The sequence below is a fragment of the Glycine soja genome, chromosome 18 (assembly GCF_004193775.1).
Source record: "Glycine soja cultivar W05 chromosome 18, ASM419377v2, whole genome shotgun sequence".
Taxonomy (NCBI): Eukaryota; Viridiplantae; Streptophyta; class Magnoliopsida; order Fabales; family Fabaceae; genus Glycine; species Glycine soja.
In genome coordinates this window covers 30,585,327-30,657,415 of record NC_041019.1, presented here as the reverse complement: position 1 = coordinate 30,657,415, position 72,089 = coordinate 30,585,327, and the positions used below count along the sequence as shown (strand labels likewise).

General features: G+C 37.8%; 2 protein-coding genes, 1 long non-coding RNA gene and 1 pseudogene across 3 annotated transcripts; 2 read left to right on the top strand and 2 right to left on the bottom strand.

Moving 5' to 3' along the window:
* Positions 1-36,809: 36,809 nt before the first annotated feature.
* Positions 36,810-37,679, bottom strand: LOC114397159. The gene has a single exon (XM_028359271.1). The coding sequence runs from the start codon at positions 37,677-37,679 to the stop codon at positions 36,810-36,812; it is 870 nt and encodes a 289-aa protein (XP_028215072.1).
* A 9,885-nt stretch (positions 37,680-47,564) lies between these two features.
* On the top strand, positions 47,565-48,913 carry LOC114395510. The gene is made up of 2 exons (XR_003663055.1): positions 47,565-47,784; positions 48,336-48,913. It is a non-coding gene; the product is annotated as an uncharacterized LOC114395510 (long non-coding RNA).
* Positions 48,914-51,196: 2,283 nt separating this feature from the next.
* Positions 51,197-52,076, top strand: LOC114397158. Its single transcript, XM_028359270.1, has 3 exons — positions 51,197-51,368; positions 51,463-51,713; positions 51,870-52,076. The coding sequence occupies exons 1-3, from the start codon at positions 51,197-51,199 to the stop codon at positions 52,074-52,076; spliced, it is 630 nt and encodes a 209-aa protein (XP_028215071.1).
* An 18,729-nt stretch (positions 52,077-70,805) lies between these two features.
* LOC114395327 overlaps positions 70,806-72,089 on the bottom strand; it is a 5,317-nt pseudogene continuing 4,033 nt past the window's right edge.

Here is a 72,089-nt window from a genome sequence, read left to right as displayed (position 1 = left end):
GACCAGGTTATCATCAATGAATTGTTGTAAGGTTATTTGCAACAGACCTACACCTAACCTCACCTAGATAGCATATTCCTCCTACTAGCTCCCATAAGTAAACCTCCAAAACCCTTTGCAACCAGTAAAAAGAGGAATGATGCCTTGGAGTAGCCTTGCCTTAACCCCCTTTTGTTCATTGAATTGTTGAGACAGACTTCCATTAACCAAAACCTAAAGAGAGTATGATTCTAGATAGCCTTTAACCCAATTCACCCATTTCCCACAAAGTCCATTTTATCCGTCATGTAGTACAAGAAATTCCACGTGATAACATCATATGTTTTTACAAAATTAGCTTTAAAAATCAAGGTTGGTCTCTTTGACAATAACAACATTGTCCAACATGTTTCTGCCACTAGTGAAGGTCAATTGTGTCTCTTCCACCACCTTGTGCATGACGCTTCTCTTTGATAAGATTTTGTATAGGAATCCAATCAATGAGATTGGCCTATAATTCCTTAGTTCCTTTGTAGAATCCTTTGGGATCAATGCTAGAAATGAAGTATTTGAACCCCTAGGCAGCCTCCCAAAAGAATGGAATTCATGCATGACTTGCAAAACGTCAGATTTCAAACATTCCCAAAAATGCTTAATAAATTTAAAAGTATACATGTCTGGTCTTAGGATTTTACTTCCATTACACTCCTAAGCAACTCTTCTAACCTGCTCTTCAAAAATTGATGCTGTAAGATTCACATTATCTTCAACATTTAACCGCCCTATTGATATCCAATCCAACCCTATTCTCATATGTTGGTTCAACCTAAACCTTTCCTAGAAGTAAAGCTTCATTACCTTCTTAACAACTGTTGGTTCTTCAGACCACACCCCGTCAAAGGAGAGGCCTTTGATACTATTGTACCTTCTATGTCAATTAACTGTAGTATGAAAAATCTGGTGTTGGAATTCATGCCTAGTAGACCACATCCTTAAATCACCCACAAAATACCCCTTTAATCTAACTTCCTCGTCCAAAAGGCCTTGCTACTTGGCCTTAATATCTATCTCAATAATTTTGTCCCACGAGTTGTTATGCCTAACCTCCAAGTTTTCATATTGAAGTTTACTCCACTGAATTCATCTCTGACTTTAGCCTCTTTTTTTTCTTTTTTCTTTTAAAAAAAATGCATCTCATCCTCTCATCTGGATGTTGCCATATCACTCTTTCATAAAATCATCGAACCCCTTCATCGATAACCAATCATTGATGAACTATAAGGGCTTAGGCCCCTAATCCACCAAATAATTTTTGAGGAAGATGGGATAGTGGTCAAACAAATCCTGTTTCAAGACATATTGAGCACTAGCTGGAGCTAAATTGAGTGAAGCAGGGGACAACAAAAACCTATCAAGCTTGTTGCAAGTTGTTCTCGTTGTTCCCCCACTTCTGAATCAACAAAAACCTATATGCCAACAATGGGCACCTCCAAAAGCAACATATTATCAATGAACAAATTAACCTTATCCATTTTTGAACAAGAATATGAAGATATACTATATTCCCTTCTTCGCTCCCCCTAGAGGAAACTATGCTAAAATCTCTAGTGATGCCAAAATCTCCATTTCTTCTCCAATGAACAAGGTGAATATACGTTAATAATCAACCTATGCCTCAACTCCCTATTCCATTTTCCTCTGAGCCCCAAAAACCATATCTAGTGAACATTTTTCATCCACCTCAAACTTACCTTTTTCCTAGATGCAAAGCAAACTCCCCGTCTGATGCAATCCTACCTCCCCAAGGGCATTTGATAGAAGACTCCAAGAAGATTAGGCCAGAGATGCAAGAGAAGGCCCTAGGATTCTCATGGGCCTTAGGGTAGATTTTGGGCCCATGGGCTCAGTATGAGCCCACTTATCTTTGTACATATTAAATTAAGGTTTCATTATTTTTGGGCCTTGTATTTAGAGCTCCATAATGTAGGTAGGGTACCCTAGAAATATAGGATTTTTCAGCCCTTGTATTTTAGGGCACTAAGACTAGTTTTGTATTAGGGGTAATTTTGTAATTTCATATGCATTAAGTGAATATTTGATGTGTGTGTTGGGAAATAAATTTAATTGAATTAGGAGAAGCCCAATCCAATTAAAATTTAGAGGGGGAGGTGAGCATTTGCTTGCTACACCTCATTGCCACATCATATAGTCACACTTTGTGCATGTCCTTCATGTTTTACATGCCTCATGACACCTAAGCACACTAAGCACACTTAGTGGAGAATCTTGGACTTGATCTTGGATTAGTGGGCTGAACCATAGCTGAAATTCACTAATCATAATTAGTGAAATTTTGGCTCCAAAATTTTGCTCCATAAATTCAATTTCAAATTCAAGTGAAATTTGAATAGAAATTCAAATTTCCGTCCAATTTTGTGTGACACTTAGGCTATAAATAAAGGCCATGTGTGTGCATTTTTTTTAACTTTGATCATTTTGAGAATTACACTTCAAAGTTCAGACCTCATTTGAGGCACAAAAAATTTGAATAGAAATTCAAATTTCCGTCCAATTTTGTGTGACACTTAGGCTAGAAATAAAGGCCATGTGTGTGCATTTTTTTTAACTTTGATCATTTTGAGAATTACACTTCAAAGTTCAGACCTCATTTGAGGCACAAAAAATTTGAATAGAAATTCAAATTTCCGTCCAATTTTGTGTGACACTTAGGCTAGAAATAAAGGCCATGCGTGTGTATTTTTTTTAACTTTGATCATTTTGAGAATTACACTTCAAAGTTAAAACCTCATTTGAGGCACAAAATTTCGTGCTCCTTCTCTCCCTCCACTCATTTTCTCCTTCCCCGAAGCTCTTATCCATGGCTTCTTATGGTGGTGAGCTTGTTCTTGACTTATCTTCTCCTTGAAGGGCGTCTCCAATCATCTTTCTTCCTTCTCCATTCCGTTTCCATTGATATTCAAGAAGCAAAGGACTCCATTGACGAAGAATATCCAAGGCCTACAAGCTCCACATGGAGCTACATCATGTGATATAAAGAGCATCTTCGTCTAGGTGATGTTCTTTTGCTTCCTCTATCTTTTTGTTCGGTCAATTCACTTTAATTCCTTGTTCTTCATCTTATTCTCCATGTATATCCTCCATTGTCTTATGGTTTGGTGCTTTTTAAAGTAGATTCAAAAAAATAAATCGATTAAATATTAGATCTACACTTATTCTTGCATTTCTATGTTTCAAATTTTATAGATCTACTCTTGAATCATGTTTTTGTGTTGATTTTAGGTTCTATCATTTTTCAGTCACAATCTTCTTGTGCTGAACCTTTAGATCTAAATTTTCTTCCAAAATATTGATTAGAAAAAAAACACAAAAATCTAAGTGTAAATCACTTAATCCATGTTGTCTTAGAGTCATGTTCAGTCATAATAATTGTCAAATTATGTTCTAAGTTTGTGTTGAATTTAGATTTTGTTGATTGAATTTTAGATACATTTGTTCATGTATTCTTATCATTCCTAGCCTATCTTTTTAATTTTGAGTCTAATTAATGCATGTCATTTAGTTCATAACATGTTCTAAATCAATTCCTAGAAGTAGTCTTGTTGTTGAACTTTGTTTTGTTTTCTAAGTTTCCTTATGATGCCTATGAAGAAATTGAGTTGTGGTGCTGAGTTGTGGCTGAATTTGTGAATCAAAATAAGTCTTAAGCTCTGTTGAATTGTGTTATTCAAGACATTTGAGCATAAGCAAGCACAAATTGTAATTATCCAAGCCTTAAGCAATATAAACACTACTCTTGATTTCTAGGTTGAAATCGTTGGTGCTTGTAGCTTGAACATATGAACTTGTAAAAATTACTGGGAATTGGTCACTACGAATTTTGAGCTGAAATTTTTACTGAAGTTTCTAGACTTCTGGACAAAAATTGTAAAAAGAGAACCAAGTTATTTGGATAAAATAAAAAAATACCAAAAATCACACAAGTTGGCAGGAAAATCAATGTCCAGGAAAAAAAGTGAAAGGGAAATGTGCTTGTTGTTTTGGCTCGAAATTTGTTCTATAATTGGTGCCTATTTTATACCAATATTAGTTCTGAAATTTCAATTGAAAATTAGTGTGAAAACAAGTTCCAAAACTAGAGGTTTCTTGAGTCTTGTTTTTTTAGTTTTTTTTACTCTATTCTAGAGCCATTCTAAGTTTCTCTTTGAGTCCTTGCTTGCTTTTGTGTGCTTTTTATTGCTTTAATTGTTGAATAATCCTTGAAAATTTGTATTTTTAAAACTCTATTGGTTTAGCTTTCATTTAATTTTTTGGTCTTTGGTTATTGCTTGTCTCTTTGTTTCGTTGTTTGTGAGTTGTCATATAGGGAATTGGAAAGGAGGATTGGTGCCATGCCTTGAATAATTTCAGTCAAGAAGCAAGGGGCCAAGCACCTTAAGAGCTATTGGACTAAGAAGCACTCCAAATTGAGTGAATTACCAAAGAGAGCACAACCACCAAAATTGAGGACTGTTTTGTAATTGGCAATTTACTTACCTTCATTGCTTTCAAATTTTGTAACAAAAAGGCTTTTCATTGGAAGTATGTTGGGAGCCTCCAATAGGTTACCAAACTTTCATTTGTGCGTAATAATTTTAGGCAATTTTCCCTTAGGATAATGATTGTTTTGTTTGGAACCTTAAATTTGGTCATCCAAACACTCTTAGGATCCGCCTAGTTTACATTTCTTGCACTTTAATTTCTTGCTTATTTTCATAGCTTATTTTTTTTTTGCTAGTCATGCCTAGTTAATCTTGTTATTACATAATACTTTCTTCTTGCTTATCACGCTTATCTTGAGTTCTTTTGAACCCTAGCTTTTACCTTTTGCAAACCCCCAACAAGAAAGAACCACAACTTAGGAACCGACAGGAGTCATAATTCATCTAGTGTTAATGGTGAGGGTACTAGTCATAAGGACCCTCTATCTAGAATCTTAGATGAGTTAAGTTCCCTCATGTTATGGAAAGAAAAACTAGAAAGAAAAGAAAAAGGGAAACAGAGGGTAGAAATAAATCAAGATGAGAGGGAACAAATGAGGGAAGAAGAAAGAAGGAAAATACTAAAAGAATTAAGAAAAGAAAAACATGCCTCCTATAGTAGTCATGACCCTTGCAAGAGCCTAAGTGAAGAACTTCATGACTATTATGAAGGAAGGCAAAGGTAACAACTTAGACCTCACTCCCATAGGAGAGAAAAGGAAAGAAAGCCTCAAGAGGCTAACATTAACCTCCCATACTTCCATGGAAAGGACAATGTAGAGGCTTACTTAGATTGGAAAATAAGGGTAGAGTAACAACTTAAAAGGAAGTCCACTTCAAAATCTTATTGCCCTCACTCTTATCCAAAGAAAGACCAAGGTCAAGGCGTCTTAGGGGCGGCACCTTCTAAGCCCAAAGATGATAAGGGGAAGACAATAGAAAACAACCCCCTAAGGCTAGTATGCAAGAGAAGACTAGCTCTATAAAGTGCTTTAAATGTCTTGGAAAAGGACACATTACTTCTTAATGCCCTACCAAGAAAACCATGATTATGAGGGGCCAAGACATTTATAGTAGCCATGATGAGGCTACTACTTCACCTACCTCTAGTGAAAGTGAAGAAGCAAAAGGGGAAGAATCTAGTGAAGAAATCTACCCCCAAGAAGAAGGACAACCTTTAATGGTTAAGGAGAAGTGTATGGAGATAAGTGTCTCCTCCAAGAGGTTAGCTAAGAAGGAAAGTCATTTTGCAATAATGACAAACATTAAAGAAATTTCCTCTCTTAGACAACCTCCATATCTTCTCCTTTGTAAAAAGACACTTGTTAGCTTTGCCACACCTCTTGGGCTTGAGATTATTCCTCAACTAAAGGAGTTATTGGATGAGGGTTTGGTTCGTAAGACCTTAAATCCTTGTGCTTTGTTGGTGCCCAAAATAGGTATTATGAGGCACCAAATCCCTATGATAGGTGGTATGATGAATGTGTTGAGTGGTGTAACCCTCTTTTGTAAAATCAGCCATGCATCCAACATCTTCATGATTCATATACATAGGGATTCATTAGGTAGGTTTGTTCTTATTTTTTGTTTCAATACAAACCTAGGTGCTCATATGGGACACCTTAGGTTTGCCATACTTTTTGGTAGGAGTAATCAATATGAAAATATAAAAAAAAAATGTATGTTTTATTGCATTACTTTCCTTAATTTTTTAAATGGTGATCAAGGGATTCCTATGAACCCTAAGAGAATAATGGTCATTCCTGAGTGGCCCACTCCACTAAGTATAAGGAAAATTTGGGGCTTTCATGACTTAACAAACTTTTACAAAAGGTTTGTCCCATATTTTTCTATACTTGTAGCACCACTCATTGAATTGGTGAGGAACCATGTTCCCTCATGGGAAGATGCCCAGGAAAGGGGTTTTCAGACCTTACCCTACTCCAACATGCCAAACACCACTAATATATATGTTATTAGTCTTTTTACAGGTGTTGAAGGAAGAAGCTCTGAGTTTCAAGAACCTTTGGATTTGAGATCAAATCCTTTTCAAGGGGGAGGGAATGATGCAATCCTACCTCCCAAGGGCATTGGATAGAAGACTCCAGGAATATTGGGCTAGAGATGCAAGAAAAGGCTCTAGGGTTCTCATGGGCCTTAGGATAGATTTTGGGTCCATGGGCTCAGTATTAGCCCACTTATCCTAGTACATATTAGATTAAGGTTTCATTATTTTTGGGCCTTGTATTTAGGGCTCCATAATGTAGGTAGGGTACCCTAATGTAGGATTTTTAATCCCTTGTATTTTAGGGCACCTAGACTAGTTTTTGTATTAGGGGTAGTTTTGTAATTTCATATGCATTAAGTGAATATTTGATGTGTGTGTTGGGAAATAAATTTAATTGAATTGGGAGACGCTCAATCCAATTAAATTTTATAGGGGGAGGTGAGCATTTGCTTGCTACACCCTATTGCCACATCATATAGTCATACTTTGTGCATGGCCTTCATGTTTTACATGCCTCATGACACCTAAGCACACTTAGTGGAGAATCTTGGACTTGATCTTGGATTAGTGGGCTGAACCATATCAGAAATTCACTAATCATAATTAGTGAAATTTTGGCTCCACAAATTCAATTTCAAATCCAAGTGAAATTTGAATAGAAATTCAAATTTCCCTCCAATTTTGTGTGACACTTAGGCTATAAATAGAGGCCATGTGTTTGCATTTTTTTAACTTTGATCATTTTGAGAATTACACTTCAAAGTTCAGACCTCATTTGAGGCATAAAATTTCGTGCTCCTTCTCTCCCTTTCCCTCCACTCATCTTCTCCTTCCTTCAAGCTCTTATCCATGGCTTCCTATGGTGGTGAGCTTGTTCTTGACTCATCTTCTCCTTGAAGTGGCGTCTCCAATCATCTTTCTTCCTTCTCCATTCTGTTGCTATTGATATTCAAGAAGCAAAGGACTCCATTGATGAAAAAGATCCAAGGCCTACAAGCTCCACATGGAGCTACGTCGCCATCAGATTTACGGATGGAACAAACCTCCAATCCAACATTGCATTACCCCATATCGCAACACATATGTGTGCTTCTATTACTTGAAACTTTATTTCCTACAAACATAGTAGGTCCACCCTTTTTCCTCAATTAGATTTTTCAGTGTCCTCTACTTACCCTTCCCACTCAATCCTTTAGAATTGTAGGATAGAATATTCATGGGTTAACCACTTTATTTCCTTATGAAGAAATGTCCTTTTCTTTTAAAGAGAACTCGAGATCTCGTTGCTCCATATCCACAAACCGCCTCACTACTTCATCATCAAACCCATCAAAGGATGACCTAATCACCTGTCGCAACCTACCCTTCAACGGGAGGGCGACGCGTGACTCGTGGGCGCGTCTTCCAAGAAAGGAATACGCGCAGAGTCGCCACCAACGTTTATTTGAGGAAAACGTCAGAAAAAACCGGAAAAGACGTAGTCTACGAATTCTAAGTGAAAGGTTCGAGAGTTGTATTTACGCACGGGGAAGGTATTGGCATCCCACACGTCCCTTGCTCCTACGTATTCATTAATTGCGATAAGGAAATCAGACCTACGTAGTTCTTTGAGAACAAAGTGTTTGGTTAAGTTATTTTTTATCCTTTTTTTGCAAGATATGTTTTTATTGAATGAAAGGTCATTTAAGGCGTTGGACCATTAAATAATCTTTCGATTCTTTTGAAAAGAGAGAAGACATTAAGGCATTGAACCATTAATGATCTCTTTATTTTTGAAAGAGGTAATAAAGCTACATGTTGATTTTAGGCTTTTTAGAAATCTACATTTACCCAATAAAAACGGAAAATACCATTTCAAGGCGTTGGACCTTAAAAATGGCTTTTTTAAGCGATGACAAAAGTTTGGTTTATGAATTGATTTTAGCCTTAGTTTCACTTTGGTTATTAGTCAATTTGATTAAGAAAGGAAAATCCCAAAGAAGAACGTCCAATTGATTTTTTTTTATTTATTTTACTAAAAGATATTTTTTATTATTATATTATTATTTTTCCTCTTTTTGGTTTTAAACGTGGTTACGACATGACCAAACGGTCGGAATTCATTTTAACAGAAATTAAAGGATGTTACAATACGAATGATTGGTGGAAATTTATTTTATTTTTTGATTATGTGAGAAAATGACTTAAATAAATGATTAAAGCACGTCAAAAAGGGGGTACGGAAAGTAAATGAAATGAAAATAAAAACATGCGAAACAAATGAGGACCACTAAGGGTACATAGAAAGAATTGAAAAGTTCGATTTCGGGAACTTACCGGTTGAAGACCGAAGAACGACGAAGAACGAACGATGAACGATGAAGAACAGTTGAAAATCTTCGCGAAATCACCCACGAAAACGTCACGGAAGCATTACGGAAGAGCCTCGGCTTGGATTTTCTTCACGGAAACAAATTTTATCACTAGTTTTAAGTGAATCTCATATACCAGGAGGGTTGAAAATTTTTGTTCTTCCCTCCTCCCCCTATTTATAGGAAAATGGGGGGAGATGCTTGTCACCCAGCTCGCCCAGGTGAGCTAGGTTGCTTCCTCCAGAAGCAACCACCTTCTGGAGGAACATCTTGGAAGGCCCAAGTGGGCCTGGTTGCTATTTGCACCCCCATTTTTACTAAATACACCCCTTGCCTTTTTTGCTGGTTCTTTTTCCGTAACGTTACGGAAACTTACGAATTACGTAACGATACTTGTTTTCCTTTCGTAACGTTGCAGAACCTTATGGATTACGTAATCATCCCTTTTTTGCCTTTCGGAATGTTACAGAACTTTACGGATTGTGCATTTACATTTCCTTTTGACTTCTGGCATGTCACGGAAATTCACGGGTTGTGCAACAATGCTTTCTTTTGACTTCCGACATGCCACGGAACTTCACGAATTGCCCAACGATGGGTGCCATGTACCTCAAAGTGGTCAAACAAGGGCCGCATCCCAACAATGGATGGTCTCCAGACGAAATTAGGGTATGACATCACCTTACCTATCTCACACAATTTGTCTGCCACCATAGAATCATCCTTCAGCCACAAAGCCTCCTTAGAAGTGGATGGACAATGCCCACCCCTAGAAGAAGATGTTGTGCATGTCTCATGATTACAAAGGTTGTGCTTATCATAATCGGTTGAGAGGTTACCGTCGCCTATTCTGGAAGTCCTTTGCATGCAAATAGCTCCTGACTCCGTTGTAGAGGAGTCCTTTACCCTACATTTGAGCTCCTTGAAATTCTCATCCCAATTTTCAATAGACAGAATTGGAACCTCCCTAAACCCATCCTCTGACAAGAAAAACCACAAAAACTACCTCCATTACATTGCTTTCCTTTTTCTGAATGCTTCCCAACAATGCCACATTTGGAGTTATTCCCTGGATCTGCCATTCTCCATCGTATGGATATTTGCATGCTCCTTTGATAGGGCGTCGTGCCCCTGATGATATCTTCTTCCCCACCTACCCCAATCTTAGATACTGCTTCCACTACCTCGACTAACACTAGGTTTGCATCATGTTGTCAACCATGTTATAAAAACGAAGAGAATCTGTACTCATAAAAACGAAGACCTCAAAAGAACATTGAAATATCTTTCTTTATGCAATGTTTTTGTCAAAAAATCAAGGATATTTATTTAAAAGAATAGTAATTTAAATATTTATTATTTAAATGAGTCTATTTATAAGAACTAAATTAAATGTTTTGCATTCTTATTATGAAGTTATTAAATTAAATAATTCCATGTGAATACTTTTTTTAAAATTGGACAACATATTCTCAATCAAGACTGTTTGATATATTAAAAAAAAGCTCATGTTATTATTTAACAAAAAAAATTATCAAAATAGATTAAAGTTTATCTTATTTATAATAAAATAAAACATAATTTCAACTCGTTAAAATTTTTAAAAATTGCAGACATCTTTTTATAGTAACATTTTTTTTAAAAATTGTGAAATTTCTTTTAAGAAAATACTTTTTAAGAAGTAAAAAACATATTTTTTAAGCATAAATATTTTAAATAAGTATACAAAAAAATCATAAAACTGCTTATTTTATTTAAAAAAAGACATTTTTTGTAACAAATAAATTTAAACAAACATACCCTTAATTATATTTAAAACAACTTCACTTTAAAAGCAGTTATTTCCTTTACCAAGAACAACATTTAAAACATAATGAAGTAATGTAGCCCCAATTGGGGTGGTTTCTCGTTTTTAGTTTTGAAATTTTTTAAAACCAAAACCAGTTTTAGTTTTGAGTTGAACTTTGGTTTGTTCTTTGTTTTTAATTTTTAAAAAGATGTTACAAATTGAAGATAAATAAAATCAGTCAATTGTCTTATCTTATCATGCTCCACCATGAAATAATGGTGGTGATGGAGGTAGCGGGGTAGGAGTGATAGTAGTGATGGTGGTCGCGATAGTAGAGGTGACAGCGACGACGGTAGTGAGGGTGGAATAGTGGTGACGACGGAGGTGGAGGTGGTGGTGGAATCGTGACAGTGACGGTAATAGTGGTGGAATAATGGTGGTAGGAATGAGTTTGGTGGGGTGAAACAGTGGCAGCAACATTGACAACAACAATGGGGGCGACGACAATGGTGGTGGTGGTTGTGCCAATGGTGGTGATGGTGGCGGTAACAATGTTGTTGTTGGTGACAATAGTTGTGATGGAATGATGGTGGTGGAGGTAGTGGCAGGGTGTGGTGGTGATAGCAGTGGTGTTGGTAGTGGTGGCGATGATAATAGTGGTGGAATGGTGGAAGTGGAGGCGGCAATGTCACAACTTACCCTTTGGCGGGAGGGCGACGCGGGACTCATGGATGCGTCTTCCAAGGGAAGAAAATACGCGGAGTCGCCACCAATGTTTATTTGAGGAAAACTTCGGAAAAAACGGAAAGGTGTGGTCTACAAACTTTACTCGTGAAAGGTTCGAGAGTTGTTTTTACGCACGGGAAAGGTATTAGCACCCCACGTGTCCATCACAAGGGATGACAACCTATAATCAAGTGTGCAAATATGACTTCAAGATGTTTTATTTTTCCTTTTTCATGTCTTTTTTTGTGTTTTTATGCTTTTTTATTTTGGTGTGGTCGACAAAGGTGTTTCCCTCACTCCTACGTATCCTCAATTGCGATGAGGAAATCAGACCTACGTAGTTCATTCGGAACTAAATGTTGGTTAAGTTGTTTTTATCTTGTTTTCCGCAAGATAGATTTTAATTGAACAAAGGTCATTTTAAGGTGTTTGGACCATTAAAACAATCTTTTGATTTTGAAAGGAGAGAAACGTTAAGGCGTTGGACCATTAAAGATTTCTTGAGGTGGTCGGCAAAAGCGGAAAAGTTACACATTGATTTTATGCTTTTAAACGGTCCATGTCATCCGATAAAAGTAAAGAGGACCATTTAAGGCGTTGGACCTTAAAACGGTTTTTAGTGATTTTTGCGGACAAAGCTGGATTTGTGAGTTGATTTTAGCTTTAGTTTCACTTTGGTTATTAGTCAATTCATTCGAGGAAATTTCCAAAGAAAAACGTACGATTGATTTTTGATTATTTTATTCAAAGATATTTTCATTATTTTATTATTATTTTATCCTTTTTTTTATTTAACTGAGGTTATGACATGAACGATCAGTTGGATTTTATTTTAACAGTGATTAAACAAGATTACAACACAAATGATCGGTTGAAATTCATTTTATCATTTATTAGGCGAGATAACGACTTAAATAAACAGTTAAAGCACTTTAAAATGGGGTATGGAAAATAAACAATATGAAAATAAAAGCACGCAAAACAAGTAGGGACAACTAAGGGTGCATAGAATGAATTGAAAGATTCGATTTCGGGAACTTACCGGTTGAAGACCGAAGAACGAACGAAGAACGATGAAGAATCTCCACAAAATCACTCACGAAAATGTCTTGGAAGCATTATGGAAGCACCTCGGCTAAGATTTTTTTCACGGAAACAATTTTTCTCACTAATTTTGAGAGAATTCTGAATACCAGAAAGGCTGAACCTTTTTTGCTCTGCCCTCTTTCCCCTATTTATAGGAGAAAAGAGGGAGGTGGTTGCCGCCTAGCCCGCCCAGGCGAGCAGGGTTGCTTCCACCAAAAGTCACCGCCTTCTATTGGAACCCTCAGGAAGGCCCAAGTGGGCTGGTTGCTATTTGCACCCTCCCTTTCACTAAATACACCCCCCTTTTATGTTTTTTTTTATTGATTTTCTTTCCAAAATGTTACAGAACTTTACGGATTATGTAAAGACACCCATTTTCTTTCCGAAATGTTGTGAAACCTTACGGATTATGCAACGATGCTTGTTTTCCTTCCGAAATGTTGTGAAACTTTACGGATTACGCAACGATGGTTGTTTTGAGGGTTCCGAAGGGAGCAAACAAAGTTCAAGGGCCGACCATTGTAGAAGCAAGCTTCATGATGATGAATCAAAATTGATTCAAGGAGTTTTGATGATAACAAAGATGATGACAAAAAGCCCAAGGGAATGAATTCAAGATTGAGTCAAGAACACTTCAAGAATCAAGAGAAATTTGATTTCAAGAATCAAGTTTCAAGATTCAAGTTTCAAGAATCAAGAATCAAGAACAATCAAGTTTAAGATTAAAGAATCAAGAAAAGACTCAATCAAGATAAGTACGAAAAAGTTTTTTCAAAACATTGAGTAGCACATGAATTTTTCACAAAACCTTTTACCAAAGAGTTTTTACTCTCTGATAATCGATTACCAGTTTATTGTAATCGATTACCAGTAGAAAAGATTGTTTTCAAAAAGTTTTCAACTGAATTTACAATGTTCCAATTGATTTGAAAATGGTGTAATCGATTACAATGATTTGGTAATCGATTACCAGTATGTTTCAACGTTGAAATTCAAATTCAATTGTGAAGAGTCACATCCTTTCACAAAAATGCTTTGTGTAATCGATTACAATGATTTGGTAATCGATTACCAGTGATGGGTTTTGAATAAAAATCAAAAGATGTAACTCTTCCAATGGTTTTCAAATTTTTCTAAAGGTTATAACTCTTCTAATGGTTTTCTTGACCAGACATGAAGAGTCTATAAAAGCAATACCTTGATTTGCATTTGAAGTGTACTTACAAGACTTACTTACAACCTTTACAAACAATCATTACAATCTTTTACAACCTTTGAATCTCTTTGAACATCTTCTTCTTCTTCTTCTTCTTCCTTTGTCAAAAGCTTTCAAAAGTTTTCTGGTTTTCCAAACCTTGAAAACAAAAGTGTGTTATTCATCTTTTTCATTCCCTTCTATAGAAGCAAAGCTTCATGATGAATCAAGAGTGATTCAAAGATGTTTTGATGATAACAAAGATGATAACAAAGGTGATGACAAAAAGCTCAAAGGTCAATCAAAGAATGAGTTCAAGATATTCAAGATAGAATCAAGAACACTTCAAGATTCAAGAGGAAAGTTGATTTCAAGAATCAAGAATCAAGATTCAAGAGATCAAGATTTCAAGAATCAAGATTCAAGAGATCAAGATTCAAGACTCAAGATTCAAGAATCAAGAGAAGGCTTAATCAAGATAAGTATGAAAAGGTTTTCTCAAAAATTGAGTAGCACATGGATTTTTCTCAAAACATGTTTACCAAAGAGTTTTTACTCTCTGGTAATCGATTACCAGATTGTTGTAATCGATTACCAGTAGCAAAATGTATTTGAAAAGGTTTTCAAATGAATTTACAATGTTCCAATTGATTTCAAAAAGCTGTAATCGATTACAATGTTTTGGTAATCGATTACCAGTGCCTTTGAACGTTGAAATTCAAATTCAAAAGTGAAGAGTCACATCCTTTCACATAAAAGCTTTGTGTAATCGATTACACTGATTTGGTAATCGATTACCAGTGATTGTTTCTGAATAAATCAAAAGATGTAACTCTTCAAATGGTTTTTTGACTTTTTCAAATTGGTTTTAAGTTTTTCTAAAAGTTATAACTCTTCTAAATGGTCCTCTTGGCCAGACATGAAGAGTCTATAAAAGCAAGGCTTTGATTTGCTTTTCAATACACTTTTCCAATCAATCTTATACAATCCTTTACAAGCCTTGAATCTCTTTGAACTTCTTCTTCTTCTTTGTGCCAAAAGCTTTCCAAAGTTTTCTGGTTTTCTAAACCTTGAAAACTTGTGCTATTCATTCTTTTCATCTCTTCTCCCTTTGCCAAAAAGAATTCGCCAAGGACTAACCGCCTGAATTCTTTTTGTGTCTCTCTTCTCCCTTTTCCAAAAGAATGAAGGACTAACCGCCTGAATTCTTTTGTGTCTCCCTTCTCCCTTGTCAAAGAATTCAAAACGACACAGTCTAAGAATTCTTTTGATTCTTCCCATTCCCTTATACAAAAGTGTTCAAAGGACTAACCGCTTGAGAATTCTTTTGTATCCTCATTCACAAAGTATCAAAGGTTTAACCGCCTGAGATCTTTGTCTTAACACATTGGAGGGTACATCCTTTGTGGTACAAGTAGAGGGTACATCTACTTGGGTTTGACTGAGAACAAGAGAGGGTACATCTCTTGTGGATCAGTTCTAATGGAGGGTACATCCACTAGGTTCAAATAGAACAAGGGAGGGTACATCCCTTGTGGATCTTTGCTTGTAAAATGATTTTTACAAGGTTGAAAGAAATCTCAAGAACCGCAGGTCACTTGGGGACTGGATGTAGGCACGGGTTGTTGCCGAACCAGTATAAAAACTCTTGTGTGTTTGTCTCCTTCTTCCCTACTCTTTTACTTTCCACTGTGCATTTTAATTTCCGCTTTTACTTTTGGTTAAGTTTATCTTCTAATCCTTATTCTCTTAAAAACATAAGTAAAAGCCTTATAAGAGTAAATTTTTAATTAGTAAAGGTTTAGGAATAATTAATTCAACCCCCCTTCTTAATTATTCTGAGGCCACTCGATCCAACACCTTCTCCCTTTGCCAAAAAGAATTCGCCAAGGACTAACTGCCTGAATTCTTTTTGTGTTTCTCTTCTCCCTTTTCCAAAAGAACAAAGGACTAACCACCTGAATTCTTTTGTGTCTCCCTTCTCCCTTGTCATAGAATTCAAAACGACACAGTCTGAGAATTCTTTTGATTCTTCCCTTTCCCATAAACAAAAGATTTCAAAGGACTAACCGTCTAAGAATTCTTTTGTTTCCCCATTCACAAAGTTTCAAAGGACTAACCGCCTGAGAACTTTGTCTTAACACATTAGAGGGTACATCCTTTGTGGTACAAGTAGAGGGTACATCTACTTGGTTGTTGTGACTGAGAACAAGAAAGGGTACATCTCTTGTGGATCAGTTCTAGTGGAGGGTATATCCACTAGGTTGTTCAAAGAGAACAAGGGAGGGTACATCCCTTGTGGATCTTTGCTTGTAAAGGTATTTACAAGGTTGAAAAGAAATCTCCAGGACCGCATGTCGCTTGGGGACTGGATGTAGGCACGGGTTGTTACCGAACTAGTATAAAACTCTTGTGTGTTTGTCTTCTTCTTCCCTACTCTTTTAATTTCCGTTGTGCACTTTAATTACCGCTTTTACTTTTGGTTAAGTTTATATTTCTATTCTTTACTTTCTTCACAACATAGTAAAAGCCTAATAAGGGTAAATTTTAATTAGTAAAGGTTCATTAATAATTAATTCAACCCCCCCTTCTTAATTATTCTGAGGCCACTTGATCCAACAACCATAAGTATTCCTGGATGAAATTAGGGTATGACAGTTGTCCCTCTTTACTTATCTTTTATTGGTGATAAAAGGAAAGTAAAGACAAGACACTAATTTCTTTTGAGCGGAACATCACTTGGCTGATGAATATCCCAACTAGCGGAACCTGTCATTCAGAAAGAGAAAAAACGTCAGGGGCGTCAGCAAAACTTCAGTGCCTCGAAAGTGACAAGACGGGATAACCACAACGTTTCCACATGCTGTCAAACTCGATCGTCCCCGCCTAGCAGAGAAGAATCTCATGCGTCGTCAGGCTTGAATGTCTCCGGATGTCGAAAGTAAAAACCTGCACAAATTTTCAAAATAATCAGAATCGAACGACCAACATCATCCCGATACCAGCGTCCTCGTTCGCCTGGGTTGATGAAAGGTGCGGATAATCATACGGTGCCCCTGCATGTCATCGGACTCGCTGTCTCTGGATGACAAAAGGTGCAGAAGACGACGTTAGTCTCTACGTGTCAATGGGCTCGTTTTCCTCTAGTTGGCAAAAGGCGCGGATAACCATACGGTACCGCCGCATGTCATCAGACTCGCTGTCTCTGGATGACAAAAGGTGCAGAAGACGACGTTAGTCTCTGCGTGTCAACGGGCTCGTTTGCCTCTGGTTGATGAAAGGTGCAGATAACCATACGATACCCCCGCATGTCATCGGACTCATTGTCTCTGGATGACAAAAGGTGCAGAAGACGACGTTAGTCTCTGCATGTCAACATGCTCGTTTCCCCCCTGGTTGACAAAGGTGCAGAAGACGACGTTAGTCTCTGCATGCTACCGGACTCTGAGTCTGACGAATAGCAAATGAGTGTGTGTGGGTTACCGTATAGGGCATCTTCGCGTGCCAACGGACTCATAGGTCACGATAGCAAAAGGTGGGGTGGTCGACAAAAGTGAGGCTTTTGCTCCTACGTATCCTCAATTTGTGATGAGGAATTCAGACCAACGTAGTTCTTGCAAAAGTGAGACTAAAATAGTCTTGGTATTCTCTCACTAAAATGCAAACATGCTTTAGTAAAGAAACAAACCTCCAACTGATCAGAGCAACATATAATTTCTGGTAAAAAACAATGTGTCTATTAGGGAAGGAGAAAATGCTGATAAAATTTTCTCATAGCCATAAATGAGATTTCGGATGTTAGCGTTTCGTTTCTAAACGACCATTTAAAGGAAACACTTGGTACAACAAAAATAGAAGAAAATCACTCAAAGTGTATCAATCTCACACATGTAAGTGTTTTATCCTAATTCTGAACCATAGATATGTCAGGACTTGATTTTGCAAATCATTTCCTATCAAATCAAAGATTACATGCGTGATCATGGATCAATAGGACTTTTTTCGGGAATGGTGTTTTGGTGAGGAATTTGGCTATGAGTTTTGGGCCTTTTCCTTCTCTGTTTTTGTTTAGTGCGGGGCGAGAAAGTTGCTAGCGCACAAGATTTTGGTTGGCAATCAAAGGGAGAGGACCACTTCAAGTCGTTGTTTCCTTTCTTTTATTGTTTACTTGCGACAATTCTGTATTGTTCAGATATTGTTCTGGTCCAAAGACCTTTTTGTATATTTCTTTTGTTTTCTTCCGATCTTTGATCGAGAATTTTATTTCTTTTTGTTTTCTCCCAATCTTTGATCGGGAAATTTCTTTTTCTTTCCTTTCTCTTCCTTCTGAGGGCAAGGACGAGCATTCTCACTCTGGGTCAAGGTTTATGGTGATTTGGGATTTTTGGCTCAAGGCTTGTAGAATGGCTGGACATGATATATGCCAGGGTGTTGGTTTGGCCAGCGGTTCAAGGATAAAGGGGATGTCCCACATTATTTCCATGACACACATGCAACAATGATGATTAGGAAATTTTATGCAAAACTGGTCATGCATGCACCCATGTGGACACTCAAGCATCAAGTTTTTATGGTCATGTGACACTAGGGCTCATGATTCATTTTTCCTATTTAAGTCAACCTAGTGTTTCCAAAACATGCTCTTTTATCAATTTATGCATTCATCCGAGTCCATTTTGGGTGTTCGGGAAAATTTTCACAGCATTCACCCTTCAGGTGTATACACATTTTTTCAACAAACCCCTTTGTTTTGATTGGTGAATTTTTCCAAAGAAAAGTTGGAAGTTATTTCTTTTTAAAAGCGTGTTGGCTTTTAGTTAACCAAAGCATTTTTTATTTATTTATTTTATCTATTATATTATTATTTCTTTTTATTTTCTGAAAAGGTCGTGCGTACAAGGGTGCACACGGCCTACCTACGTCCAATCACAAAGTAAATGGAAAAAGTGCAATGATAACTCGCAATGAAAAACAGTGACAAAACAACTGAGAGCCGTAATGCCAGATCATAGTGGAAACAAAAACAATAATTGAATGCAGTAATGTTAGATGACAACAAAAGTAATAACTGAAAGCAGTAATGTAAATCACAAAAAGTGTGGCGACCTTGGTCATGTGGCTCCGCTCCCTCCCAAGAACCCGAGTAGGTCAGTCATATCCTCGTCCATATGGGGTTCATCCGTATCACCGGGGGATTCTACAGGCTCCTCCCCTGTCTGGGCATCGGGCCAGTCTCCAGGCCATGCGACCTCAGCCCCAAAATGCTCTGGTGATGCAATCCTCCCTAGGAAGGGACCAGTCACTAGAACCATGAGCAAGAGGCTCCAAGAAGATTGGGCTAGAGCTGCTGAAGAAGGCCCTAGGGTTCTCATGAACCTCAGGGTAGATTTCTGAGCCCATGGGCCAAGGTTGGGTCCAATTATCTTTGTATATATTAGACTAGGATGTCATTATATTTGGTCCTTGTATTTAGGGCTCCATATTGTAGGTAGGGTACCCTAGAAATATAGGATTTTTTCAGCCCATGTATTTTAGGGCACCTAGACTAGTTTTTGTATTAGGGGTAGTTTTGTAATTTCACATGCACTAAGTGGATATTTGATGTGTGTGGTTGGAAATAAATTTAATTGATTTGGTAGAAGCCCAATCCAATTAAATTTTAGAGGGGGAGGTGAGCATTTGCTTACTACACCCCATTGCCACATCATATAGTCACACTTTGTGCATGTCCTTCATGCTTTTCATGCCTCATGACACCTAAGCACACTTAGTGGAGAATCTTGGAATTGATCTTGGATTAGTGGGCTGAACCATAACTAAAATTCACTAATCATAATTAGTGAAATTTTGGCTCCAAAGTTTGGCTCCACAAATTCAATTTCAAATTCAAGTGAAATTTGAATTTCCCTCCAATTTTGTGTGACACTTAGGCTATAAATAGAGGTCATGTGTGTGCATTTTTTTGGGAACTTTGATCATTAGAATATTAACTTCAGATTTCAGAGCTCTTTTAGAGCACAAAATTTCGTGCTCTTCTCTCCCTCTCCCTTCATTCATCTCCTTCTTCCTCCAAGCTCTTATCCATGGCCTCCTATGGTGGTGAGCTTCTTCTAGACTCATCTTCTCCTTGAAGTAGTGTCTCCTCTCTCTCTTCCTTCTCCATTCCGCTGCCATTTATCTTCCAAGAAGCAAAGGAATCCATTGATGAAGAAGATCCTAGGCCTACAAGCTCCAATGGAGCTTACACCATGTGGTATCAAGAGCATCTTCATCTAGGTGATGTTCTTTTGCTTCCTCTATCTTTTTGTTTGGTGAATTCTCATTAATTCCTTGTTCTTCATCTTTTTCTCCATGTATATCCTCCATTGTCTCTTGGTTTGGTGCTGTTTAGAGAAGATTAAAAAATAAATAAACCGATTAAATCTTAGATCTACACTTGTTCTTGCATTTCTATGGTTCAAATTTTGTAGATCTACTCTTGAATCTTGTTTTTGTGTTGATTTTAGGTTCTATCATTTTTCATTCATAATATTCTTGTGCTGAACCTTATATCTAAATGTTCTTCCAAAATATTTATTAAACAAAAAACATAAAAATCTAAGTGTAAATCACTTAATCCATGTTGTCTTAGAGTCATGTTTAGTCATAGTAATTGTCACATTATGTTCTAAATTTGTGTTGAATTTTATTTTGTTGATTGAATTCTAGATACATTTGTTCATGTATTCTTGTCATACTTAGCCTATCTTTTGAATTTTGAGTCTAATTCATGCATGTTATTTAGTTCATAACATGTTCTAAATCAATTCCTAGAAGTAGTCTTGTTCTTGAACTTTTTTTTTGTTTTCTAAGTTTCCTACATGATGCCTATGATGAAGTTGAGTTGTGACTGGATTTGTGAATCAAAATAAGTCTTAAGCTCTCTTGAATTGTGTTATTCAAGATAATTGAGCATAAGCAAACACAAATTGTAACTATCCAAGCCTTAAGCAACATAAACACTACTCTTGATTTATAGGTTGAAATCGATGGTGCGGGCAGCTTGAACATCCGAACTTGTATAAAGTACTGGGAATTGGTCACTACGTTTTTGGAGCTGAAAGTTTTACTGAATTTTCTAGACATCTGGACCAAAATTATAAAAAAAGAACCAAGTGATTTGAATTAAAGGAAAAAATAAGAAAAATCGCACAAGTTGGCAGAAAAATCAGTGTCCAGGAAAAAAAAAGTGAAAGGAAAGTGTGCTTGTTGTTTTGGCTCAAAATTTGTTCTATAATTGGTGCCTATTTTATACCAATCCTAGTTCTGAAATTTCAATTGAAAATTATTGTGAAAACAAGTGCCAAAACTAGAGGTTTCTTGAGTCTTTTTTTTAGAGTTTTTCTACTTTACTGTAGAGCCATTCTAGGTTTCTCTTTGAGTCCTAGCTTGTTTTTTTGTGCTTTTCATTGCTTTAATTGTTGAATAATCCTTAGAAATTTGTATTGTTAAAACTCTATTGGTTTAGCTTTCATTTCATTTTTTTTGGTCTTTGGTTATTGCTTGTCTCTTTGTTTCCTTGCTTGTGAGTTGCCATATAGGGAATTGGAAAGGAGGATTGGTGCCATATCTTGAAGAATTTGAGTCAAGAAGCAAGGGGCCAACCACCTTAAGAGCTATTGGACTAAGAAACACTCCAAATTGAGTGAAATACTAAAGAGAGAATAGCCACCACAATTGAGGACTTTTTTTTTTGTAATTTTGTAATTGGCAATTTGTTTTGCTTTCAAATTTTGTAAAAAGGTCTTTCATTGGAAGTAAGTTGGGAGCCTCCAATAGGTCACCATACTTCCATTTGTGTGTAATAATTTTAGGCAATTTTCCCTTAGGATAGTGAGTGTTTAGTTGGGAACCTTAAATGAGGTCATCCAAACACTCTTAGGATCCGCCTAGTTTGCATTTCTTGCACTTTAATTTCTTGCTTACTTTCATAGCTTATTTCCTTTACCCTCCATTGTCAAAGCGCCTAGATAGCTTGCCTTTTACCAATTAGTTTTTACCTTATCTTTCACACCTCTTTTAGTATTTATTTTGGCTAGTTTCAACCATAGTTTCTTTTACCTTTCTTTCAAACCCCCAACAAGAAAGAACCATAACTTAGGAACCAACATGAGTCTTCATTCTTCATCTAGTGTTAATGGCGAGGGTTCTACTCCTAAGGACCCCTTGTATAAGATATTAGATGAGTTGAGATCCCTTAAGTTGTGGAAAGAAAAACAAGAGAAAAGAAAAAGGTAAAAAAAGAGTGGAAGAAATAAGTCAAGATGAAAGAGAGAAAATAAGAGAGGAAGAAAGAAGAAAAATAATGAAAGAAATGAAAAGAGAAAAACATGCCTCCTATAGTAGTCATGACTCTTGCAAGAGTTTAAGTGAAGAACTTAGCGACTATTATAGAGAGCGTCATAGTTCACATACTAAACATCATTCCCAAAGAAGAGAAAAGGATAGAAGGACTCAAGAGGTTAACATTAGCCTCCCATATTTCCATGGAAAAGAAAATGTTGAGGCTTACTTAGATTGGGAGATGAAGGTTGAACAACTCTTTGCTTACCATCATATTAGCGAAGAGAGAAAAGTTCCATTGGCTACCCTTAGCTTTCAAGGATATGCCCTCTATTGGTGGACTTCCCTTGTTAGGGAACGAAGGATTCATGGGGATCCTCCAGTAGAGTATTGGAATGATCTTAAGAGTGCCCTTAGGAAGAGGCACATTCCCTCCTACTATGAAAGGGAGCTTATGGACAAGCTCCAAAGGCTTAGACAAGGAAGTATGAGTGTTGAAGAATATAGACAACAAATGGAACTACTCCTTTTAAGAGCTGGACTTAGGGAAGAGGAAAGAACAAGCATAGCTAGGTTCCTTAGTGGACTTAATATGGAAGTGAGGGACAAAGTTGAACTCCTTCCATATAGGGACCTAGATGAGCTAGTCCAACTTTGTATAAGAGTGGAGCAACAACTTAAAAGAAAGACTTCTTCAAAATCTTATGGCTCTCACTCTTATCCAAGGAAGGACCAAGCCCATGGAATTTTGGGGGCTGCACCTTCAAAACCTAAGGAAGATAAGGGTAAGACCATAGAGAAATACACCCCTAAGACTAGTTCCCAAGAAAGGACTAGCAATATTAAATGCTTCAAATGTCTTGGGAGAGGTCACATTGCCTCTCAATACCCCACAAAGAAAATCATGATCATGAGGGGTCAAGACATTTATAGTAGTCAAGAGGAGACTACTTCTTGCCCTTCCTCTACTGGAAGTGAAGATGAAGTAAGGGGTGAAGAGTCTAGTGAGGAAGTCTACCCCCATGAAGAAGGTGACCTCTTAATGGTTAGAAGGCTCCTTGGAGGTCAATCTTGTGATCTATCTCAATCCCAAAGAGAGAACATCTTTCATACCAGATGCAAAAATTTTAGATAAAACTTGTTCTCTCATTGTGGATAGTGGATCTTGTTGCAATTGTTGTAGCACAAGATTAGTTTCGAAGTTGAACCTCACTATCATTCCCCACCCAAAACCTTATAAACTTCAATGGCTCAATGAGCAAGGGGAAATGATAGTTAACCAACAAGTGAAGGTACCTTTCTCCATTGGGACATATAAGGATGAAGTTAATTGTGATATAGTTCCCATGGAGGCAGGACATATTCTTTTAGGAAGGCCGTGACAATTTGATAGGAAGATCATTTACAATGGCCTAACTAATGAGATTACCCTCACCCATCTTGGCACTAAATTTGTGTTGCATCCTCAAACACCTTCACAGGTGGCCAAAGATCAACTAACTATGAAAGATAAGAGGGATGAGGAAGAAAAACTAGAAAAACAAAAGAAAAAGAAGGATAGCAAGGCCTTGTCTTCAAAGGCCAAGGGGAAGGAAAAAGAGGAAAATGATTCCTCCAAGAAGATTATTAAGAAGGAAAATCTTTTTGCAACAAAAGGTGATATTAAAAGAGCACTCCTTCATAAACAATCTTTCTACCTTCTCCTATCAAGGGAAACATCCCTTAGCATTGCCACAATTCCTACATTTGAGACCTTACCCCCAAAGGTCCAAGAACTCTTACATGAATTTGGTGATATATTTCCCAAAGAGATACCCCCTGGGTTACCTCCTTTTAGAGGAATAGAACACCAAATAGATTTAGTCCCAGGAGCAAGCCTTCCTAATAGGCCAGCCTATAGGACTAACCCTCAGGAGACTAAGGAGATAGAGTCTCAGGTTAAAGAATTGTTGGAGAAGGGCTGGGTCCAAGAGAGCCAAAGCCCATGTGCTGTGCCGGTGTTGTTGGTGCCCAAAAAGGATGGTACATGGAGAATGTGTACAGATTGTAGGGCCATCAACAACATCACGATAAAGTATAGGCACCCCATTCCTAGACTTGATGATTTGCTTGATGAGTTGCATGGTGCCAATATCTTTTCAAAAATTGATCTTAAAAGTGGTTATCACCAAATCAGGATGAAAAAGGGTGATGAGTGGAAAACCGCTTTCAAGGCCAAGTTTGGTTTGTATGAATGGTTAGTGATGCCTTTTGGGCTCACTAATGCACCAAGCACCTTTATGAGGCTTATGCATCATGGCTTAAGGGATTTCATAGGTAGATTTGTAGTTGTTTATTTTGATGATATTTTAGTGTACAGTAGGAGCCTAGATGATCACTTAGGACATCTCAGGCAAGTTCTTTCAATCCTTAGGAAAAACACCCTCTATGCAAATATAGAGAAGTGTACCTTTTGTGTAGATAATATAGTTTTCTTAGGTTTTGTAGTTGGTAGAAATGGGGTCCAAGTGGACCATGAGAAAATCAAGGCCATCCAAGAATGGCCCACCCCAAAAAGTGTGGGAGATATTAGGAGCTTCCATGGGTTAGCAAGCTTCTATAGAAGGTTCGTTCCTAATTTCTCTACAATTGCATCACCTCTCAATGAGCTGGTGAAGAAGAATGTGGCATTTACCTGGGGTGAAAAACAAGAGCAAGCCTTTGCTTTGCTCAAAGAAAATCTTACTAAGGCACCTGTTCTAGCTCTTCATGACTTTTCTAAAACTTTTGAGCTAGAATGTGATGCCTCTGGAGTGGGAGTTGGAGCTGTATTGTTACAAGGTGGGTACCCTATTGCTTATTTTAGTGAAAAACTTCATAGTGCCACCCTCAACTACCCCACCTATGATAAAGAGCTTTATGCCTTAATAAGGGCCCTCCAAACTTGGGAACATTACCTTGTTTCCAAGGAATTTGTCATTCATAGTGATCATCAATCACTTAAGTACATTAGAGGGCAAAGCAAGTTAAACAAGAGGCATGCAAAATGGGTAGAGTACCTAGAGCAATTTCCATATGTTATCAAATACATAAAGGGAAAAACAAATGTGGTAGTTGATGCCCTCTCTAGGAGACACACATTGTTTTGCTCCCTAGGAGCTCAAATTTTAGGATTTGATAATATTAGGGACTTGTATGCTTTAGATGAACATTTCTCTCCCATTTACGAGAGTTGTGGGAAAAAGGCCCAAGATGGATTCTATTTGGCTGAGGGGTATTTGTTCAAAGAGGGAAAGCTTTGCATACCCCAAGGATCCATTAGGAAATTACTTGTGAAAGAGAGCCATGAGGGTGGGCTCATGGGCCACTTTGGGATAGAGAGACCCTTGTCTTACTCAAAGAAAAGTTTTATTGGCCCCATATGAAGAAAGATGTTCGTAAGAATTGCACTAAGTGTGTGGCTTGTTTACAAGCCAAGTCTAGGGTGATGCCTCATGGGCTATACACACCCTTACCCATCCATCTGCACCTTGGGTAGACATTAGTATGGACTTTGTCCTTGGGCTTCCTAGAACCCAAAGAGGTGTAGACTCTATCTTTGTGGTGGTGGATAGGTTTAGCAAGATGGCACACTTTATACCATGCCACAAGGTGGATGATGCTTCCCACATCTCAAAACTCTTTTTCAAGGAAGTTGTGAGACTCCATGGTTTGCCTAGGACCATTGTCTCAGATAGAGATGCTAAGTTCCTTAGCCACTTCTGGAAAACCTTATGGGCTAAGCTAGGAACTAAACTTCTTTTCTCTACCACTTGTAATCCACAAAATGATGGGCAAACAGAGGTAGTGAATAGGTCTTTATCCACCCTTTTAAGGGCTCTTCTGAAAGGCAACCATAAGTCTTGGGATGAGTATCTTCCTCATGTAGAATTTGCCTACAACAGGGGGGTTCATAGAACCACCAAGCAGTCCCCTTTTGAGGTTGTCTATGGGTTCAATCCCCTAACACCGTTAGACCTCATTCCCCTCCCACTGGACACTTCTTTTATACATAAAGAAGGGGAATCTAGGTCAGAATTTGTAAAGAAGTTGCATGAGAAGGTTAAGAACCAACTAGAGAACCAAACAAAGGTGTATTCAACTAAAAGCAATAGAGGAAGAAAAGAGCTAGTTCTTAATGAGGGTGACTGGGTTTGGCTCCATCTTAGGAAGGATAGATTCCCTACTAAAAGGAAATCCAAGCTTAGCCCTAGAGGGGATGGACCTTTTCAGGTTTTGGAGAGGATCAATAACAATGCCTATAGGTTGGACCTCCCAGAAGAGTATGGAATCAGCACCACTTTTAACATTTCTGATTTAATTCCTTTTGCAGGTGGAGCTGATATTGAGGAGGAGGAACTAACAGATTTGAGGTCAAATCCTTTTCAAGGGGAAGGAGATGATGCAATCCTCCCTAGGAAGGGACCAGTCACTAGAACCATGAGCAAGAGGCTCCAAGAAGATTGGGCTAGAGCTGCTGAAGAAGGCCCTAGGGTTCTCATGAACCTCAGGGTAGATTTCTGAGCCCATGGGCCAAGGTTGGGTCCAATTATCTTTGTATATATTAGACTAGGATGTCATTATATTTGGTCCTTGTATTTAGGGCTCCATATTGTAGGTAGGGTACCCTAGAAATATAGGATTTTTTCAGCCCATGTATTTTAGGGCACCTAGACTAGTTTTTGTATTAGGGGTAGTTTTGTAATTTCACATGCACTAAGTGGATATTTGATGTGTGTGGTTGGAAATAAATTTAATTGATTTGGTAGAAGCCCAATCCAATTAAATTTTAGAGGGGGAGGTGAGCATTTGCTTACTACACCCCATTGCCACATCATATAGTCACACTTTGTGCATGTCCTTCATGCTTTTCATGCCTCATGACACCTAAGCACACTTAGTGGAGAATCTTGGAATTGATCTTGGATTAGTGGGCTGAACCATAACTAAAATTCACTAATCATAATTAGTGAAATTTTGGCTCCAAAGTTTGGCTCCACAAATTCAATTTCAAATTCAAGTGAAATTTGAATTTCCCTCCAATTTTGTGTGACACTTAGGCTATAAATAGAGGTCATGTGTGTGCATTTTTTTGGGAACTTTGATCATTAGAATATTAACTTCAGATTTCAGAGCTCTTTTAGAGCACAAAATTTCGTGCTCTTCTCTCCCTCTCCCTTCATTCATCTCCTTCTTCCTCCAAGCTCTTATCCATGGCCTCCTATGGTGGTGAGCTTCTTCTAGACTCATCTTCTCCTTGAAGTAGTGTCTCCTCTCTCTCTTCCTTCTCCATTCCGCTGCCATTTATCTTCCAAGAAGCAAAGGAATCCATTGATGAAGAAGATCCTAGGCCTACAAGCTCCAATGGAGCTTACATCATCTGGGGTAGGGCATACAAAAGGGGCGGAACCCCGACCCTAATTGATGAGGCTGAATCGGTAGAGACACTCATGTATCTGCACCGGTCCACGGTGGTTGGCCGCCTGCTGGCGAACCAAATGCTATAGATACTTCTCCACGCTCAGTGACCCAGCCGAATCGGCCTGCCGAGGTGGTGGCGGTGCGCCCGCATCCTAATGTGCATCACCCGGCGCCTGCCTAGGCATGCAGTACTTCTCGATGAAGGCTCGAGTGATCGGCGGTCGGATTACCTTGCTGGGGGTGACATGAACTCCATAGAACTGGCAGAGGCCCGTGATCAAAGCCGAAAATCCCAGGGCCCTGTTGGACTTCTCTGGGTCCAGAGGGTGCCTTGTAGGCGCCATTCCTGCAAAAAAATAAATGGCATCAGCAATCACCTGGGCCACGTGAACGCTCATTCGTGTCAGGATGGCATACACCAACTGGCACTTAGGCAGAGAGAGGTTGGAGTTGTGGTCGCTAGGCAAGACATTGCTGAGTAGCAGTGTCATCCATATCTGGGTCAGGGTAGTCATGCTGGTGTGCATGATCCACACCGCCTCCCTACAGCGGTCTGGGCGAAATCCTGCCCGGTATACACAGCAGCTGGGCGATGGCTTCCTCATCGAAGCCATCTGCCTGACTCCTTCTCTGGCTGAATTCAAACTATTGGTCCTCCTCCAAAATCAGCAGGTCCCCCAAGAACTGGCTGAGGGCATCTGCATCGAAGGGGATCCAGTGACCCCTCACCCATGAGCGCATGTCCTGAACCCCCTCCACAGTGGGCCAGGCATTGGCATAGAATTCTATGACTATCTCCAGAACCGGTGACTATCAAACTCCAAGGCGGCACTGGAGCCTTCTCCAGTGGCGTCCTTTCTAGACCTCTTCGTGGAGAGTTTCTTCAGAGCCATCTCCTGCGAAAAAATGACATTCGGGAAGTTAGTTCAAGAAGAAATGCCATCTCACGAGAAAAGTCGAACAAGAAGGGCATATGACCCCCCTTTCAACACAGAAACACCAATGTAAAATTGGGAGAACTCACACACATTCAAGGCATTTTGTTACCTAAGCTACATACACGCATTTCAAAGCATTTTGGCCACCTCAAGATCACAGTATTTTTTTTGCCAACAAAAATGCACACCCGCACAGCCAAGTATCTTGGCCACCAAAACGTATGCACATATTCAAGTATTTTGCTACCTAAAATAATTAGGAATACAATGAAAGCAATCTTCGCTACCTATTAATTGGGGTATTCTTGCTACCTAAGGTATTTGAGGCATCCGTGGTATTTTTGCTACCTAGCTAACACATATGTAAATTTGGCAAGGTGCTGCTACCTACATTTAGGTGCGTGTGGGGTGGAATTTTCTGCTATTTTATTCACATTTTATTCATGCACATTTGAGACCAAATTTCATGCTATACACGTATTCATTTGAAAAGCAATTACGCTTTCAGGGGAAAGGCAGAAATTTCCACTACTTGTTCACATTTTGAAAAGTAATTTCATGCCATATGTTCCCATTTAAGAAACATTTTTTGTGCCATTTCCAGCACCCATGCATATTGGCAAAGCACTTTACTACCTACCCAATGCACATACTCATTATCAGCAAGCATTTCACATCATTTAGGCACAAAGAAACCATCATGATGTAGCGCTTATCAAACGTTGGCCCAACGGGGAGTCCCACCTAATATGCTCTTACTTTTGTGCTCTCTTACACCCAAAAATCAAAAGCTTGAGTTCCTATGACTAAGTCACAATTGGGCATTTACTCTAACTTCCGCAAGCTGTCCACGCATCCAAAAATGGCAACCATATATGCACAAACCAATTCCATAAGCAATATTCACAAATTTATGCACAAATGCCATTAAGGCATTTCACCGAGCACTTGGTGGGCGCACTTTTGGGCATAAACAAGAAGGGAATGGGGGCAATGTGGCTTGCCCAATCATTTCAGAACACAACCTAGGCCTAAGGCCATCCCCTACAACCCCCCAATTCAATGAATCAAAGCCTGAATTTGTCCTAAATTGCCTCACGAAATTGGCCAAATATGTACAATTTAGAGCATAAAAAACCATCAACGGAAAGCTAGAGACCAAAGGATAATGTACTTACTTGTATGGAGGGATCAAGGACACTAAAATGGAAGCGAAAGCACAAAATGGTGGCCTAGGGTCAGAAAAAATCCTCAATCCCGCGAGTGCTACGTTCTTGAGTGAGGGGGAGAAGTTTTGGGTGAAAAACTGCTCTCCCCTCTTTCTTTTAAATTATTTCGTGCAGGGGGTGCTCACCCAGGCAAGCTCAGCTCGCCCAGGCAAGCTAACCCTGTGCATTTTTTTTAAAAAACTTTTTGCAAAGAAAATACGTGTCCTTTATGGGTCAGTGCTCGTTTACTCGAAGCTCCCCCTAGGATAAGTTAGGCATATCTGATCATCACTTTAGGGAAATAACAATGGTAATAGGCAGAAATTTAAAGGATACTACGCGGCCTCCCAGTAGTGCTTGTTGATCATCCGAAGCCGGACGCGGGGCGATGACATGCCAATCGCAGGCCTAGTGTCTACTCGTACCTGTCCCCGAGCGCCTGAAAATAGGAAAGGACGTTGCATAGTACAACATGGCCATGCTACCACTTACCTTGGTTCATCTCTGTTTTGGATCTGGCGTGGTATTTGACCATCACTTAAAGGATCATGTCCCTATTTTTCGTTTCACAAGATAAAATGGTATGCATGTGCATGCTTATGCATGAGCAGTTTCAAACGCAATAATTCTTTAGCAAAAGCTTGTCGGGTTCAGTTTTAGTTAAGCACTTGGGGCATCCCCATGGACCGAGCGAAAAGGCTCGGGTCATCTAAGAGACTACGCATCTTATAAGGCACAAATCGAGGATCGGAACAATGAATCACCAATCCTATCTTCTTTAAAAGATTGCGACGAAAAAATACATAGGACAGGAATCCCTGGGGGAAACCACAAAAGCGAAAGAAAAACATGCAGTGACTTCTTAAATTGCCCCAAGTCTTAAGCGTAGTATCGCTTGATGACGTCAGAGTTTACAGGTGAAGGTAGTTCCTTGTCATCCATGTTGGTGAGCACAAGGGCCCCTCCGAAGAAGGCCTTCTTTATGATGAACGGCCCTTCATAGTTGGGAGCCCACTTTCCCCTATTGTCCTTTAGAGCTTGGGATACCTTCTTCAGCACCAGGTCTCCCTCGTTGAATTTGCGTGGGCGTACCTTCTTGTCGAAAGCATTCTTTACCCGTCTTTGGTACAGACACCCATGGCTCATAGCGGCCAGACGCTTACCTTCTATGAGATTGAGCTGATCGAAACATGCCTGGGCCCACTCTGACTCCTTTAATCCAGACTCTGCCAAGATTCTCAATGACGGGACTTCCACCTCAAACAGTAGCATGACCTCTATTCCGTATACCAATGAGAACGGCGTTGCCCTAGTTGAAGTGGGCATCGAGGTTCGGTAACCATGTAGCATGAAAGGGAGCATCTCGTGCCAGTCCCTGTACGACACTGTCATTTTTGGATAATCTTCTTGATATTCTTGTTGGCCGGCTCCACTACTCTGTTCATCTTGGGCTTATAAGGTGTGGAATTATGGTGTTGGATCTTAAATTCCTCGCACATTTCCCCTATCATTTTGTTATTCAAGTTAGTGTCGTTGTCTGTGATAATCTTCCTCGGCAAACCTTACCGGCATATAATCTCCTTTTTGATGAACCTGACCACCACAATCCTCGTGACGCTAGCGTATGAGGCAGCTTTGAACCACTTAGTGAAGCAATCGATCGCCACCAATATGAAATGATGTTCGTTTGCAGCTTTGGGCTCTATGGTCCCGATCACATCTATTCCCCACATGGAAAAGGGCCACGGTGCGGCCAACACATTCAAAGGCAGGGGCAGAGCGTTGACATTGTCCACGAACGTCTGGCATTTGTGACACTTCGTTACATGGAGGCAACAATCGCTCTCCATGGTGAGCCAATAATAGCCCGCCCTTAAGATCTTCCTAGCCATGGTGTGCCCGTTAGCATGCGTACTGAAAGAGCCTTCATGGATCTCTCCCAGCATACGCTCAGCTTCCTTAGCATTCACGTATCGGAGCAAAACCATGTCATGATTTCTCTTGTATAGTATGCTTCCGCTTAAGAAGAAACCAGCTGCCAATCTCCTTAACGTCCTCTTGTCATTGTCGGAAGCCTCTGGTGGGTTTTCTTTCAACGTATCGCTTGATGTCAAAATTCCAAGGCTTACCGTCCCGCTCATTTTCCACCAAACAACAATGTGTGGGTCTGCCATGACACCTGAACTCAATGTATGGTAGGTCTCCGTGTGGTGTCAGCTGGAACATGGACGCTTAAGTGGCAAGTGCATCAGCCATTTGGTTTTCCTCTCGGGGAACGTGATGGAAGGAGATCTCATCAAAGAACTCATCCAATTCCTTGATATAAGTCTGGTAGGGTATTAGTTTGTGATCCCTAGTCTCCCATTCTCCTCTCAGTTGGTGAATTAACAGCGTCGAGTCTCCGTACACCTTGAGCAGCTTGACGTTGAAGTCAATTGCTGCCTGGAAGCCCAAGGCGCATGCTTCGTATTCAGCCATGTTATAGGTGCAATCGAAACCAAGCCTGGCCGCGAAAGGTATGCATTGATTGTTCGGAGAGACCAATGCTGCCCCAACGCCATGGCCCAGAACGTTAGACGCCCCATCGAACCACACGATCCACTTGTCCCTGTCCTTGTCTAGCTTCTCTTCAAATGAGGCCATGATGTCCTCATCTGGGAACTCGGGATGCATGGGTTGATAATCATTGAGAGGCTGCTGAGCCAAATAGTCTGCCAAGGCGCTCCCCTTTATTGCCTTTTGGGTGACGTAGACTATGTCGAACTCGGATAGCAAAACCTGCCACTGAGCGATCAGCCCCGTGAGAGCAGGCTTCTTAAAGATGTACTTGACTGGGTCCATCTTGGATACCAGCCAGGTGGTATGGCTCAGCATGTACTGTCTTAAACGGTGGGACGCCCAAACCAAAGCGCAACACGTCCATTCCAGCAGGGAGTAGTTCATCTCACAGGCCGTGAACTTCTTACTTAAGTAGTAGACAACTCGTTCTCTTTTTCCGGACTCGTCATGCTGCCCTAGCATACACCCCATTGACTCATCCAAAACCATCATGTACAAGATGAGAGGTCTCCCGAGCACTGGCGACATAAGCACGAGAGGGTTCATGAGGCGCTGTTTGATTTTTCCAAATGCCTCTTGACAGTCCGCGTCCTAGTGGATGGACTGGTTCTTGCGTAAGAGCTTGAACAGCGGCTCACAGGTAGCTATGAGCTGCGATATGAACCTGGCAATGTAGTTTAAAAGCCCCAGGAAACCTCGGACCTACTTCTCGGTACGCGGTTCTAGCATCTTAAGGATGGCTTTTACCTTTTCAGGGTCCATCTCTATTCCTCTCTGACTTACGATGAAACCCAGCAATTTTCCTAACTTGACCCCGAAGGTACACTTAGCGGGGTTCAACCTCAATTGATACTTCCTAAGCCCTTCGAACAACTTCCGCAAGTTGACGAGGTGTTCCTCCTCAGTTTTAGACTTGGCGATCATGTCGTCTACATAGACTTCGATTTCTCAGTGCATCATGTCGTGGAACAAAGCCACCATAGCCCGTTGATAGGTCGCCCTGGCGTTCTTGAGCCCAAAGGACATCACCTTATAGCAGAACATTCCTCACAGGGTGACGAACATGGTATTTTCCATATCCTCTAACGCCATTTTTATCTGATTGTAGCCTGATAAACCGTCCATGAAGGAAAACAAAGCGAAATTGGCCGTGTTATCTACAAGGACATCGATGTGCGACAGAGGGAAATTGTCTTTGGGACTGGCTCGATTTAAGTCCCGATAATCCACACACATTCGTACCTTCCCGTCCTTCTTAGGGATTGGCACAATGTTGGCAACCCATTCCGGGTACCAAGCAACAGCCAAGAAGCCAGCGTTGAATCGCCTCTTTACTTCTTCTTTTATCTTCAGGTACATCTCGGGCTTCATCCTTCTCAGCTTTTGCTTTACCTGGGAACACTCAGGATTTAGAGGTAATTTGTGTTGTGCGATGTCAAAATTCAAACCAGGCATATCTTGGTACGACCAGGCAAAGACGTCTTGGTAGTCCCTAAGCAGGGCCACCAATTCTTCACGGATGAGGGCGGTCATACCCGTGCCTACTTTTACTTCCTTCTTTTCACTGCTAGTACTTAAGTCTACGAGTTCTGTCTCTTCTCGATGTGGCCTCATCTCTCGATCCTCCTGAGCAATTATCCTTTCCAGCTCTAGGGGAAGCCCTACATCTTTGTCTTCTTCCTCCTCCGTCCGACTCGCTTCTTGCACGAAATCGACGACCGGGTCCCCGGTATTAGTACCTTCGCGGGACTCGTCGTCAGATTTGTATCGTATAAGCGTAACAAGGAAATAAACATGCAAATGAATGAGAATAGGTAGAGGTGCAAGAACAGATGAAGAAAGATCTTTATATTAACTTCAAGAACAAAAGACATGATGCCTTAGCAAAAGGAAACCTTAAAGTCTAGGCCTGACCATAGAGTTTTAAAGCTAAAAAGGTTACATTATGCTTGTCGTGTAATCCTCTGGGCGTTCCTCCACCCGCCAATTCCCTAGTTGGAAACCGGGAGGGCATGACTATACCAAATCCGATCTCCTCAGGGAGTCTTCATCGCATATCGCGGCAACTTTTCCTTCGCGTTTTAAACTCGCACTCACGAAGCTCCTACTGATGTGGAATGGTGGAATCTCTTTGGCTTGTTGTCCTGACCGCGGGCCTTGGCCTTTATTCTTCCTTTCCGAGATGTTTTTCCTTACGTCAGCCTGCGTTGGTTGATAGCCTAACCGAAACATCTCGTGGTTTCCTCTGACACTTACCAGGCCGGCCCTGCCACCATTATTCTTGCCCAAACCCATTCCGGGCTCATAGCTGTGCCCTAACATCACCCGGGTCACCATCATTACTGCGCCAGACAGGCGGGGCTGCCTAGGGAAGGAATCTACGGAAGCGATGCTTACTACCTCAAAAGATTGAAAAGCCGTTTCCAATGACTCTTCCGCGGATTCCACATACTGCATAGAGGAAGAAAAACTTACCAGGACATCTTCCTTGCTTGATACTATGACCAAATGTCCTTCCACTACAAACTTTAGCTTTTGGTGGAGTATGGAGGGGACGACTCCTACTGAGTGGATCCATGGACGCCCCAAAAGACAACTGTAGGCCGGATTGATATCTATCACTTGGAATGTAACTCGGCAGGTATGAGGCCCTATCTGTACTGGGAGGTCGATCTCTCCCCTCACCTCTCGGCGGCTGCCATCGAAGGCAAGAACCACCATGGAACTCGGCCTCAGGTGGGAGGCGTTAAATGGCAACTTCTCCAATGTGCTCTTGAGCATCACATTCAGGCTTGAGCCGTTGTCGATGAGTACTTTGGCCATAACGTGTTCCATGCATTTGACCGACATATGTAAAGCCCTACTATGTCCTCTCCCCTCGGCGGGGATTTCCACTTCAGCGAAGGTGAGGTAATTGTTGGCTATGATGTTATTGACGATCCCCTCAAAGCCTTCTACGGAGATGTCTTGGGCTACGTGAGCTTCATTCAAAACTTTTACCAACAAAGATCGGTGAGGCTCAAAGCTCATGAGCAGCTCCAGAAGGGAGACTCTAGCCGGGGTCTTGTTGAGTTGTTCCATGACTTTGAACTCACTTTGTTTGATAATGCGGAGGAACTCACTGGCCTCCTCAAGTGATACCTCTTTCTTGCTGCAACCCTCTCTCCCCTCAACAAATTCCTCCGTCGGAACCTCCTCGTCCGGTGCGGGGATCACCTTGACATTCTGTCCTTCAGTCACTTTTGTTTTTCATTTAGAGTTTGCGGGCTGCGTTGGCAGGCCAGGAGGTGCGAACACGTGACCGCTGCAGATTATGCCGCTCAGCCCGATGATGTTGGTTACTTTGGCCGATAATGAGCCGATGTCGGTAGCTTCTTCCTTCATACCGCCAAGAGGGGCGTACCTCCACGGAACTGCATGACTGTTCTTGTAAGGAAATGGAATAGGGCTAACACCCGACACTGCCGAGGGGTGTCGAGGCCTTTGGGGAGCCGTGTCTTTGGTGAAGTGTATTACCAAGGGTTTAGGCCTTTTAGGACCTTCCTTATCTGCCGATTGCATGCATATAAGTTGTTCCTCTTCCCCCTCATTGCTGACCTCAAGCTAGCCTTGGTCTATCATTTGTTGTAATAGATCTCTTATCGCTGGGCACGTTTCCATATCATGCAGTACGCCCGGATGCATTAAACATGAATCCTCTTTGTGTTCGCCGAGGGGAATCACGCCCGCCTTTTGCAAAGCTTCGTAAATAAACCTTCTGGAGGTCGTTACGTCCTTCAAAAGTTTGGGCTTGTGCGACCTACTCACCTCGATGGCATTAACAGCTCCCCCTCCATGATTAGCAAGGGGGTTTGCCTTTATGTTGGGCCCGTCCTCTTGAAAAGTCAACCATCTGGCTTCTATCAAGCTTTGGACCTTGTTCTTCAAGGCCAAGCACTGTTCGACCGAGTGGCCCAGGGCTCCTCCATGGTATGCACAGGTTGCACTAGGGTTATAACACTTTGGGAATGGAGGTTGGGGGACCCTTCCCGGAATTACCACGACCAATTGGTTGGTGATGAGAGATGGTAAAAAGTCCCTATACGTCATTGGGATCGGGGTGAAAATCTGAGCCTGCCTTGGCGAGAAGTTTCTTGCCGTGTTGGAGCCCGAGCCAAGGTGGGCGTTGTTGGCCGGGTGAGGCCAGGTTGGAGCCGAAGCTTGAGGAGCTCCCTCCTGTGGGGGCGTGGGCGCCCTTGGCTGGGCTAGCGCTGTGTTGGAAGAGCCCCCGGCGCGAGCCGAAAAACTCGGGTGATGTTGTGCATATTGGTGGGTACCGTGGGGGGTTTGTGGTGGCTTGGGCCACGCAGGTGTTGAAGTGACGGTATGGGCATCCCCCTCTTTCTTTTTTGCCCCAACTGTTCCGGTCCTCCTACCACTGGCACCTATTTAGGAGACGTAATCAAACTTCCCTCTCTTCAAACCCACCTTGATCCTTTCTCCGGCGAAATCCAAGTCCGCGAAGCTAGAGAGCATGTAGCCCACTAATTTCTCATAGTAGAATACAGGCAAGGTATCCACCATCATAGTAACCATTTCTCTCTCGACCATGGGAGGGGCTACTTGTGCTGCTAGGTCCCTCCAACGTTGAGCGTATTCTTTAAAAGACTCGTGTTCCCGTTTAATCATGTTTTATAGTTGAGTTCGATCGGGAGCCATGTCAGAGTTGTACTGATACTGCCTAAGGAAGGTCGTAATCAGATCCTTCCAAGTGCGGATGTGGGAAGCTTCTAGGTTAGTGTACGAGATGACTGTTGCCCCAGCTAAACTATCTTGAAAGAAATGCATCAATAACTTCTCGTCCCTGGAATATGCACCCATCTTTCGACAGTACATTTTTAGGTGATTCTTAGGACAAGTCGTCCCTTTGTACCTATCGAAGTCAGATACCTTGAACTTCGGAGGGATGACGACGTCCGACACTAGGCACAGGTTGGTCATGTCTGCGAACGGATAATCGCCAAATCCTTCAATAGCCCTCAATCTCTCTTCGATGAGATCGAGTTTCCCTTTTCCTTCCACTATCGGGGGTGGCCCTCCCACGGATAGAAACATTGGTTGTGTTGGGTGGTTTCGAGGCTCTCCCGTGATGTTGGGTTGAGGTAGTGCGTTGGGCACCGGCCCCTTAGTAGGAAACGGGGAGTAGGAGTCGACGTCTCCCTGAGCGCGCTCTCGAGGATTCTCGTGGATCGTGTCAGGATGTCGAGGAGGCTCCCCTTCGAGGATGAGGGGGGAAACGTGATCCACATCTTCATGCATGGCTGGTGGTGTGTAGTTGGGTGGTAAACCGTAGGGGTAAGCACCTCGGTTGTACCTCGGATGGAGGTTGTTGATATGCCTCGGTGTGCTTCTCTCTCGTCCCACCATGTTTGGAACGGGATGGTACACAGCAGTCGAGAGAGCCGGGTCTGCCTCTACAGCCGTGCTAGCGATAGCGGCGGTTGCCGCGTTACTCTCCATTAGTTGTTTCATCCCTAGCATGACCTCTATCATAGAAGCCATTTGTTCTTTAAAAGTCAACATGTCGGCTTTCATCTGTTCCTGCACTTCCTCTAGGTCACCCATCGTCCTAGATTTGGATCTGGTGCGATAGGGATGCCTTGGGGCGTGTTTAGTTATGGCGTCTTTCCTAAAGAGACCAAATGTGAGGAGTACGTAATGAGGAATGAATACATGCTAGAGATAAAGTGTGGGAGTGATTTGATTCGCACTGATTTTTTTTGGAGTAAAATCATGGGGTAAACTCATTTTATTCAAAAAGTTATAACTAGCCAAGATCCGAGTGACAATACAAACACCCTAACGGATCCTAATTATATGGGCCATCAAGTCTATCATATGTTGACAATACCTGAGGAGCCTGTGGATTTCCTCGGGGGCGGAGTACGTGTCCGCCATTGCTTTGGCCTTTGCCAGTAATCAGGGAAGTTCTTGACTCCCGTTTAAAGTGAGAGCAAATCGATCCATCCACATCGTCGCTTCTTGATGTAATGAGTCAATCACTCTTCCTCTAGCCTCCTTTTCCACGTACACTCGGGCGTATTCGTCTGCCACTTTGTGCTCGTGGGCGGTGGCCAAATTTAATTCTTCTTTGTACTTGCTGATGATGGCCAACATGTTTGTTTCGGTCTCGCATAACCGCTGAGACAAACTCCTTTTTGACCTTAGGCAAGTCTTCAATTCGTCTTTCAGAACTATGCCATCTAATCGCGATTGGTCCCTTTCCTCTCTTCAGAGCTTAAGTTCGTTGTTACTGCCCCACAGAGCCCCTCAAAACTTGTTCCGGCCATGTTCTTCCTTGCGGGCCCTCTTGGTCTCTTGCTCCAAGGCCTTGGTGATGGCTATGTTGATGTCTCTCAGTTCAGCGTTCCCTTTTCGAATCCTAACAGTCACTGACTTGAATTTTTCTTTTCCTGTTTAGGCTCTCTCAAGCTTTGTTTTGAGGGCTTGTACCTGTTCGTCTTCTTTCGGAGCTTCACCCTCCACCACTTTAGTAGTTCTCAAATTCGGAAGCCAATCCAGACCTTGCGCGTAGGCTTTCAACCACCTACGGTAAACGTCGAGGGCCCGTTGCTACTTCCCCTAAGTTCTTCGTCCTTCTTTTGCACTCTTTCCCATGCCTTGTGGACCCTCTGAAGCATGCCCGTGTTGGTGCTATTGAAGCCTCACGCGATAAAAGGTGTGAGGCCTTCCTCTAATGGTGTTCCTCTCATGGGGTAGCCAAGTTGTCTTATGGCGAGGACGGGATTGTAATTAATGCAACCCCTCGTCCCCATCAAGGGAACATTTGGAAATTCCCCACAAGAAATAAGAATCCCAATTTTTCCTTCTTTCCATCGGGGGAACCAATTGACAGACACTCATTCTTTGCTTGCCAAGATTTGGTCCCAGTTTGCCTCCTTTTTCTCAGTGCATGAGCGGTGACCTTCTAGCGGGCAAACATGTCTCACCTCTTGGCGAAAAAGGTGTGAAACCAACCATACGTAGAGGGTCGGTGTACAACAAACGATTCTTGCATTGCTCTTCTCACATCTTCGGTCAAACGTGTCATATAGATCGGCCAAGATAGCGACAACCAGGCTTTCCTTACGGTCGTAAAAGGCGAGAAAAGCATCAATCGCTGCCCAGTCCACCAACCCATCCACATTTGGAAAGAGGACCACCCCGAAGATCAAGAGTGCTAGGATGTCCATGAACGGGGCCCATTCATCTTGACTTGCCAAGGTTCTCGCCTTTGCTTCCAAATATTTCCTCGGTACTCCAACCACCCCATTTTCATCTTGCTTTCCTCAGTCCAATTCCTGTGTCGAGATTTTGACTATTTTGGAAATTCTAGCCAAGGAGGGATAGAAGCTTGAGAAATGATACGGTTTCCTTCCTCCCAGAGGGCATCCCAGGATCTCTTCAAATTCTTCCGCCGTGGGTGTTAACTGAAAGTCCCCAATGGTGAAGCACCTCAAAGGCTAGTCATAATATTGGGCGAGGGAGGCAATGGCCTCCGTGGAGACCTCCGCTATGGTTAGGTCCCGCATCTTACCATAGGTCTTGCGAAAGGCTCATCGCTGGAGTTGACCCATCAACTGCCCTAACTTTTTCAGACTAGCGACTCCTAGGCTCTTGATCTTGACCTGATAGAACCTCTTTTTGAGCCCAGGCGCCTGACTCGATCCCATGTTTTTACTAAAGTGGAATAAAAACCTGTGCAAATCAAGACTCCGACATCGGTTACGGGAAAAATGGATGAATGCATGAAGAAATGCTTATGGCTCAGATGCATTTTACAGATACGAGAGCCCGGGAGATCATCTCTTTCTTAAATATAGCACAGCGCCCGGTGCATGCATTTAAGAAGGTGATGCGGACCTTCCGACTTCTCATGACAAAATGAGGGGATCAAAATGCAACCCGTGCATGATGACATGATGCAGATGCGAAAAAAGGAGAACAAGGAGATGTACACAATATGGCAATATCCATAAATTATCATACAGCAAAAGGTGCATATGTCATTTAAGTTTATGTGCATGGTAGTGTTTAACAGGCACGTAGCGTGTTCGCTTCGTGCCCCTATTTTAGGGACCTAAATGGGAGGAACTAAAAAGATCTTAGTGCTAATTCCCAAGGTGGTCATATCTCTCTTGATGGTTTCTAGAGGTATCATCCCCTTTGAAAAAACATATTGCGGCAATAGGGACTACCAGCAACAACATGTTATCAAAGAGAACAACTCTAGATGAGGGTTCACTGTTATCAAGCAAGTCGGAGACCCAACATGACCACAGATTCACCTCCACTCCTTATGTTCCCATGGACTCGGGTATAGGGCCCCTTTTCAACTCACTGTGTGTGCAAATAGTGTTGGTGTTTGTGTGCATCAAATGAATAAATATTTATCTCATGCATAAAAACACTCTAAAAGCATCAAAGAGTTATATACAAGAACGTAAGAGAAATAAAAGGAAACCGAAAAAAGAGGAAGTCATGATTTTGCACGAGATTAGAAGGCCTAACTCTCTAAAAATAGTCCCCAGTGGAGTCGCCAACTATCGTAATCTACCCTTTGGCGGGAGGGCGACGCGGGACTCACGAATGCGTCTTCGAAGGGAGGAAAATGCGCGGAGTCGCCACCAATGTTTATTTGAGGAAAACGTCGGAAAAACCGGAAAGGTGTGGTCTATGAACTTTAATCGTGAAAGGTTCGGGAGTTGTTTTTACGCACGGGGAAGGTATTAGCACCCCACGCGTCCATCACAAGGGATGACAACCTTTAATCAAGTGTGTAAATATGACTTCAAGATGTTTTATTTTTCCTTTTTCATGTCTTTTTTTGTGTTTTTATGCTTTTTTATTTTGGTGTGGTCGACAAGGGTGTTTCCCTCACTCCTACGTATCCTCAATTGCGATGAGAAAATCAAACCTACGTAGTTCTTTCGAAACTAAACGTTGGTTAAGTTGTTTTTATCTTATTTTCCGCAAGATAGATTTTAATTGAACAAAGGTCTTTTTAAGGTGTTTGGACCATTAAAATGATCTTTTGATTTTGAAAGGAGAGAAACGTTAAGGCGTTGGACCATTAACGATTTCTTGAGGTGGTCGACAAAAGCGGTAAAGTTACACATTGATTTTATGCTTTTAAACGGTCCATGTCAACCGATAAAAGTAAAGAGGACCATTTAAGGCGTTGGACCTTAAAATGGATTTTAGTGATTTTTGCAGACAAAGTTGGATTTGTGAGTTGATTTTATCTTTAGTTTCACTTTGGTTATTAGTCAATTCATTCGAGGAAATTTCCAAAGAAAAACGTTCGATTGATTTTTGATTATTATATTTAAAAATATTTTGATTATTTTATTATTATTTTACCCTTTTTTTTATTTAACCGAGGTTATGGCGTGAACGATCAATTGGATTTTATTTTAACAGTGATTAAACAAGATTACAACACAAATGATTGATTGAAATTCATTTTATCATTTATTAGGCGAGATAACGGCTTAAATAAACGGTTAAAGCACGTTAAAAGGGGGTATGGAAAACAAACAAAATGAAAATAAAAGCACGCAAAACAAGTAGGGACCACTAAGGGTGCATAGAATGAATTGAAAGATTCGATTTCCGGAACTTACCGGTTGAAGACTGAAGAACGACGAAGAACGAATGAAGAATGATGAAGAACGGTGAAGAATCTCCACGAAATCACTCACAACAACGTCTCGGAAGCGTTACGGAAGCACCTCGGCTTGTATTTTTTTCACGGAAACAATTTTTCTCACTAATTCCGAGAGAATTCTCAATACCAGAAGGGCTGAACCTTTTTTGCTCTACCCTCTTTCCCCTATTTATAGGAGAAAAGAGGGAGGTAGTTGCCGCCCAGCTTGCCCAGGCGAGCAGGGTTGCTTCCACCAGAAGGCACCGATCTATTGGAACCCTCAGGAAGGCCCAAGTGGGCCTGGTTTCTATTTGCACCCCCCTTTTCACTAACTACACCCCCTTTTGTGTTTTTTTTTAATTGATTTTCTTTCCGAAACATTACGGAACTTTACGGATTACGTAACGATACCTATTTTCTTTCTGGAATGTTGCGAAAGCTTACTGATTACGCAACGATGCTTGTTTTCCTTCCGAAATGTTGTGAAAATTTATGGATTATGCAATGATGGTTGTTTCGAGGGTTCTGAAGGGAGCAAACAAGGTTCAAGGGCCGACCGCAAGTACTCCCGGACGAAATTAGGGTATGACAGACAACAATGATGGTGTGGTGGTGGTGGTGGAATGATGATGGTGATGGTGATGAGAATGTATTTTCTTAAACTAAAAATCAAATTCACAAAATCTTTTTTCTTGATTTAAAAATGAATGTAAAATTGTTTGAGTTGAAAATCATTTCTATTTCCTTTATGTCAAACAAGTTTTGTTTTAAAAATTATATTTGAAAACAAAAAATAAAAAACTTGCAACGACCCCGAACAGGACCGAAGCAAGCCCACTTGGTTTTGAAAAACCCCTTGTTTGAGAATCAAGATTATAATACAACTTGGAAGGAAAACTTTATCTGAACTCGAATTGATTACATATCTAATATAATAATTGTATGGTACTAAATCCTAATATAAGGACTAGGGACCCATACAAAGTTTTGAGGAACTAGGGACTTAGATAATGACATTCATTTGATGTAATAATTTGTCCCAAAGTGTTGGCCTAAGGCCTTCTTCCAACTTCTCCTTCGGTGACATTCTCCTACCCCTTTCTTTCTTTCCACTTTTTATAAACTCAAGAGAGTGTGTGTGTGCGTGTGTGAGAGAGAAAACAACTCATTAGAGAAAACCAAAAACACAAGCTTTGTTTCTTTATCTCTCTTTTCATTCTGCATTAGGTGCAAGAACCAAACTTGAATAATAATTAATAGCTTATAAATATGTCTGATCACTGGGACATTCTTGTTTCAGATCCATGGCTCCAAAACTAGTTCACTCAGGTGGAGCTTTGCAGCTTGAAATCCCAAGTAAGTTTATCATGGCTCATTTGGCTTGCAAGGATGAAACTTTTTGAATAGTCAATGTTGCTTTCCCCAAAAGATTGAAATTTGATGTTATTATTGAATTGGGGTGGTGGGTTGACATTGCTTTTATTGATGGTTGGTGCAGTTTGTATATGTAGAGTTTCAAGCCAAAAGATAAGGTGCATTTAATGCATAGTGGAAATTGAATTTTTACCACTAAAATTTAGGTGGTTTAAATGCAAAGTGGGTGGTTTAAATACAAAGTGGAAGATTGCATTTTACAATATGAAGCCTATTTGAATGGATGCATTGCAAGTTGTTTTTGTTTCAACTTCCAAGAGAACTTATTTATTATAGTTGGTGGCAATCTTCACTATAAATAAAGAAGAGAATTAGTGGAGAAGATACACATGAAGAGAGAGTGTGTGAGAAGAGAGATTGTGAAACAAAATCACTTTGTTGAGAGAATAATGTCTTTGTGTGAGAGTGTTATCTTTTCTTGTAACTATTAAGTGGGGGGATACTTGGGTTTGTAGAGTAATACACAATTTAGGGCGGGTTACAATCTTGTAATCATTTTCTGATAGTAAAATACTTTTGATACAGTTCTGTGGACATAGTCAATAGTGGCGTCAAACCACACTAAATTCTTGCATTCGTTATTATTTTTCCTACGGTGTAATCTTTGTTGTGTTATCACAATCCTTTGTAGGTGTGGGTAATTTTGTTTCTAGGAGCATTGATTACCTAACAGTGGTATCATAGCTATGGCCGGGAGCACACAAAGGTTCGAGATACCGTTGTTTGATGGAAAAATAAATTTTATGATTTAACAGAGTACTATTCAAGACCTTTTGATACAACAAGGTCTTGATCAGGCGTTAGAAGATGATAGGCTGACTTCTATAAATGAAACTGAGTGGACTAAGATCCAAAGGAGGGTTGTGAGCACGATTCCGTTAGTCATTGCTCCCGAGATAAAACACAATGTGTTGAAGGAGACAACACCGAAGACTTTGTGGGAGAAGCTCGAGAATATATATGCATCAAAGTCGCTTACCAATTGCCTTTGTTTGAAGATGGAGTTGTATCAACTCAAAATAGAGATGGAAGGAGATCTCCATGGCCACATCAACAAGTTCAATCAACTAGTAAGCCAATTGTTTAATGTGGATGATAAACTCTTTGATGAGGAGCAAGCACTATTGTTGTTGGCCTCACTACCAAGGTCCTTCAAAGCTTTGGTTCAAAAGTTGCTTGTGAGAAGATCAACTTTGAAGTTGGATGAGGTGACCGTTGCTCTTATAGAAAATGAGAGAATGATGAGAACTGAAATGCTGATGATGAACTCCATGCACTAGCTGTGGTGGAGTCTTAGTGAGGGAGAAATCATTTAAGTAGACATGATGGGCCAAGAGGAAGATCAAAATCGCAATCGTGTCCGCAACAACATATGAGTAACATGTAATGTTACTACTGTGGTGAGAATGGTCATGTGCAAGCGAGGTGCAAACAAATGAAGGAAGACTTGAAGAAATTATGAGATATGAACAAAGATGGTACCAACTCTCAAGCTAATGTTGTAAAAAGTGTTTAAGATGAAGATGACGTATTTTTGGCAACAAATGATGAGGTTGCTAAAACAAAATGAGTGATGGATTCTGCTGCCTCAAAGCACATTTGTAGAGATCGAGAGATGTTTGACATTTTGAAAACCGATGGAGAATTTGACTGTTTCAAGTTAGGTAATGGTGGAAAAATGAAGGTTGAAGGCATAGGGAGTGTAAGAATGAAGCTCCATGATGGTGCTATTCGAATTTTCTCAAATGTGAGGTTTGTACCTTCTGTTGTTGTCAATATCATTTCTACGGGGGAGATGACATCACAAGGATACAAGCATGTTGGTTCAAAGAGGGGATGCAAGGTGTACAAGGGGACACACTTGGTATTGCGAGGACAGAAAAATAAAGGTAATCTTTGCTATTTGGATGGACAAGCCTTGAAGAGAAACCATGATAGTAAAGTGAAGAAGAAAGTGAGATTTTCTAATGTTTTAGAAGTGTTGGGAGATACTTCTGTTGGAGGGGATTTTGTTCACTTTCAAATTGATCGAATAACATTTCTCTTTTGGCTTGAAGGGGAGAATTGTAGAGTTCCAAACCAAAAGATAAGGTGCATTTAATGCATAGTGGGAATTAAATTTTTACCACAAAGGTTTCTGTGGTTTAAATGCAAAGTGGAAGATTGCATTTTACTAGATGAAGCCTATTTGAATGAATGCATTGAAAGTTATTTTTGTTTCAACTTCCAAGAGAACTTATTTATTATAGTTGGTAACAATCTTCACTATAAATAGAGAAGAGAATTAGTGGAGAAGATACACATGAAGAGAGAGTGTGTGAGAAGAGAGATTGTGAAACAAAGTCACTTTGTTAAAGAGAAAAATGTCTTTGTGTGAGAGTGTTATCATTTATTGTAACTATTGAGTGAGATACTCGGGCTTATAGAGTGATACACAATTAAGGGTGGGTTACAATCTTGTAATCATTTTGTGATAGTGAAATACTTTTGAGACAGTTCCGTGGACATAGGCAAGAGGTACCGAACCATGCTTAATTTTTGCGTTCGTTATTATTTTTCCTACGGTATAATCTTTGTTGTGTTCTCACAATCCTTTGTGGATGTGAGTAATTTTGTTTGTGTAAACGTTGATTACCTAATAGTATCTTCAGTATATTTGTGGCAGTTGATGCGATACAGCATCCTACAACTTCTAGAGAACTTGAGATTTCAATATCATGGGAAGGAAATAACTGATGCTGGTATTCTGCGATGGGCAAACAGCAAAGTGAGTAGTTCAGGAAGTCATAGCCGAATGGATAGTTTTAAGGTATTTTGAATATATATATATATATATCTGCTGCAAAGGACTGAGAATCATGTTCTTTGGTTTACTTTGCCCTGATCTTGTTTAATTATTATTAGAAATTAAATACTAACATTTTGTTTGTAATACTAGTAAGATTTTTATTAGTTTTATGCCTACTGCTCGCTGAATAAAGAGCTACTGTACTTTTGTATGAAAAACAATTAATTTTGTAGCGTTTTCTTTTACACCATGTACAGTATACATTATACACCTGCTCTTGGTACTATGCTTTTAACCAAGAAAACACCCCAATTTATTTTATTTTACTAGGACTATATCACGTAAATCAGAAGTTAGATTGCATGTACAATTATGCATGCTATTGAGGGGGATTATTGTAATAGGGAACATTTAAAAGTTGGTGTAAGATGAAAATTCTTATCCTGTTATGTTTTTTTGGTACCAAAATCTACCCTAATTTTGTAGCTAAAAGCTCCTTTATAGCCATAAAACATATACTTTTTTTCTGGTGCTTGTGCAGAATGAGTTTTTGGAGGGACAGTACTCTCAGGGTTCTGACCATGAAATTTTGGTCAGGTATCCCATTCAAACTTAGGCCACAGTATCCTGTTCTTGTAAAAGAAATTTTGAAGTTTTTGGAATTTGTAGGACTGGCAAACTGTTATGTGATGCCAATATGACGACTAGCACAGTACACCGGTCTATTAAATGCGATGATTTAGTGGCATGGTGAGGGTGCATAAGTATACATGTTTTGTCTCACAGTAACTCTCGTGTTACTGAGGCCTCACAATAATCTAGCAATGTGTTTAGAATAATTTTCCTTAACTAATTTATTTCTTTCCTCTATAATCTTTTAGGTATATATAATTTGTGCTGCATTTTGCTCTTTGGACCAATAGAATATATAATGTATACAGAATTAGTTTGGTTCACTAATTAAAATTATTTCAAATTGCAGGATAAAAGTTTATCAGATGGAATTTTTTTCCTTGAACTTCTTAGTTCTGTGCAACCTAGAGCTGTAAATTGGGGTCTTGTAACAAAAGGAGTAACCGGTATGTTTTCTTTCTACTCTTTAAATGCTCGGCTTGTAGGCCATGTTTTCTGAGTCTCCTTATAATACGAGTCACATGATTTGCAGACTGAAATTATAATGTTCCATCTAGAATTTTGGATTCTTTATGGACATTAATCCCTTTGCTCGAAATCTGTAACATTACTTATATTGCATTGGATTTTTCTATTCTAATTAGATTATTAAATAAGCCATAGTTTTGCATTATTCCTGTCCTATTTTGGTTGCGGTTTGTAAGAAAACTGTTTTGTGTCATTTATAATCAATAACCTCTGACAACTGGCAGATTCAATAATCCATCTGCTGCTTTGATTGCAGTTGTATTTATTATGTCCTTATATATGTTATATGATTTTATTATAAATTATCATGAAATTCTCTAAAGCTGAAGTTATCTCATTATGCCACAAGAAGTGAGCAACAAAATTATGTTCTTCACTTGCATAATGGTGTAGTTTGATATGCACACAAAACATCCACTTTTGGCAGACCAGGAGAAGATTTGTGTTAAGAAACGCTTCATAGTTGGTTTTTGAATTATGCTGATCAGGAGAAAATGATGAATGCAACCTACATTGTCAGTATTGCAAGAAAGCTTGGATGTTCAATATTCTTGCTTCCCGAAGACATCACTGAGGTGGTTGGAATCTATACTCTATCATTGCTCCCACCTATATTCTCTTTTTAACATTCATATTGAGCTTCTTTGTTATTGACTTTTAAAAACATTTAATGAGCATTCACCTTTTACTTACAATTATTGAAACATTAGTTTTAGTGCATGTTTGGAAATACCTAGTTTAAGGTAAATAACTAAGGTTTAAATTGTTCAGTCAAAAAAATAAAACAAAGGTTTAAATTGAAGTTACTGTCTGTGGCTACAATTGCAATATCGATGTGGTTAAAAGTCCTAAATACTTTTAAGTTGCGGCACAATAGTAGTTGTAATCAGCTTTTTAAAACTTTAATAGTCATTTTTATTTTCACATAACTGTCAAAAAAGTGTGGTTTTTTGGCCCAAACTAAACTTTATGTTTTTGCTTACTTCTAGGGAACTTCTATATAAATAAATTATCGACTAGCATTCATTAGTTCATGTCATTACCAACTAGGTTGTACTTTTTTCTTTTTCATATGTCCAATTGGTGGTTTTTGTGTGAACTTATCAATGCTATTTTCATATCGCAGGTGAATCAAAACATGATCCTTACACTAACAGCTAGTATAATGTATTGGTTCTTAAAGCACCCTCTCGAGGAAAGAACAGTAGGAAATTCAGACAGTGAGAGTGGGAGTCAATTGGAAACTACATCAAATTCAACACTGGATGACTCTGCTTCTGATTCATCGGCAGAGGAGAAGGGGAGCATGTAAATATGACTTGTGAACACGTTTTTGTTATGATCTATATATTATAAACGTATGACTCTAGGTAAATTAATGGTTCCAAAGCAAATTCTGGTCAAGCAAGTCTCATCAAACATCTAAGGAAACTAACATTTTAAAAAGCTTTGAAAAGCAAATCAACAACGCATGTGGGAATCAAACTCACGATTACATGGTTAAAAGTCATGCGCTCTACCAGCAGAAGACATCAGCAGAACACATCTATCTACTTAATATGTGAAGTATTATGCAAAACATATTTTTAAAAAGACATAGTATTCATGTAATACATGGGCTAAAATATTATTTTGGTCATTTATGTTTTAATGTTTTTCAATTTTGATCCTTTATGTTTTTGAAAAGTTTCATTTTCGTCCTTCCATCAATTTTACACTAACATTGTTAGTATTTTAAATTTTGAAATGATTAATTTAAAATGGTAATGGCTAAAAATAGCCATTATGATTAATAATATTTTAAAAATTATAAATCAACACGAAGAACAATCCCATTGATGAAGAATAAGCTCATGACGGATCACAAAATGGAAAAATCAAAATCCAAATTACAATTCTAAATTCAAATCCAAATCCTAAACTGAATTTGAAGTTCAAATCAAAACCACAAATCAATTTCTACAATTGTGATCCAAATTACAATTCCAAATTCAAATCAAAATCCTAAACTAGATTTACGTCTCATGTGACGAATGATCTTAGAGGCTAACACAACATCATCGAGGACAGTCTTCTACAAAAGCTGATTGTTCAATAGAGAAACACTTAAGGAGAATAGGTTTCAAACGATTAGCAAGAACTTTTGAAATTATTTTGTAGAGGACATTACAAGGGGAGATAGGACAAAAGTCATGCATGCAAGTGAGATTGTTGTTTTTCGGAATAAGGATAATGATTATGTTGTTTACCTAAGGAGGGAAATGTTGGAATAACCGCTTAATTTCTTCCCCCGGGGGGTTGAATAGATTCCTTCAAAAACTTTACCTCTTAATTTCTTAATTCAGTTAAAAACAATATCATTATACAAATCAAGGTTTTCTCCAAAGACTTGTTGAACAAAGATCAACAACACATAAAACCAATATATTCAAAAATCTTAGAAAACAGAGTTTTATGGCCCTTTCACATCAATTCCATTACCAAGATTGATTAACAAAACAAAGGTTTAGAGAAAGAGAAAATCACACTCATAATTTATATTGGTTCAATCCTTAAGAAAATCACACTCATAACAAGGCACAACCTAAAGGATCCATAGCTGAGGGGTATTTAGCTGAATAGTCTCTTACCTTTTGTTCTCGGTACGTTGAAGATATCGAGACAAGGTTCAATAGACCTAAACGTGTTTGTGATAACCCAATTGATAATGAGACTTTTTTTGTGTCCTCTATCTTCCCACAAATTGGAAAACCAGTAGGAGCCTGTTCAATGTTCACTTTAACTCCAATGCAAAAATTGCAAGCTCATTGATATGTGCTCCTTATAAATAATAGTCATGTCTATTGATTATAATAATTAATTTATGTAGTGAATTTAGAGAATTCATAAAAAGGAGTTCAAGAGGAAGAAGACCTTCATCTACAGAGATAGAGAAAAAATTCAATAAATAGTTTGTTGATTGGTTTAGAAAGCGGGTGAGTAGTCATTTAGTGGATAGGGATTTTTTTAGCGTCTTTGTTTCAAACTCTAACTTCCAATTTTTTTAGATTATGAATCCAGATACAATGAATGAAATGTCTACTGATCTAAAGTTTTTAGCATGAGGACCCTTGGACAATGCAACAAGATTTACTGCATATAATATCAATGGGTTCAAATTTCGAACCTTGGCTCGAGAAGAAGGATTAAAAACACAAAACAGTGGTGTTTTCTTAACATCTAACACATCATGTGTTTCAAGTAGCGTTGATGGCAACTTAAGACAAGCAGATTTACCTTATTATGGGAAGTTGGAAGATATCATTGAGATTAACTACAGTGGTCGATTCTCTTTTATTCTTTTTAAATGTAAATGGGCCGATACTACACGAGATAGAGGGTATAAAAAGGATTGTTGGAATTTTAATTGTGTTAACTTTGATAGATTGATTCATATTGGTGATCGTGAAGAACATGAACCATACATTGAAGCATCTCAAGCACAAATGGTGTATTATGTAGATGATGTAGTCAATGAAGGATGGAGTGTTGTTGTACACATAAAGCCAAGAGATTTATATGACATGGGAGAAGAAGTAGAAGAAAATGCATATGAAAATGAGCCATACCAAGAGCAACAACTTGAACAATTTTCTAGGCTTGATGATCAATATGTACAATTGGCTACAAATCATCTAAATGATGATATAGTTGATTGAATTGTAACTCCTAAAATAGTAAGAAATTCACACTTGTCTAAATATGATATAGTTGATTGACTTATAAATGTTGTTATTATTTCATTTATTAATTATTTTAATCTTGTTTTAATTTTGATAGTATGTCATCTTAAATTTTATTATTCTTTATTTATTTTTCTCTTAATATTGTTGTCATGAATATGTAGTCATGCCAAAGGTGAAGCTTTTTAGAAATCCAAAAAAATCAGCACCTCAACCACAATGTCATGGACCTCTAACACAAGCTCCAACACATTTTGTTCCAGCAATGAATCCTAAAATTTCTTCCCCACCAAGTGATTCCACACAAGCTCCTGAAGTCCTAACTGGTAATGTCCCTCTTTCTCATGTATCAACATCTGAAGTTCCACAAGAAGATGAAACAACTAGACGTCATGTTGGGCGTGAGTCTACACAATGTTGGACTGTTGAGGCAATAGGTATACAAGTATTGTATTTTATTTTTATTTTTGTAATTATCATCATATGAAGTATATTACATTTTCTTATTGAGAAATTCTTTTATTGTTAAAGACTCTGAAGAAACGATCAAGAAGATTAAGGTGAAAGTTAGGGGAGTCAATAGCTTACCTAGGGAGTTACGCATCATTGTGAATTTTGATGACCAAGGCCAAGCAATTGGTGAAGCACAAGCCTTGCTTGCAGGATTTCTTGGAACACTAGCAGCTGATTGCAAATTATTTCCTATGGATTATGATAGATGGTCTGGACCTTCAGGCGTACCTAAAGCTTATTTTGATGATTGCTTTGAAACAATTTTAAAGGTATGTCAATTAGTTATATATAACTTTTTATATCTACACCACTTAGAAACCCTATCTTTACTATTTTTCATATATATATATATATATACATATATATATATATATATATATATATTATTTTGCATATGATATTTGATAAATTTGTCTTTTATTTAGCCTCGATTTTATTTTAACATTAATGAAGCTGGTGCAAAACGGTATTGCAAATTGAGTATGGGAAGAAAATGGGCTGCAAATAGGCAAAGCTTATGGAATGAATTCAATGATCCAACCAAAACAAGAGATGAAATCATAAAAAATGTGCCAATAGGCATAGATAAAGATCAATGGGCTCGTTTTGTTCATTATCGTCATAAACCATAAACATTGGTACAATTAGATTGTTTTAATTATTGAATTGTTTTTATAGCTAATTATATGATTACTATTACAAGTTGTAAACTTGAAATTGCTTTGCATTTAGGAATTTTGTAGGAGAAATAAAGAAATTCGAAGCAAGCAAGTTATTCCACACACTGGTGGATCCAAAGCTAATCCTAGAAGAAGAAATGAGTTGGTAATGACACTAAATGTTAACTTTTACTAATTAAAGAAGTTCAATGTTTACTTACTCTTTCTTTATCTTAGTTGTTAGAAACTGGGAAGCTACCAAGTCGTGGACAATTATATATTGAAACTCATAAAAGGAAAGATGGATCATTTGTAAATGAAGCAGCAAAGACTATAACGATATGTTTTTCTTTAGTAACATTGTTTTCAAGGATTGTGCTTAATCTTAAAACTTTTATATTTCATTTTATTACATGTTTGCAGGAACAAATTGAAGTAGGATTGACTCAAAGCATAGTTGATGAATATGAACTTTCTCCTCTTGATGTTGTTGGTAGAGTGTTAGGGTTAGAGCACTTTGGGAGAGTGCGATGCATGGGATTAGGAGTTGTTCCTTCTAATGCATTCAGGAACACAAGACTTCGAGCTTCTAATATAAGCTCTTCTTCATCTGGTGTTGCCTTTCCATCTTCAAACCAATGGCAAGAGAAATACAACAATTTAGAATAAGCTTTTAAGGCCTACATGATAATGAAGGAAGGAAGGATCCATGAAGAATTAGCTAGTTATTTCACTCTTGATCAAACACATGTAAGTAATTAATATGCGTACATCATTATGTATATGTGAGGTATCCTAATTAAAACTTGTTAGTATAATACACAATGTACTCTTAAAAATGTTTTACATATGTCTATAGTTTATTAATTTATTCACGCATATTAGTAAGGAAATATATTTTGTAATTGGTACGTGTGTTTATTAAGCTAATTAATTTACAGTTTTGTGGGTAGATTTTATAGTTAATCAACAATATTAAAGTAGAATTTTATTCATTTTAGCTAGCTCTTAATACTCTTTATCTCAAGTTAGGTCTTTAAGTAAACATACATGACCAAGGTAATAACCATGCATAAGTTTAGAATATTAAAACAATTGTTTAGAATTGATTATTTTTATTGATGGTCATTATGATTTAGTATATGTGATACACCCTTGTATATAGTATATGTGACTAAGTGTTTTTCCTTTTCTTATTTTAGCCAAATGATGCTTCAAGTGTTCCTAATACACCTTTGGATGCAAGAGGATCTTCTGGTGCTAGCAACCCTCCTTAGTTTGCTTATAATATATTTTGGATTTAAAGTTTAGTACAAGACTAATATTACTTTGTTATGGATTTTATGTCATACTTTGATTTACAATAGAAATTTGAATTATAAATCTTTGAACTATATGCTATTATTTTGGTTATTGAAATATAATTTCTACGTCCTCATTATGAGTTTTTTTATTACATTTTTTTATCGATATCATAAGAAAATGAAAAATTGTAATACATGTATATTATGAAACTAAAATGAGTATACAAAATCATTATATACAAGAAAATAAGGAGAATTAGAAAATCAATTGTAAAACATCTATTGTTAGCATGATTTAAAAAAAAAAACCCTCCATAGTATAGTTTTAAAACCTCTTTTAATAAACCTCCGCATTTAGCATAGGTTTAAAACCTCCTACAAAAAATCTCCATATTTAGTGTAGGTATAAAAACCTCTTCCAATAAACCTCCACAGTTAGCGTAGGTTTAAAACCTCCTTTAAAAAACCTCCACAATTAGTGTAGGTTTAAAACCTCTACAAAAAAACCTCTGCAATATATTCTCGATACCAGAGGTTTTCGAAAACCACCGCTAATTGCTTGTGGTGAATATAACTGCGGAGGTTTTTGAAAACCTTTATAATTTATTTTGCGGAGGGTAAAAACCTCCACTAAACAAAAAAATAACCTCCATTATTTAACAAATTTGTTGTAGTGAGTTGTTCTAAGACCCCTTAGAACTTTCACTAATAGAGAGCTAAGTACAAATATTATGCACATGCAATTCCCTCAAAATTCTACTCTTCCTTTGAACCCTACAAGAGAAGGATCAAGAGTTGAAACCCTATCCTTGATAACCCTAATCAAGGTCAAAATCTAGAAAGAATTAGAGATTAGATTGAATACACTTTCATGTGCAGATCATAACATCTTCAAGATCTTCATTTGATTATCAAATTATGATGAAGAATGAATGAATCTTGATCATCATGAATCTCTTGTTGAAATGTAGAGTGGTTCCCTTAGACGACTCTCAGAAAGTGTTTTCCAAAATATAAGATTGAATCAAGAGTCTTTTATAAGAAAGAACAAGTGAGGGTATTTACAATTTTAATAGATAAAACTGATTTAATCAATTATCTAATGTGGTAATTGATTATTTTGTTCAAATCCCTCTTGTTCTGCATTTCTAGAGACGTGGTAATCAATTATTTCAACACACAGAGAGCTCCTAAAGTTTCCAGACACAATCCAATCGATTACTAAATGTGGTAATTGATTATCTCGAGCCACAAAGACTTCCTTCTATAGAAATTGGCTTATGTAATCGATTATTGAAAATGGTATCAATTAATTTGATGAAACTTACCAAATTTTAAGTAGAAGTGAGTTTTGTTGCTTGTTCTAACCCTTTGTAATTGATTACTAAACTTGATAATCAATTACACAGGTTTGAACTCATTGCTTCTAAGAAACTTTGAGATTAATACATTTATCTTATCATGTTTGATTTCTACTAAGCATGGATAAGAGAACTAAGTCTAAAACACTCAACATGCCTTGTCTAAAAACATCTAAAACAAATACCACATCTTTATAAACTTGTTTGGCATTGTAAAATTATTAAAACCAAAAGATTCTAAGACTAGTTTTCAAGTCTTCAATATCTTTGATTCAACAATCTCCCTTTTTTTTTGGTTTTGATCAATGCCAAACCAAATTATGTGTACTGATAATTTTTTCTTTGTCTTTGTACTTGTTCTACATCATGTTTAACAAACATATTTGTAGCATCTATCCAAAGCATAGCATCTTGGTACATACACAAATTAATCATATCTTTCTCCCCCTTTTGGTATCACAAAGCCAAAAAGTGTGTATTAGAATAAAGTCACAAATGTAAGCATAACACACAAGGTAGAGAGAATAACATGTCATTCAATTTAACACAAGTCATTACATACTTTATTAATCAAAAGACAAAGGAAATGCAACATAGCAATTATAACAAAATAAGATCTAGATTATGTCCTAGAGAGCTTTGAGGCTAACTATCCTAGGCTCTAAGGAGGTCCTAGGGGGGATAGCTAAGGGAAGGATCAAAGATCATCCACATGTGGTGTGTAACATCCTGGAAATTTCTACCCGGAATTTTTGGAAACGATGTATTTTGAATGATTATATATATATATATATATAAGTATTATTCAGTGTATATGCATATATGTCCTTGGTAGAAGTAGGAATAGTGGGGGCAAGATACGTGGGTTAGGCTAATTAAGGAAGAGAAGCCCATAACTGGGAGGTTATGGGTTGATTCTTAATTAATTAGTTTAAAAATCATCGTTTTGCGTGCGACTTAAAATTTAACGAAACCAACCTCTGAACCACGCTCGGGGTTTTATTATGAGCGTTTTGATATATATATTGCCTACTTTCAAAAACTGGCCCCGACGGACGCAGAGAAACACGAGGAACTGGAACCAGAGAAATGGCACACAAACCGAGGCAGGATTTTAGCATTTCAAAGGTCAGATTTTTCTCACTTTTTGTGGCTGAGTATGGGTCACAATCAAAAGAGAAAGTGGGCCCTTTTTGCTCCACTCAAATGGAGACATGTGGCATAGCTTAAATAAAATAATAGGAAAAGAGAAAACCCTTTTTCTTTAAAACCAAAAAGCTGTATTCTCTCTCCTCACTCAGCCCAAATTTCAGACAGCTCTTTTCTCCCTCTCCCTCACATTGCTTTTCTTTTCTCCCTCATTCTCCATTGAAGCTCCAAACAAAGTTTCAACCTTTGGTGCCCATTTCTGCTCCAAATCGCGAAAGGAGGGCATTTCTGGAGTCGTGAAGCGCGTCTCTACGTGTGGGACTTCGAAATTTCAGGTTTGGGTGGACTTCTTTCTCCTTTGATTTTTGTGGGTATGGGGTTTTGGGAGATATGATGGGTAGTCTTGCTAGGTTTCTGCTTTATGATGATTATTTGTGAAGAAACTTGTTGAAAACATGTTGAACTTGCCATGTTTGGATGAGTTAAACATACCCATTCAGTTTTAGGGTTTTTATGATGATGCTTGTGATGTTTATGTGCTGAAATTACTTATGGAAACTGTTAGAGATGAAGGGTAGAGTTAACCTAGGGTTAGAAAGTGAGAATGTGGTGTTATGAGTGGAAAAAGAGTGAGGCTTTGAGAGTTGGAAGGTTAAATCTGGATTCTGTGGTAAATGGAGGTTAAAATGAGTTAACCCTAGCTTGAAATGCCATTTAGAACATGTGAGAAAGGTTAGGCTGAGCTAGAGAGAAAAACAAATGACCAAAGTGAACAAAGAGCCATTTCTAGGGTAAATTTGGGTGTTGGAGAGTCAAATTTTGATTCGGTGAGATTTTAGGTGTAAATCCAGTTTGAGCAAGTTTAGATTGATGTTATAGACTTGTGTGAGGTGAGAGTTTGCTCCAAATTTACCTCATTCTCAATTTCACTTCTCAAACCTAGAAAACCCATTGAATTGAGGGGTGTTGGACACCTAGATTCTGTGTTGTTGTGCTTTAAAGCTTGATTTTGGTTTAGACATGATTGATACATGATTTGGGACTTGTAGGATTTGATTTGGGAAAGATTGGATGAGGGGAAGTGTGGTTTTCTAAATCTGCACTTTGTGCAGATTTTTGCTGTGAAATTGTGCAGCAGGATTTTGCACAAGTGCAGAAAAATGCTATGTATTTGCTGGTTGTGGAAAGAGTGATGTAGAATGCGTTCTGGGTGTTTGCTAGTAGATCCCAACGGTCAAAATGTAGGATTATGTACTAGAGACTTCCAGTGAAATTTTCGAGTCGATCCAACGGTTAACGAACTAGAACGAAGGAATTGTTACTGGGGTCTTTAAGTGAGAAAAGCTGTGATTTTGGTTGGTATTTTGGGCAGAGTTTTCTGCCTTTGCCCTGTTTTGCTTGGCTATGATAGCTTGGGCTGTTTGAATGTTGTATTACTTGGATGTTGGGGAAGCTTGGGAGGATTGATGGGGACCCGATGTTGAGAGAAACGAGGATATGGGCTACGTGGGAGTACGTGAGCTCAGTTGGAGGTGGGCAACAGGGGATGGTGGGTTTATGCGCGCTTTGTGGATGTGGAAAACTTGTTGTGCACCATCGCCCGACCGCCACCTAGTACCACATGTGATGGGTACCCCATAATCCTACAAGCTTGAGATGAGGAAGTGTAGAAGGGTGAAACTTCCTGCTTTTATTCGTTGACCACAGAGTGGTACCTGGAGATATGTCGCGGGGGTCAAGAGACCTTTGGGACGTCAGGTGGGGTGCTATTGCCCAAAACCAAGCTTGACCAATCCTGACCCAACCCGAACATAGTCGGTCAGTGAGAACCTGTGATGTACCTAAACAGGCGAGCTGCTGGCAGTCAACAGATAAAAGGAACAAAGACCACAAAGCAAGGAGGCTTGTGGTGGCTGGCCAGTTGTGAAACTTGATTGATATGTGAGATTTGGCCTCTGGTAATCGATTACCAGTCTGTGTAATTGATTACACAGAGGAATGGGTCACTGGTAATCGATTACCAGTTAGGTGTAATCGATTACACAGTGCATTTTTGCAGGTTTCATGTCCTGAGGCTATGTAATTCGAGTTTAGCCTCTGGTAATCGATTACCAAGGCTGTGTAATCGATTACCAGAGATGAAAAGCCTAAGGATATCCCTTTTACTTGTATGTAGTGGTTGAGACGCATTGTGCGGCGGCATAGTTAGATTCTTGTGAAAGAGTCTACCCCTTTCTTTTCTTCCTTGTAGATCGTGATGGCGGCGCAGCTAATCCATGATCGAGTAGAGATGGAGTGCCTAGAGGGAGCTTGGGAGACCCTCGAAGGCAACACGAGGTGCCGATTTCGGGGCACTATTCGATTTACGGCCACTTCATTGGTGCATCTAGATGAACCCGTGCGCACGCTTCAGCGTACTATGGAGTGGATACTACCCACGCCTACACCATACCGTCTAGTGGAGCCAGTCCAAGTGATCGAGGTGACGTCATCCGAGGAAGACCCTGAGGAGGATCCCGAGGAGCTACCTCCTGAGCCTGCTGTGGATGCTCTTGACTTTCTAGAGGGTGATGAGGACCCACTTCCTGAGGTGGATTCTCCCGAGGAAGTCATGTCGGCATCTGAGGCAGACTCTACGGAGGATAGTGGCCCAGGGGAGATGGCGATCAGCGGAGGCTCTTCATCCTAGTGGACAGCTCTTTGGATTAGTTTTGTATACTTTTGAGGGTGGGTGTATCTAGGACTGACTGTTAGGTTTACTCTTTTGTTTTTGTATGGGTAGGCCTGATGTATAGGAATTTGATGATTGTATACATGTGGCTGAAGCCACCACTATGGACACCTTTGCTCTGGATGACACTGTATTTTGTAAAACTCCCATATTTTGAACAGCTTTAAATGATGAATGCATTTATGATCGATCTTGTTATTTGAAAAGAAAGCATTAGCAACTCTATTTGTAAAAGAGTTTATCGACCTTATTTTATTCTTTTATTTTCACGTGACGACCTAAAGTAATGGCTGGTACATTCTTCCTTTTGAAACAACAAATTAGTTTAGAGATTATGAGCGGTAAGAAAGAAATGACTTCGAATAGAGTTGTGAACTGGCCATTCAGGACTCTATAGTGAGGATTTTCCTTCTAAACCTTGTTTTGGTGAAAAGAGAAAGAAATGAAAAAGAAAAAGAAGAAAAAAAAATTTACCATGGTTTTTGTTAATTAAATCATTACTATTAAACCAGTCATTATTTTGGGGACACCACATGGTGCTTCTATAGCTTCCATCCTCTATAATATAGTTTCAAAACACTCCTTTAGCTTTCCATAGTCTTCCCTATGCATCCTCGTGAGCTTTTCCATCTTGGCCATCACATTAGCTCAAAAGGAATTTTTGACTTTTCTTCAGTTGCCTCTGTTACACTTTCATCTTTGAACACAAACAAGCAATGTCTTTTCAAACCTCAAGGATCATCACAATCCGCTTCTCCTTTACTTCAGAATACAAATATCCAGTTTCACCATCAATATGGGCAGCAATGTAGAAAACTCTTACTAACTCCGAGTAAAATGTGCCTTTCATCTCCACTAGCTTCTTTAATCCATGGTACTCAAGAAGTTAAGGAAAAACAAACCTTTAAGCCTTCAACCATTCCAAGTTCAGAAACTAGGATTGAATCAACTCCTTTCCACTGTACTTGTAGGATGCCTTATAGTGCTACTCTGAAAACCAAGGAATGGCCTTTGGAGAGGGTGGTGGTGAGGGAGAACGTGTTGTCCTTTTGCCCTTGTTTGAAGAGCCACCCTTTGCAGACTCCTTCTCCTTCTTAGATTTCATTTTGGGGGCAGTTGGTGCCCGATGCTCTTTATCCTCTTGTTCTTGGTTTTAGCCATTGATGGAGGTAAGGATAAAGGAAAAAAAAGAAGTTGTGAGGGTTAGCAAAGAAGAGAGGATGTGGGTATTGTCTCTTAGGGTTCGAAAAAAGGGCTGAATGAGAAAGAAGTGAGGATTTAGGTCTGGATAGGGGTATTGTCTCTTAGTTAATGTCTTTTTGTTTTTTTTTAAAAAAAAATGTTTTAGACAATGTGTAATTGATTACCTGTTGTTGTAATCGATTACAACCTTACCCATAAAAAGTTTTAGGCTTTTGCACAAGTGGTAATTGATTACTGGCTGACCTAGAGACACTAAGATAATAGCCTTAGCTCAATTTTTTTTTAACAGAAATAACATGCTAAAAAGGTTTTCATGTTTTGTAAATGCACAACTTTGTTTTATATAATATATTGATTAAGTGATATTGATTACCTTATATTAATTATCATTTAGAAATCATATTAATCACAATATTGATATTAATTATCTTAATTAATATAATAATAAAATTTTATCAATTAAGAAAATAAAATAATTTAATTATACATTGTTTTTTATAATATATAATTATATAATTTATTATCATTGTAATTATAATTATAAATTAATATAATAAAGTTAATTTGTGCAATCAATTTGTTTTGTGTTTTTTATTCAATCTATTTGTTTTGATTTTATTTTTTTGGTGTTTGATTGATTATTTTTTTCATTTTATTTTTTTATTTTAATAGGAAACAATATTTAATTACATGAGACCTAACTAAATCAGTACTTGTCACTAGACACACTGAACAACTATGTTTTATATAATATATTGATATTGGTATAATAGATTTTTCACCTAATCTGCAATTAATTTACTAATATATAATTATTGTGGAGTATATAAGAAAAAAATAAAATAAAAAATTTCACAATTATTTTATTAGAATAAAAAAATTTATTGTATATCTTGATTTTTATATAGAAAAATACAGAAACATTAAAGGCATATAAAAATAATGGATGGAGTAATTAATTTTAATAAAAAAAAATAAGTAGTAATAAATACTAATAGAGTCGTACTATGTAAAAAAATACCAATGTGTTGTTAACGTGTAATTATTTTAAATAAATCCTAAAAAATTATTAAAATATGCGCAACTTTAAATATTTCCACAAATTCAAGAAATTGTTTAATGAACATTCAAGAATTTATTTAACACTTAGAGAAAGAGAAAAAAAGTTAAAAAATATAAATATAATAAAATTTATAATATAATAAAATAAAAAATAAAAAATATTAGTAGAATGTTTAAAATAAATGATAATTCATGTATTATTACTCCAAATTCTAAGACAAACACAACAAAAGTCGTGCATTCCCTTTCAAAATTCCAACTTGTGAAAACAATTGTGCAGCCGCAAGCACCCCTTCCTATGCCCTTCCTTTTCTCACCCTTTTCTTCTCTCCATATACTACCATTATTAATAGTATTTATTTATTTATTATTTTCTCTATATATTCTTCATAAACAATGTATTCTACTCTCATTTCTTAATTAACCTTCAGTTCCTTCTCTTTTGTCTTTCTCCACTCTCATCATCTTTTGGCTCTTCTCTCTTTTTTTTCTTCTCTTCTACTCTCTCCAACATGATTGGTGTTGTTGATGAATCCCGTGTTACCCCTGACACACTGAAGCAGTTAATGGCTTAGTTCACAAAGGAGATAGTTGGGACCGCTTTAACAATGTTTGGTAAGGCTCTTGAGAAGCTTAGAGCATTCACAATGGATGACTTAGGAAGCAATGTGTTAGAGGAAGCAACATGCTTGTAATGCATTCCAAATTCTCCAAATTTACCCAACCCATAAAATAATCCTAATATGACAAATTTTTAATATCCAATACCCTATTTCATCGATATCAATTTCATATGACTCAATCATGCATGAGCACACATACAATTCACAATGAATATAACCCAATATTACATGGGATACTATCTAGCAAATGGTCTTTATCTCAAATGAGCGATACTTATGAAGGCTATCCCAAGGCCCCAAGGCATAAAAGAAAATTATTTGTTCAACATCAAGAAGTAGCAAGAAAGGATGCAGAGTGCGCATTTGGAGTGTTTCAATCTTAGTTTATGATTGTACATGGCTCTGTGTGTGCTTGGAAGATGAACACAATGAAGCATATATTATATGCATGCATCATATTACATAACATGATTGTGAAAGATGAACGTCACATATATAATGGTAATTTTTACCACTCTTATGAACATCTCATAAATGATGTCTTGACAACTGGAATACATATTGGTTCTCATCCGCCACTTGAATCATACTTGGAAAGCGGAAGTTCATGATCGAGGGGGCATCACCACCAACTTCAAGCGGACCATGTGGAGCATATTTTGGAACCTGTTAGATGCAATGATCAACAAATTAGTTATTGTTATAATTATGTAACTTTTATTATTTTAATCAATATCTCCTATGTCATGTTGTTTGTGTGAGGTTAACTATTTTCATCATTTTAAATAAATATAATTTAATTATGTCTTTATTTCATATTTTTTATTGCACCAATTTTTTTACATAATAATAGCCTAAAAAATTTATTAATTTTTAAACTTGAATTAATTTATAAATAAGGTAATTATAAATTAATAAATAAGTTATTATAAAATATAATGGTGTAATTTTTTGGTGGGACACATTGGAAGCACCAAAATAAAGTTACTCCATTGTAGAGAAATACACTACATCAACAGGATAGGATAGGCAATAGGATAAGCAAATCATATCTTGTTTGTGCACCGAACAATAGATTACAGTAGGATATGATAGTTATTCTATCCTATCCTATTCTATTTTGGCCACCAAACATGCCTTAATTATATCCAATGTTTGGTGCACACCATGATATGAACAAGATAATGATAGGGGTGGTGGTAGCAATGACAGTGACCGTGGTGGTAGTTGCAGTGACGACAATGGTTGTGACAATGACAATGGTGGTAGTGGTTGTAATGACGGTAATAGCAGTGATGATGGCGGCATTGATGATAATAGTGGTAGTTGCGGTGGTGACAATGACAGTGATGGTGGTGGTTGTGGTGGCGATAATGGTAGTGGCGGTGGTGGTTGTTGTGGCGACAATGGTAGTGAGTGGTGGTAGCGATGGTGGTGGTCGTTGTTTGACCCTTGACTTTTGAAAAAACATATGTTCACTTTCAAGGGAGTTAGAGGGTAATGAAACTAAGTGGATCTCAGGTATTTGGACATGTATGTTTCTCAAATGTCAACAACTAGATGTTCTCACACAACTGAAGTTCAGTAAGCAACCTTCATATATCTATTTTAAGGATACATACTCGCAGGTTATAAATCACCTGCCAACTATCAACAACTCTCCAACACTCACAGTAGCTTTTTTTAGCGAGGGGGGGGGACAGGGGGGTTAATTTTATTGTTAACAAAGAAACTATATTCATTGTATATTCCATTAATATCATAGTAAATACTTATGAAAAAAGATTCAAATCATCCTTCATTAGTTGTAGATAGAAAAGCCCCTACTATAATTTACTAACTGTAGCACTGAAGTCATCCACTGCTCAATAGCAATAACTAATATATTTCAACCCTCCTTAGCGCCACATAACTAACCATTCTTGTAAGTTATTAAGAGCAATAAGAGAACCCATAATGGTTTTAACATAGTTGTTTGTCATCTCAGAGAAAACAAATCCTACAACTTTAGAAATTTGATTTTCCTTTCCCCTCTTTCCAATACATAAGTATCAAGACAATGAGGTAGAAATTCTAGCCCAGTGTAGATAGGAATGTTCAAAATAAATCATGTTCAAAGACAAGTCATGCATGAGGAACTCCTAATGAAGAGTAAAATATTGAATAAGCTAATTATTAGACTAACTACCAGATTATTATGTCATATATATTTTGGAATGCAACAAACAAATAGTCATATTAAGATAGTAAAAAAGGTCAGAGTCTTCTAAAAGTATTTTACTTGTCGGTTCCAATTGACATGGTACAAATAAAAAGATGACACAACTCTTTTCATCAATTACTAATTGTTAAAAAGGATTCATCCCCATTTCCAATGGACAAGAGAGTTACTGCTCAACATATTATAGGTTGTATGCTACAACAATATCTAGATCAAACTTTACACTTCAGTCATAGATGTGTTATATTTACCTGAAATGAGGTGTACAGTGTATAAATTAATTTGCAAAACAGAGGTGCATGGTTAAGTATTTTTCTTTTGAGTTTTTGTTGACAACCAATAATATATCAGCTTTTGTGCACTCAACATATCCTCTAATCCTCTATATTATAAACAACTTAACAAGAGAGAGATTAAAGGAAACCTAAGTGATTAAAATGAACTACTAAAATGAATTCATATCCTAAAGGAAAATCATTAAGAATAGATTGATCCACATGGTAAGCTTCAATCTAGGAAAGACTTGAGTTGAACTTGAAACTGTTGACCAATCAGCAGATCTGATAGAGAAGAGTGTAAGATGGATTGGATTAGATTGATTCCATTCTAATTTGTGAGCAGTGAGTTTGACACGCTAACTAATCTCAAATCACATGGCCAATCCTCATATGGCTGAATTTTTGGACACCTCCTCAAGCATGACATTGGCATGTTCAGATCCATTTTTTGTGGCAGCAATCAATACTCAACAATTTAAGCTTTGGGATAGTGGAAAGAATGTGAATTTCGGGAAACATATCCAATGGCAAAACCTTGAGTGAGTCACAACCATTATTGTTTGGGGGTGTAAACTATCCATTATATATTTTCTCATGCTGAGAATTATCAATATCAACATTTTCATCCCAATCCAAAATTAACTTCTCATGAAATTCCTTTTTCCTCCAACTTTGGCATTTTCAGAATCCCTTGGCTGACATGGCTTATGTGATGAACGAATGAGGATCCATGTAAATCAGATATTTCTCCCAGTTATCCAATTGAAGATCAACATTCCTTTTTTTTGAGAAAAAAGTTGTGAAAATTATGTAGTAAAAGTTTTATAGATGAAATGCTACCAACTTCAGACAGCAATCAATGAAGGCAATAATACGCAGAGAAAATAATAAGCTTTATTCATAATAGAAAGCTAAAAGCATAGAACGAAATAACGGAAAACTAAAACTTTGTATTTCTAATACATCAAAGCAGAACTAAGGAACAACATGTTGGAAAAAAAAGCTAAAAATCAAGGTTCGTAATATGCATTATAAATCAGAAATTGCTTTTCTTATTATACCCTCCCTTCAAAGAGACCAAAATATTTATAAAGTGATTACAAGGGCTATGGGACAAGCACCACGTGCTCAAAAGCGAAAAGGAAACAATAACGAAAAAAGATAAAAGTGTTATTGTGAAAAGCAGCAGCTACCCCCTAGTTGTCCTAACAATAAGGTTCTAACAAAATTGCCCTTTTTGCACTAACCTCCTAACAACACTACATGCATGCATTCACATCCTAACAAAATGTGCTAGCAAATGTAATCCTCTAAGTGTCGTGGTGTTGTGGTCCTCAATAGATGCTCAAAAGAGTTTTTAGAAGTCTAGGGAATGCTCAGAATGAGAAAAAAAGCAACCACGTACCTCAATCACTGATGTCGGACTCCAACAAATGTTGAGTAGTTACAGGTTTAACGACGGTGACACGTAAGGACTGATGGTGAGGAAGAGATGGCAGTGAAAGGTTGCAAACTGTAGTGGTGAGTGGCGACGAGGAAGGTCTTGCTGGTGAGGGAGAAAGGGTTTGCGAGATTGAGTGCGCGGGGGAAAAAGGGTTTGGGGTTTTAATTTATGGATAACACAACATCGGTTTTTTTAAAAAAAAAATCGATGTTAACATTAATTAGTTAACATTGATTTTATAAAAAACTGATGTTAACATCGGTTTAACATCAATTTTAGAAAATCGATGTTAACTAGTTGACATTAACATCGATTTTTGAATAGCCAATGTTAACATTCTAAACTTAACATCGGTTTTTTTGAAACTGATGTTAACTGTCATACCCTAATTTCGTTCAGAGACTATCATTCGTTGATCTTTTGATCCTTGCTAGTTGACTTACGGTGTTGAACGCCAGTTACAGTGTGAAATAGATGATCATTCAGTGTTTTGATCAAGAATGCGAAAGATACCAAAAAAGGGGGGGGAATGGTCTTTTCCTTGAGTTTCCTGGACCTAGCTCTCCTAGGCTAGCCTCTGGCTCGCCTGGGCCACCAAATGACTTTAGGGTGAAGGAACCAGCTCGCCTGGGCGAGCCAGTTACTTCAAGACTAAGAAAGGAGAACTTGAGAGAAAAGAGAAAGAAGAGGAAACGAAGCCAATACGCCACCGAATCGTGACCACGATCATTCCCTATGTCGTTTTCTTGTTTTGTGTTCTTCGTGCGACCGTCGGTTAGTCTTATTTTTAAGGATTGAATGTGATCTATGTACCCTTAGGGGTCCCCCCCCTTGTTATTATGTGCACATTCATCTTCTCCATCTATCATCGGCGATCTCGTCTTTCTTTGTAAACTTCAATCTTAACCAATCACTAGTGTTGTAAAATTGTCTTTAAAAGAGGTTGAAAGTTAATAAATAAAACCAAGATAAAACCAACTCATAACTTCTTTTTATCAAATATCACTTGAGATAGTTTCAAGGTCCAACACTTTAACGATTCTCTCCGCTTTTCAAAATTTAAAACATCGTTTCAAGGTCCAACTCCTTAAACGACTTTTTGTTCGCAATTAAAATCAATCTTTCAAAAACATAAAATCAATTTAACACACAAACTTTCAGACTTAAAGAACTACATAGGTCTAAATTCCTCATCGCACCTGAGGATATGTAGGAGCTAGGGCAACACCCTTGTCGATCCCAAAAAAATAAAAAATATAAAAAAGGAAAAATAAATAATTTTGAAGTCACGTTACGCACACTTGATTAAAGGTTGTCGTCCCTTGTGACGGGCGCGTGGTGGTGTTAATACCTTTCCCATGCGTAAACAACTCCCAAACCCTTATTTTCAAAATTCGCAGACCTCTTTTTGATTTTTTTAACGTTTTCCCTTAAATAAACGTTGGTGGCGACTCCACGTGTTTTCTTCATGAGAAGACGTCTTTTACCTTTCGCCTCGCCCTCCCGTCGAAGGGTAGGTTGCAACATTAACTAATTAATGTTAACATCGGGTTTTGGCAAAATCGATGTTAAGTTTAGAATGTTAACAACGGTTTTTTCAAAACCGATGTTAATAAACTCAAGTTATTTATGGAAATGCCATTGTGCTCTTGTTAACATCGATTTTCTTGTTAACATTAGTTTTGTGAAAAACTGAAGTTAACCATGCGATGTTAAATCTATAAACTCTAGTAGTGAAGCGTGTTAAAAATGATACTTCAAGTAATGTCTCCAAAAACACTAAAAGTTACTAAAAAAGCTTGTTTACCAAACAGTCAAACAAGCTCTTCAGCTAGTGAAAATAAGTAGAAACTAACTAAAATGTCTTGTCAAACACATTCTTACCTGTTGAAGTAGCTAGAAAATGTAAAATTACATAAATTATGTAATGTTTTTATACAAATTTTAATTTGATTTTTTTGATAAAAATATATTTTGTACTATTTATAATTTTAGTATTAAATTAATGGATACATAACCTTTTTTGTCCTTGAATTTGTTAGGCATTGACAATTAGGTACCTAAAAGATGAAAAATTAAATTTGTCTCTGATGTGCAAAAAGTGTCACAATTTCATCTTACCGTTAAGTCAAATGGTCGTGTCTACATGATACCTTTGATGATGACATGACAACTAAGGGCAGCCAGTGTCATCGACATAGTTGTAATGTGTCATCTACGTGGATGTTACATGTCAAAAGTCGACTCTTTAATTTGTTCTATGAACGTAACAACTTGCTGTCATTTTAGTCCTTGTAACCACTTATTAACATTTTGGTCCCTAAACTAAACACATTTTTTCATTTTGGTCCTTGAAAGCACTTTCAAATTTTCAAGTAAGTCTCATGTTGCATGCATTATTAACATAGGCATTATCATATCCTCCTATTTTTATTATTTTTGTAATTCTGTCATTTAAATTATGCTATAAGTTTGAAAATAATTTATGAATGATTATATTGCAATAGTAAACGATAAATCTAGGAATTACTAACAAGTTTTTATAAGGTTCCAAAATCAGATATTCTACCCAAATCAAGTTATATCTAATATGTTATTAATACGCTTAGAATAGTATATTAACGAATTAATTAATCTATTTGATAGAATAATGTCTAATAATGAATATACAATTTTTTTTTATAAAAAAAAACTTGACAATCACAAAAGGAAGAAAAATGAAGTGTCAAAATTATTTTCTTACATACCGAAGGGGTAGGTGTAGTACATCTTACTCCTATTTTTTTTAGTCTTTGCAATTTTCACATTGTTGTTCAAGGGTTGAGTATTAGAATACACGACCCATTATAAGTTGAAAATATAGTTAACCCATTATATGTCAATGGAGAACGTAGTTGAGTATAAAATATAAATCACCCATTAAATTAGTCATATTGGAGCATACAAAATAAAAGAAAATATAATAAAAGGTGAAAAATCAAAATATCTAATTTTGTCTTAAATTTTGATCAAATAAAATAATCTATTTTATACCTCTTTGCTTTTAATTTCCCCTTAATTAAATTAATATATTGTCCTTTAAAATAAATTACTTTTTTAGTATCTATTTATTTACATAATATACATTTTTATTTTGATTCTTATGAAAATAAATTAATTTCGTATATTTATTTATCTGTAGTTCAGTTATACGACTGTTTGTCACTGTTATAATATTACTTGTTAGAATTTTAACTTAATAAAATATAATAAATAAATTTATAGTGATTTCAAATATAAAATATAATATTTTTTATTTCTCTATTTGACAATTATTTTTTTTTCATTTAATTTTTATCATTATAAATAATTATTATTATAAACAAATGTCATTTATTATCACTATGTTAATAATTTAGCATCACATGTCTGAGTGGGCCCGTCCAATGAAATACATACTTTATCTTGATGGTTTTTTCCTAGCTCCATATGATTTTTGTACAACTTTTTGAAATCTTTTCGCAATTTTTTGTAAGCTTTTGAAAGAATAGATGAGTTTGATAGTAGTTCATGATAAGACTTTTGAGAGATTCAGGATCATGAAGGTTTACCTCATCCTTATGATCTAATTGAGATTCTTTAGAAGTTATGTTTGCCATTAGACATAGATTGGCTTCTTCTTCATCTTTATCAGACGAGGTGTCATCTAGATCTTTGTTAGACTATTGACAAGCGTACCAATATCATCGTAGGTTCCAAATTTTTAAATAGATCGTCTCCACAGGGACTTGAATTACTCAATTCTCCCTGATAAAAGTAAATAGTTCAATAGTTATATACAACAAATTCAATCAAAATATCTTGGGTTTATGAAAATAATGAAAGTAACGGAATAGCAGCAATAACAAAAACAACGAAATTAGTGCGTCAGAAATACATAAAATTACGGAAACAATTAAAAACAAATTTAATTAATTCAAGAAAAATATAGGATTGGATTTCATCGTTCATACCCTTAGTATCCAAATAATATTAATATATATAAATCATTTTCTAACATCAATGATGCACACATTAAATCACCCCGAATCGATCCCTTGCATTCGAGAATCCTAAGAATATTTACCGAATATTGATTCCTCGCATATTAAATGAATATACTAGCATTACAATCATAATCTCGTGTTATTTGCAATCAAAACTTTATGGTCTGTTCCTAGCACCGTAATGTAAAGAGTAAATTCATTCAGTTCAAATTCTAAAAATACTTTCTAGTCAAACTTAAAATCCTATTTCATGATACTAGTGATAAAATAGAATTAAACATTACGAACAAAATGACCCTCTTGCCCTTCATCTTTGGCTTGATTTCTGGATCTAACAAACAACCATCGAAACATAAGGAATGCATGAATGCATCTTCCATATTTAAACAAAAACATTAATAAATGTACAATATATAAAACAACTAGAATTAAGGGAAATTTATAAGAAAACTATTGCAATCAAAAGAAAAGTGCTAACATTTAAATCCCAAAAATAACTAAAATATCACACTTATCAACTCCCCCCAACCTAGAATCTTGCTTGTCCTCAAGCAAAGTATAGAATGAAAACTATAAATAACAATAGTATAAGTATAATATAAAATTGTTTCAATATTTCTACAAAAAACTATGAACATGCTTTATAAAGAATCAACCTCTAAAATGATTGGAACAACATTTTCAAAATGCAACAATGAGAAATGAAAGCACAAAGATGAAATTCACATAACCAAATGAGATTAAGATCAATTCGCATTTTGTTTCTAAAGAACATGAGAGAAAATACCTGATTCACTCAAATAGAGGAAAACCTCTCAAAGGTGTACGATTCTCACACATGTAAGTGTTTCATCTCAATTCCAATAATTAGATGTCATAAATCAACTTCGCAATTCATTAGCCATCAAATAAACAATAAAGTGCATAACCTTCATGGATCATTATGACTTTTAGGGTTAGGCTTGGCTTGAAAGATATCTTGGTCTTTCTGGATATTCAAACATACCTTGAGAATAGGAAAGCAAATATAAGAACAAGCTAGCATCTCAAATGAATCATCACTTCCTATCCCTCCCCTTTTCAACCAAGTTATCACTATAGTAGAAACTCTTTAAATTAATACTTGGTAAATTAATAAACTCTCTAAAATAATAAATTTGTTCAGTCTCGACTTGGGCCAATGTAAAAAATTGAAAAACTCGATAAAATAATAAGATAATAATTTTTCGTGAGATCCCTTTATAATTTTCGATCCCAAGAAAATCATAAATTAATAATTCATAGAAACTGAAAAATATATATTACACTCTATTGAAATATGATTCAATAGTTGTCTGTTTTTCTTTAAAGTTCAAGTCTATTTGGAGCTCATCTCTAACTTTTCTTATTGCATCCAATAGCTCAGGTGTTGTATTTTTGTATTGTATCATAAAGTTGTGAAGAGTGTTCGACGCCATAAGCGCTTCCTTTCGCGTAACAGGCTCCAAAGACACCGTATCATCTTCGCTGTCATCCTCTGCATTGTTCTCAATGATAGTACCCACAATATCTTCAAAACTCTAAGCCTCCGAACATGCTTCATTTTCACCTGGGTAGTTCATTAGATTGTCGATATCCATTTATTACGATAGCCACATTGATTGATCATAGTCTCGAGGTCTTGAGTTTCTTCATCAAAAGTGGATTCATCCAAATTTCTTGCAACGTCACTAGCTGAATGAATTTTACAGTGTCGAAAGCAATTCGCTATTGTTTCTTTTCGAACATCTATCGTCCAAGTTGGGATTGCCAAATTGATAGCATCAAGGGCATTTATCTTCCCTAGATCAGATTGTCCCACCTCATAACCTTCCAATATTTTGCGATAAAACCTTCTACGATAATGCATCTTGAAAGCTCTTATTATCCCAGCATCGCAAGGTTGAATTTTTGATGTCATGTTGGGTGGCAAGAAGAACAACTCAATGTTTCTTAGCCCTTCAATATTTCTTGGATGTGCTGGACAATTATCCACCACAAGTAGAACTCTTCTACCATACATCAATTGGTCAAATGAAAGAACATTGTAACATCCCAATTTTTGTAATCTAGATTAAAAATGATTGTTATTTATAAATAAATAGAGTTTTAGAAAAATGATGAGATTTTATAAATAAATAAATTAGGAGATATAATTATTAATTAAAATAATGATTTGAGAGAAAATAAAAAGGGTATTTCATTTATTTGTTTGATAGAAAATAAAATAGAGTTTGTTTTTATAAAATAAATAAATAAAAAAATATAGAGCAAATAATAGGCTGAATACCCTATGTATAAATAGTTATGTTAAGTCAGGTGCCTTTTTTGGCCTCATTTTCGTTTTTCCCCTTCTCCTCTCAAAACCCTTTCTTTTTCCCGTAGCCCACCAAACCTGTCTCAGAAAAATGACGATCTCGGACTGGTTCACCGTTGGATCGTCGTGAAATTTGAGTACCACGTTTGCAACCGAATTTCGAACATTCTCACCGTTGGGAATTTCAAAATAATATATGAGCTTAGAGGTAAACCCTTTGCATTATAGCATTTTAATTTCCCACAGAAAC

What these genes read in the sequence shown, in the direction of transcription:
- LOC114397158 (XM_028359270.1), top strand. Translation starts at nt 51,197, where the DNA reads ATGAATCCTAAAATTTCTTCCCCACCAAGTGATTCCACACAAGCTCCT. An exon ending in TTGGACTGTTGAGGCAATAG is followed by an intron (nt 51,369 to 51,462) that starts GTATACAAGTAT and finishes TTATTGTTAAAG; the next exon opens with ACTCTGAAGAAACGATCAAG. An exon ending in GCTTTGAAACAATTTTAAAG is followed by an intron (nt 51,714 to 51,869) that starts GTATGTCAATTA and finishes TCTTTTATTTAG; the next exon opens with CCTCGATTTTATTTTAACAT.
- LOC114397159 (XM_028359271.1), bottom strand. Translation starts at nt 37,679, where the DNA reads ATGGCTTCTATGATAGAGGTCATGCTAGGGATGAAACAACTAATGGAG.